This window comes from Rhinoderma darwinii, chromosome 2 (genome assembly GCF_050947455.1).
Source record: "Rhinoderma darwinii isolate aRhiDar2 chromosome 2, aRhiDar2.hap1, whole genome shotgun sequence".
Lineage (NCBI taxonomy): Eukaryota > Metazoa > Chordata > Amphibia > Anura > Rhinodermatidae > Rhinoderma > Rhinoderma darwinii.
In genome coordinates, this window is record NC_134688.1 from 464,781,547 (window position 1) to 464,842,494 (window position 60,948).

General features: G+C 45.4%; 1 long non-coding RNA gene across 1 annotated transcript; it reads right to left on the bottom strand.

Annotated features, from left to right (window-relative positions):
- Nucleotides 1–11,203: 11,203 nt before the first annotated feature.
- Nucleotides 11,204–58,156, bottom strand: LOC142741633 (uncharacterized). The gene is made up of 3 exons (XR_012881211.1): nt 57,867–58,156; nt 30,010–30,149; nt 11,204–11,272 (listed from the first exon to the last, which is right to left on the bottom strand). It is a non-coding gene; the product is annotated as an uncharacterized LOC142741633 (long non-coding RNA).
- Between the last annotated feature and the right edge of the window lie 2,792 nt (nt 58,157–60,948).

A 60,948-nucleotide genomic window follows, 5' to 3' on the forward strand; every position in this document is an offset into this window, starting at 1 on the left:
TCAAGAGACTGAACCATTGGAGATAATTATGAGACCTAATCACCATGAGGTTCTATCTTTCCTATTAATTTCATCCCCACATTTTCCAATTATTTTTGGACTACCATGGCTGCAGGCTCAGAACCCTACAATTGACTGGGAAACCAAAGAAGTGTCTTTTCCATGGAGGTCCCCTCCTCAGAGTCTTTACCAGAACAATCTCACGAAAAGATTGAAGGGGAGCTTGAAGTATCTCCTAAATTACCTCCTCTATATGACGAATTTACTGATATATGTGACAAAGAGAATGCTAATAAACTTCCTCCACATCGACCTTACGATTGTCCGATTGAACTGTTGCCTGGAGCAGCTATACCTTTTGGATGCATCTACCCATTAGCAGAGCCGGAACTGAAGGCTCTTAAAGAATACATAGATGAAAATTTAGCTAAAGGTTTTATTCGTCCATCTTCATCGCCAGCAGGTGCACCTATATTTTTTGTTAAAAAGAAAGACGGCTCTTTGAGACCTTGCGTTGACTATAGAGAATGAAACAAAGTCACAATTAAAAACCGTTACCCTCTGCCATTGATTCCGGAGTTGTTGGATAGAGTTCGTCAAGCTAAAATATTCACCAAATTGGATCTTCGAGGTGCATATAATTTGGTTCGCATTAGACCTGGTGATGAATGGAAAACAGCGTTTAGATCACGTTATGGACATTATGAATACCTAGTCATGTCTTTTGGACTTTGCAATGCTCCTGCAACCTTTCAGCATTTTATTAACGATATCTTCAAGGACTTGTTAGATCAGTTCGTAGTCATCTATCTGGATGACATATTAATCTTTTCTAATTCTGCAGAAGAACATCAGAATCATGTGAGAATGGTGTTGGAGCGTCTGAAAGCATATCAACTCTATATCAAGTTGGAGAAATGTGAATTCCATCAAACGGAAATACAGTTCTTGGGTTATATCATTTCTCCCCTAGGGTTACACATGGATTCTAGCAAGATTCAAGCAATTAGAGACTGGCCAACTCCAAAAAATGTGAAAGAGGTCCAACGATTTGTAGGATTTGCTAATTTCTACAGACGTTTTATCAAGAATTTTTCGGGCACTATTACACCAATTACCCAATTAACAAAGAAAGGGATACCTTTTGTGTGGTCTCCTCAGACACAAGATGCTTTTTTCAATCTGAAAACAAAATTCACAACAGCCCCTATACTGGTTCATCCTAACCCTGAAAAAGCGTTTATTGTTGAAGTGGATGCTTCAGACGGTGCAATAGGGGCTATTCTATCACAGAGAACTGGAGAGAAAGTTTTGCTGCACCCTTGTGCTTACTTTTCTCGAAGTTTGACTTCTGCTGAAAAGAATTATGACGTGGGGAACAAGGAACTCCTAGCCATCATTGCTGCTTTCAAAGAATGGAGACATCATTTAGAAGGCACAGCTCAACAAATAGTGGTTCTAACTGATCATCGTAACCTTGAATTTGTTAGATCTGCCAAATGTTTGTCTCCCCGCCAAGCCCGGTGGAGTCTGTTTCTAAATCGTTTCAACTTTGTGATCTCTTACAGGCCTGGTTCCCGAAATGGTAAGGCCGATGCCTTATCTAGGTTGTTCTCCAATGACTCCTCCTCGACAGTACCACCAACAACTATTCTTTCCGAGTCCAATTTCCTGGGGGTGATCCATAGCAATGACTTGCTTGATGAGATAAAGGAAGCCTATGAGACCGACCCAATTCTTTTGCACCCACCAGATGAAGTGTCCCTAACTTTCAAAAATCAAGTATGGACTAACAAGCACTGCATTTACGTTCCAGAAACTGTAAGATTAAATGTGCTAAAATTAATGCATGACTCTAAACTAGCAGGTCACAAGGGGATTCAAAAAACACAATAATTTCTTTCCCGCTTCTTTTGGTGGCCCAATTATCAAAAAGATGTGAAGAAATATGTTTCTTCTTGCAACACCTGTGCCATGTACAAAACTCCTCGTACCTCACCCATGGGATTATTGCAGCCTCTGTCCATTCCATCTCGTCCTTGGGGATCTATCTCTATGGACTTTATTGTCGACTTACCAGTCTCCAAAGGGAAGAATTCCATCTTAGTAGTGGTTGATCGGCTCACTAAAGCAGCCCATTTTATTCCTTGCCCTGGACTACCTTCTGCTAAAGAGACGGCTGATCTTATAATTCAGAATGTGTTTCGTCTTCATGGAATACCAGATGAAGTGGTTTCGGATCGCGGAGTACAATTCACATCAAGATTCTGGCGGAGTTTTTGCACAGCACTCGACATAAATGTCAGTTTGTCTTCTGCTTTTCATCCCCAGTCTAATGGTCAGACTGAGCGCACAAATCAAACGTTAGAACAGTATCTCCGATGCTACATCTGCCATTTACAGGATGACTGGGTCGATTTGCTTCCAATGGTGGAGTTCTCCTACAATAATTCTCAGAATGCCTCCACTAAACAAACACCGTTTTTTGCAAATTTGGGTTACCATCCCAGTATTCTTCCTAATCTTCCCAGAGAAACTTTTATTCCTGCAGTGACTGACAGAATACAATCACTTCAACAGAATCTGGAAATGTTAAAAATCACATTATCAATTGCCCAGGAGAAATATAAGGAAACAGCAGATAAATCTCGTAGACCTTCTCCAACCTTCAAAGTGGGAGATGAAGTATGGCTTTCCACCAAGAATCTGAAACTTCACTTACCTTCAGCAAAATTGGGCCAAAAATTTATTGGTCCATTCAAGATTATTGGACAAGTAAACTCAGTGGCTTTTCGTCTCAAACTTCCCAGACCAATGAGAATACATCCAGTGTTCCATGTATCCCTACTGAAACCTGTTGTTCCAAATCCATTTCCAGGACGCCACCTGCCTCCCCCTGATCCTATCGAAGTTGATGGACAAGAACATTATACTGTTGAAAACATCCTAGACTCCAGGATATTCAGAAATCGGTTGCAATATCTAATAAAATGGCAAGGATATGGCCCTGAGGATAATTCATGGGAACCCGTAGGCAATCTCAATTCTCCTCGACTGGTTAGGGAATTTCACCAAAGATATCCAGATAAACCAAGTCAAACATCGTCCTGAGGCCGCTGTCGAAAGGAGGGAGTAATGTCAGGATTCTGTTGTTGTACTGCAAAATTACCACTAGTGGCCGCTGTTTTACACTTTGAAGAATTGTGCTGCACTTTTACTCCTTACCACTGGAGGCTGCTGTTTTGCCCTTAAACCTGCCCTTAACCAAGATGGCAAATGTTGCATCGTGTGTAACCACCTTGTTTCCTGTTTGGGCCTACTTCAGACCACATGGAATACCAAACAGTGCTTGAGTATTGTGACTTGTTCCAGTCTCCTGCTCCTGAGAACTGTCTTTGCCAGACTGTTCCTACTTCCTTGCTATTGACTACTACTCGTGTTCCACCCTCCAAGCACTGTTCCTGGGGACGACTCACCGGGTTTTGCACTGTGCTCCGCTCGCTACTTCTGACCATAGGATTCCAGCAGTGTTCGCCAGTATCGTAACAGTAGTACTTGTTCTTAGCCGTTTTCTGTCTTTCTCAAAACATTTTTGGTAGGGGGGCCCTGAGCAAATTTTATTTTTCCAGTGCTGCCTCGAGTCTGAAAAGGTTGGGAAACTCTGTACTAGGCTACAAGATCACGCCGTGGAGCGGCTCAGTTCATCATGGGATCGGGGCCTAGGTGAGTACAATTTTTGTTTTTGTTTGGGGGCACTGTCTACAAGGGGGAGGTTGGGGACTGTATGACACTGTCTACAAGGGGAGGTGGGGGACTGTATGGCACTGTCTACAAGGGGGAGGTGGGTGGCTGTATGGCACGATCTACAAAAAGGAGGTGGGGGATTATGGCACTGTCTACAGGGAGGCTATATGGCAAAATCTACAGGGGGGCACTATACTGTGTGGGGGCCACTAAGCGGACATTATACTGTGTAGGGGCACTACAGGTGGCATAATACTGTGGGCACAATTAGAGGACAATTTACTGTGTGCTTGAAGGGGTTGTAATATGAAATATTATGAAATATTATTATTGTACTGTATGGGGGCACTAAAGGGGCATTCTAATTTTTTTATGGGGCATTTTTTTTTAATGATGGGGTGGGGCGCCAAAAGATCATTTCGCACAGGGCGCCATCTATCCTAGGGCCGGCCCTGGATACGTCAAATGTCGGGAAGGGGTTAATACAAACAGTAACAATACGAACACAATTTGGGGAGTCATGTCCCCGTAATAAGCAGAGCATGACAAAGTAGGGCACAGCCCAAACATGAGGGCGAACATCACCACCCATAAACAGCTCAAGATACGACATCTAACTGTGTAAGGATAATGGAAAGAAGCATGGCTTGACAAAAAATAAATAAAAACAACAATTCAGCCTCCTATACGCCCTAAAACACAGTGGAAATAGTCGGTAAGCGTATTCACCGAAAGCAAATGACCACTTAAATCACCGCACTCTTTTAATGGTTTTGCCGGAGTGGGTGCACTGTGGCTTCCACGTCACAATCATTTGCGCACAACCTGGACCCCAGAGTTGTGCAGCATCAAATCGCGAGTAACCCTCATGTGAAGATATAAATATTCACCTCAGTGAGCGAAAGTTCCTCTGTAGCAGAAGTAATTATATTGGACTGAGCTGCCATACAAAGGAACTGTGACCAAGTCTCTAGTACTAATAATATCCATCAGATTACTCAAGTTTGTACTTGACTGTAAACCTTTGATATGTATACATATACCTATACATATATATATATATATATATATATATATATATATATTGTCTGTGCCAAGACTGCAGTAAGGTTTCACCGATTACAATGAGTAGTGTCCTTTTTCCATCGTGTATATATATCTTATTTACCACTGCTTCAACCCCGGGTGCCTTGGGATAGGGGACAAGCCACCGTGACTACTCCTAACATTTTCCACTCGTCTGTGTGTAAATACTGTACTTCTTTGTCCAGGCCGGCTTCCTGGGATGACGTTTCATCGCATGTGAGCATTGCAGCCAATCACAGGCTGCAGCAGTCACATGGGATGAAACGTCACCACCAGGAGGCCGGTTTGCAGGAAGTCAGACGGTAGGTATGTATTTTTTTTTTGTTAAACATGCCGTTTCCTGCAGCAGACATTCCGGTCGAAAAACGCATTTGGTGCGGTTTTTTCAGACGGAATTCCCTGCGGCTGCCAGGGTGAATACGCTGTGTACCTTATGCAGCGTTTCCGCCCTGTGTGAACATAGACTTAAGGTTGAGGCTGAAGAGTGCTGATCTCTACTTGGAGTGCAAGAGCCTTATAATGCTAGATAGATAAAAAGATATAGGATAGATAGATATTTTTATTTGTGATTCCACAAGTGCTTCGCTTACCAAATTAAAAACTGCATTAAAAATGCATATGAACCGCAATAAAAAACGCATGTAAGTAAATGCAGCTAAAAAACCTGCATATTAAACGCTGTACAAAAGCGCACATTTTTCTCACAAACGTATGCGTTTTTACTTGCCACTTTAAAAGTACTTTTTATGCATTTTTAACACCGCAATGTCACCGCCAAGTGTGAACATAGTCTTAGAGCGACACAGATTTACTTTCACTTCAGCAAAGTGAAGTCCGAATCTGATGAGATTGTCTTCTTCTCTGGGAGATACCAACTGTGCGGGGGAGGAGCTGACTCGTATGCTGACGTCTTGTGCTTAGATCTGGTCAGGATTCGAGGTGAGCAAATTTATTTGCTTATTTCCCCATTTTGTCGATTTACTGTTCCATAGAATGCAGTGAGAGAATTTATCTATTTTTCTCATAAATTCCCCAAAAGAAAATATTAAACCCGATTAATTAATTCCCTAATGACTCGTAATGGGTGGTAATTCAGCAAAACACAAAAAGCTTAATATGCTAAAGGAGGAGGTTACAGCTGCTTGTAAAGGGTTAATCTGCTAGAGGAAGAAAACACAGCTGCTTATATAAGATTAATCTTCTAGAAAATGGGGGCACAGATGCTTGTCACGGGTTAATCCGCTAGAGAAGGAGGAGACCGCTGCTTAAAAAGTGTTAATCTACTAAAGGAGGAGGTCATAGCTGCTTGCAAAGGGTTAATTTTCTAGAGGAGAACACAGCTGCTTGTAAAGTGTTAATCTGCTGGAGGTGGGGGACGGCTGCATGTAAAGGGTTAATCTGCTAGAGGATGAGGACACAGCTACTTGTAAAGAGTTAATCTTCCAGAGGAGAACACAGCTGCTTGTAAAGGGTTAATCTGCTGAAGGAGGGGGACACAGCTGCTTGTAAAGGGCTAATCTATGTCTCTCACTACATGCACACAGACCCATCAGCAGCCACACACTGAGGAGAAAGCTGTGACAGGATTTACCTCTGCTGCTGCTTCTAGTCCCCTCCTCCGCCTCCTGAGAGAGAGAGAGAGAGAGAGATTTTATACTTCATGAGGCTTGTCAGGTCGGGATGTAGGGCAAGACTCCGCATGAAATCAGACAGCTTCAGAACATGAAACCGTCATGACAAGTAAAAAGTCTGTTTACTATGAGGGAGGCTTGGGGGAGACACATTGTGTAGAAAAAAAGGCTTCAAGGGACACTCCAGTAAAAATTTAAATTTTTATTTTTAATTCTCACCTGAATTCATGCTGCGGTCCCTTGTAGGTTTTTTAATTAATAACATATCAGGCAGGATATATCTGGGCATAGCTACTATGTAGGAATGGACAGGGTGACATCTACAAATGTTCTAAGCCCTGTGAATTCTGCTGATGTCACTAAATCTCATCAAAGTTGTATCGTGCTCCATGTAGACGTATAAAACCTTTGTCAACAAATTACCTCTGCTCCTTCATTCAGTGGGCTGTAGTTTCCACACTGCATGTGACATGCATGCTGCTGCACATTGTGCTCTCCTGTGCCTTGGACCAGCACCTCTGCATCATCCTGTTCATAGTTTGGAATGATTTATAGAACTATAGCTTTAGTTGTGTTCTGGCCACGCCTCTCTGTTTGATGCCTGAGCAAGGCATCATGGGACACATAGTTACCAGCGCTACTGCCTGCAGACAGGGATTTCTACAATCAAGATGGCAGAGCATCCACGGAGGTAACCTTCAGGACTCTGCAGTTTACTAGATATGATCTTGAGTAAGCAATAAATGCTGTCATCAATTATTTAGGTCATTAGATGGGCAGTCACTCCTCACATTATAACATGGGCTATTACCTCTGTATTCTAGAAATAAGCTGCATCCCGAACAGCTGAATAATTTCACCGAAGTCAGCGATTTTCCTGTAATTCACTTTATGATTTACAAAGCAGAAAATAAGATGTGGCGTAAAAGCAGAAAAGGCGACAGCGCACTGCGAACGCTGATGCCACCTATTCCACTAAATATAAATAAATATGCATTTATAGAATAGTCACCGATTGGCGCCAAATGTACTGTAGTGTAGAAACGTGGCCGGGCGTCGTCAACAGATAAGTGGTCAGGATGCAACAACAGGTTGGAAATCATAGTCAGGAGTCGGTCCAGCAGACGATAACAGGAGAACAAGAGCCAGATGAAAATCCAAAGGGTAAGACAAAAGCATAATCCAGAAACGAGGCCAATGTAGTAATATAAATAATAGCAAACACAGTAGGTACCTACATTTTTAAGCAAGGGAGCCAAGGAAGCCTCCAGGTGCCAGGACTGAAGTCATCAGTGGCCCACCAGTCACCATGGCAGCTCAATACGGCCGGCGGATAGAATGAGGAAGCCGTCAGCTTGCTAGCATTTGCCGGGACTCAGCGCTGGAGCCAGGAGTGGTGAGTAACACCTAGATCCCAAACCTCTAGCCATATACTACTCCCTGTCTTCCCACTATACCACTTTATCCCTAAACTGTTTCTTTTGCTGCAGCATCTGTGTGGTTTCTTTCATCCGTGACATGCACAGTTTTTCTAATAAATAAAAAAATTGTGTCATTCCATGGCTCCGTTCATGAGGCTTCCCAGATAATTTCCTCTGTGACATGGACGGGGTAACTAACAAATAATTTGTAGAATTTTGGTTTGCTGTGTTTGCAGCTTTGCAGAGGTTTTTTTTTTCTATCTGTGACAAGGGCAGAGCAAATTACAAAATAATTATTTGTAGCTGTAGTTAAAGCATTGCATGGATTTTTTTTTTATCTGCGACATGGGCAGAGTGCTCTGCCAAATAGTGTCATTTCAGAGTTGTCTACACACAATACTTGTGTCTCTCACCTCAGAGATTATATTGAAAACACACTAAAAGGGGTTTCTGAGATATCGACAGTCATATTACGGCTATGCCCGTAAAAACAAAGAAGGAGACTAGAGCGGCGCATCCTCTTCATTTTTCTGATGGGCGGGCGTCTTCAGGGGCAGACTCAGCTTGATTAAAATAGATGACCATCAAATTTTAAGTGCCAGAAAACTCTTTAAAGGGGTTGTCCACTACCGGACAACTGATGACCTATCCATCAGATAGGTCATCAGTATATCATCGGTGCGAGTCCGACACCCGAACCCCGCACCGATCAGCTGCTCCGGTGGCCTGCGTGCACCGGATGTTATGGCACAGTATGCAATGTATGCAATGTACGGAGCCGGAAGCAGTAAGCTCCATACATTGCACAGCGGCCGTGCTGCCGAACTGCAGCTTTGCTCGTCTTCACCTGAACTGTAGCTCGGCCGCTATTCCATGACTGGAGCTCTCTGCTTCTGGCATTGACTTCAAGTGCCCGGAGGCAGCCGGAGCGGCTTAACGGTACGAGGTCCGGGTGTCGGACCCCTACAGATCATGTCCAGTGGATAGGTCATCTGTTGTCCGGTAGTGGACAACCCCTTTAAGCCTCTAGATAAACAAATAGGGTAAATAAAAGCACTGACACCCATATGTATTCAATTGTCGTAACATTTTCAGACTGCTAGAGCTCCTGTGCAGCTAAACATGTAGCACAGGCAGTATGTCTTCACTACATCTAACCAGTTTCATACGGCTGTTATGCTGGTATGTGATTGAGTATATACTTATAAACAAGCGCAATTACACACTAAATACAGTAATAAAAAGGATTTATCCGTGCAGGAATAAGCACAAGTAGTTTTATTTACGTAACTATTTTCAGACACACATTAAAGATTTTTACACTAATTACAGACAGAATATGACATAGTAAATAGATCTGTTCATTAACAGTATTGTCATATAGTTAAGTAGAGGGCATGCTCTATAGACGTAACCGCACCGCAACTGCATCTTTGCACATTTACAATACAGTTACCCACCAATAGAAGTGAATTGGGCCTGGGCAGTTGTACAATAGTTGCATGACTCTTCTCATTCACCTCTAAGTTGGAAAAACTGTTTTAGGGTATGTTCACACGCTAGCTGTCATTTACAGCTGAAATGACAGACTGTTTTCAGAAGAAAACAGCTGCGTCGTTTCAGCCGTAAATGCTCCTCCTCGTAATATACGAGGCGTCTGTGACGCTCGTATATCTTGAGCTGCTCTTCATTGAGTTCAATGAAGAACAGCTCAAATTACGTGGCAAAGAAGTGTCCTGCATATAATGTATATAAGTGTCCTGCATATAATGTATATGTGTCCTGCATATAATGTATATAAGTGTCCTGCATATAATGTATATAAGTGTCCTGCATATAATGTATAGAAGTGTCCTGCACTTCTTTGCCGAGGCAGTCAATTTACGCGTCGTCGTTTGACAGCTGTCAAACGACGACGCGTAAATTACAGGTCGTCTGCAAAATACGTCGGCAAACCCATTCAAATGAATGGGCAGATGTTTGCCGACGTATTGTAGCCCTATTTTCAGACGTAAAACGAGGCATAATACGCCTCGTTTACGCCTGAAAATAGGTCGTGTGAACCCAGCCTAAAGCTTTTTGTTTTTTACCATTTCAAAATACTGGATATATTGAAATATTTTGCTTTCTTTGATGATATATATGGGGCAGTCATCTTGGCTAAGTTGCTATTACAGCAGCCACCTAAACCTATGAAAAATATGTCAGAAAATGAAATTTTTATGGGAGAGTGTAGTGAGCATGCTCTGTGACATATGTAATAGTTAATGTGTAGGGAGAGGGGGGAGGGAGGAGGAGCTGAGATATCTCTATAAAATATTGTCAATGGTGTGATCCTGTACTATCAGCTTTATAAAAGAAGTATTACCTTTTATTGTAATCTAAGATCACTACTGACCCTGCCGCCAGTGTACACAGCACAGGATCATAAGTGACAGGATGTGCAAGCATATTGTCAAGAACCAATCATGGTCTTCTATGTGGTTGGGGGTTTTCGCTCAATGATTGGTCTATAAGGTGGCCTTATGAATCTGATTTCTGTTGCCCGCAAGCCGTAGTTTTCTTTTTCTTCATTTATATGTATGGAAGAAAGTAGATGTTCATTTTTATGCTCTGCCTTCGTACACCGTTCAGCCGTAATAATAAAACCACTGACAGGTGAAGTGAATAACATTGATTATCTGGTTACAATGGCGACTGACAAGGGGTGGAAAATATAGTCGAAGTTGATGAGTTGGAAGAACGAAAAATGGGCAAGTGTAAGGATCTGAGCAGTGTTGACATTGAGGTAGGCCATGCGGTTGCTTTGGGACTTACGACCAACCAGGCCTTGACCCCCTTTCTCCTATCTCCTTAACTATTAGGTGGTGAGAACCTATGCAGGACTCCCCTCTCCAGAGGAACTGCTTTACTAGCAAACAAGGAGGTGGGAAATTGGCCCAAAAAGTCATGGAAAGGGCGTGGAGGGTGAAACAAATACCAAACCCTTCTCTCCTGAGCGGCAAAATCTGGGACCATAATGGGGGCTCAGTTTGATCTTTGCTACGGGGCCCCCTTTCTTCTGTGTATGTTCACTAGGAAATACATTTTGCCCCGCCAGGAATGTTTTTGCTTTTGTTTTTGTTTTCTAACAAAGTTTGTTCCAGAAAATGAAAGGACCAATTTAGACTCCAGGATGATTTTATAATCTGGAATTTAAAAATAAATTGATTGACATGGAAAATGCTGTTCGTGGAATTCACTTTGTGCCTAAAAATGCAGTTTTGCGATCAACAATAAAGTGTTTTGTTTTTTAGACATTTCATATAACACCACAAAATGTTTCATGTACTTACAAGATTTATTTTGTTGGCACAAAAATGGTTTTGTAATTGAAAAAAAAACAAAATTCTGTAAAGACAAAAACACACGTTCCATTATATTTTCTGTCCACAAAATAAAAGTTCACAAAATAACATTCTCTGTCACAGAACTTTTTATAAAAATTTATATCACAAATTAGAATATTGTTCAAAATCTCCTCGGTATTTGATAGCTACTGTTCATTTGACAAGACAATCTCAATTATTTATGCTTAAAGAACAAACGTTCCATTTGGGAGAGGAAGCGTGCCGGGCCCCTCATTTGCAATAGGATTTTTCACAGTGGTTAAGCAACTAGCTTCGCTCACACCACGGCTGCTATTTTAAAGACTGCAGTTTTATCACATAGACATAACTACGCAGCAAGAGAGAAAAAAAGAAATCCGTGACTGAACTGTAATATAATAATAGCGCTGCAAAACTAGACAGATTGGACATTCAGGGGTCTGGGAAAGCTGGTGGTAGGTTGTCACCCAACTTTAGCAGCAACAGATATAACTAAGGAGCGGCTGAATTGAAGACTAAAGGGGTTATGTGGGGACCAAAAATGATCAGCAGTGCAGTCTCTGCAGTATGTGATACACACACTAATATACATCCCGGTCCCCCGTCGCGCTGATTCTGATTTTTCATGGATTTTTATAGCGCAGCCAGAGGACCGGTAGTCTAGTTGCACAGTCGTCTTTGATGATGATACGACTCTTCATCACCTGACTGACCCCACTGTACTCTATGTACTCGCTGTACCACTGCTCTGGCTTGTACGTGGAATACAGCGAGGGTCGGTCACATGACGAACAGTCGTATTGTCATCAAAGACGACTGTGCAACTAGACTTCCGTTCCCCCGGCAGCGCTATAAAAATCGATTAAAATCTCAGAATCAGCGCGACGGGAGACCGGAATATATATTGACGAGTGTATCACATACTGCATAGACTACACTGCTGATAATCTTTGGTCCCCACATAACCCCTTTAATGCCCGCCCATACGCCTTTTGACGGTCGTCATTAAGGGTATTTGTGTTATAGTGCAGCATTTTTACAGCACTGAGTCATAAGCCCGATATGGGTATCCCGAGCCGGCTAGAGTGGGTATCGGGATGTCTAAAGACAGACGGGCTCCTGCTCTAGTGGCCATGATCAGAGTTAACTCCGATCCCAGCCGTTTAAACACTTAGATGCCACGATCAAGAGCAATTGCGACATCTAAGTGGTTTCAGAGAGGGGGCTCCCTCTCTCACCCCATCAGCACCTACTGGCGTGATCGCGGGGTCCCGATTGTTTCTGTAAAAAAATGTTTCAAGTAAAGGGGGTTTTCCTATAATCGATATTTATCACCTATCCACAGGTCCGACCGCTGGGTCCCCCACCAATCCAGAGAAAGGATTGCCTGGCTGTCCCTATGCGCCCCATATGAATGGAGCGGTACTGCGCATGCTCGGCCACTGCTCTATTAGTTTTCTATGGGGGCACCTGTGAATAGGTGATAAATAATGATTATGGGAAAACCCCTTTAATAATAAAGAAATGAAAAGTCCCACCTAAAAAAAATGATAAACCCACTTTTTCGACTTCTAAAATGTTTTATTATAAAAAAAAGGTAAAAAAGAGACCCATAATTTGTATCGCTGCATCCGTGTTGAGCAAAACTATAAAACTATTACGTTATTGAACCTGCATGGTGAAGCCCGTAACAAAATAAAATAAAAAACAATGATTGCATTGCTGCTTTCTGTTTATTCTGCCTCCAAAAAAAATGCAACAAAACTAAATTTAAAAGTTGTACTTACCCCAAAATGGTACCAATAAAAACTACAAGTCACCCCACAAAAAATAAGCCCCCATACAGCTGTCGGCAGAAAAATAAAAAAGTTATGACTCTTATTATATGGCGACACAAAAACAAATACTTTTTTAAAAAACTGGTTTTAGTTTGCGAAAGTAATAAGACATTAAAAAACTATATTAATTTGGCATCACCGTGATCGTAGCGACCTGCAGAATAAAGTAATTATGTTATTTACGCTGCATGGTAAACGGCATAAATCTAATATGCAAAAAAGAACGTTGTGATTTCTGTTGTTTTTTTTTTCAAATGTAATCAATAAATTATATGTACCCCAAAATGGTGTCATTAAAAAATACAACTCGCACGCCTCCGCCTCTCAGACGGCTACATATGTCTAAGGAAAAATAAAAACGTTATGGCTTTTGAAATGCGACAATGAAAAAAAAAATGCTTGTTCACTAAAGGGTTAAAAGACTACACACAAAACGAGTAACTAACCTTACGGCTGGGTTCACGCGTAGCGTAAATACTGATTTTGTCGCGGAAAATCCGCAGCATAATACTGTAGCAGCAAAGTGGATGAGATAGAACAAATCTCCTCCACACGCTACGGAAATACTGAGCAGAAAATCTGCTCAGAAATTGACTTGCTGTTTGTTTGTTTTTAATCCGCAGCATGTCAATTGTATTTGTGTAATCGCTGCTTTTTTGTTGTGGGTTTTGAGGTAAAACCCGCAACAAATAGCAGACGTTGCGATTTTTGTGGCGGAAAAGCTGGGATTCCACCGCAAAAAATGCAACTCAGAAAAAAAAAATCTTATACTTACCCAGAATTCTGTGCTTCTTCGTCCAGGCCGGCCTCCTGGGATGACGTTTCATCCCATGTGACTGTTGCAGAGAATCACAAGCTGTCACATGGCAAGGAACGTTTTGCTGCTTCCTTGTCCCAACGCTGCGCCCTAATTTTAGCTTTTCTTTTATCTGCCTTTTCCCAGGTTGCGTGATTGGGTGGTTGGTGGATGTATCTTGTTATTGGTTGGGTATGGGTGTTTTGTGTTTATAGGTGTTGTCATTCCAGCTGTGGGGGGGTCCTTCAAGTAAGTAAAAAAACAGTGGTGGGGGGGATGCATCACGGGATGCACCCCCCGAACAGTTGAGAGATGGCTTCTTAGGGTGTTATCCCTTGGAAGGCTTGGTGATATATTAGAGGTCATCTGCAGAGGTAATCGGTGCCTCCAAGCCGGGGTACGGCTGGGGGTAAGGAATTGTGGTGGGAAGATGACCAAGGTGCATCTGGGTAGCTGTCACGTTGCGTACGTGTACCCACTGGGCCGTACTGCCTTAACTGTATGGCAGCTGGCCAACAGGACACAGGCAAAAGTCTATAGTTCGTATAGGTGTACCTGTGGTTGCTTCAGACATTAGCGAGGCAGGCTCGGAAGGGACTTTGGCTGCAGACAGACACCTGGCGTGGTGTAACAGGACAGGCGTGGAACACAGCACAGCACGACTCCAACTCAATACGGTACTTGACCAGGATAGCACGGGATACATGTTACAGGTAGCAGGAACGGGGAACACTGGGAACTGGAAGATACTAGGAGACCATTTGTAGAGACAAACTAGGGGAACGACAACAACGCTCAGGCAATACAAGGAGGGGCAGAGCTCTTCTTATAGTCCAGGGTGCTCTGGGAGCAATCAGCTCAATCTCACATCTGGCTCCTTAAAGAGGCTCTGTCACCACATTATAAGTGCCCTATCTCCTACATAAGGTGACAGTAATGCTTTTTATTTAAAAAAATGATCTGTTTTCACCACTTTATTAGCGATTTTAGATTTATGCTAATGAGTTTCTTAATGCCCAAGTGGGCGTGTTTTTACTTTAGACCAAGTGGGCGTTGCACAGAGGAGTGCATGACGCTGACCAATCAGTGACCAATCAGCGTCATGCACTTCTCTCCATTCATTTAGTCAGCGCATAGGGATCCTTTTAGATCGCTATGTGCTGTCTTATACTAACACATTAACAATACTGAAGTGTTTAGACCGTGAATAGACATTCCACGGGATGTCTATTCACAATCTCTGCACTTCGTTACTGTTTCTGTGGTAGTTACAGCAGAGGAAGCGTAATCTCGCGAGATTACGCTGTAGATGACAGGTTACAACGAGATTACGCTTGCTCTGCGGTAACTACCACAGAAACAGTAACGAAGTGCAGGGATTGTGAATAGACATCCCGTGGAATGTCTATTCACTGTCTAAACACTTCAGTATTGTTAATGTGTTAGTATAAGACAGCACATAGCGATCTAGCAGGATCCCTTTGCGCTGAGTAAATGAATGGAGAGGAGTGCATGACGCTGATTGGTCAGCGTCATACACTCCTCTGTACAACGCCCATTTGGTCTAAAGTAAAAACACGCCCACTTGGGCATTAAGAAACTCATTAGCATAAATCTAAAATCGCTAATAAAGTGGTGAAAATAGATAGTTTTTAAATAAAAAGCATTACTGTCACCTACATTATAGCGCCAATCTCCTTATGTAGGAGATAGGGCACTTATAATGTGGTGACAGAGCCTCTTTAAAGAGGCACTGTCACCAGATTTTGCAACCCCTATCTGCTATTGCAGCAGATAGGTGCTGCAATGTAGATTACAGTAAAGTTTTTATTTTTAAAAAACGAGCATTTTTGGCCAAGTTATGACCATTTTTGTAGTTATGCAAATGAGGCTTGCAAAAGTCCAAGTGGGTGTGTTTAAAAGTAAAAGTCTAAGTGGGCGTGTATTATGTGCGTACATCGGGGCGTTTTTAATACTTTTACTAGCTGGGCGTTCTGATGAGAAGTATCATCCACTTCTCTTCAGAACGCCCAGCTTCTGCCAGATCACGCTGTGACGTCACTCACAGGTCCTGCATCGTGTCAGACGAGCGAGGACACATCGGCACCAGAGCCTACAGTTGATTCTGCAGCAGCAGCAGCGTTTGCAGGTAAGTAGCTACATCGACTTACCTGCTAACGCCGATGCTGCTGCAGAATCAACTGAAGCCTCTGGTGCCGATGTGTCCTCGCTCGTCTGACACGATGCAGGACCTGTGAGTGACGTCACAGCGTGATCTGGCAGAAGCTGGGCGTTCTGAAGAGAAGTGGATGATACTTCTCGTCAGAGCGCCCAGCTAGTAAAAGTATTAAAAACGCCCCGATGTACGCACATAATACACGCCCACTTGGACTTTTACTTTTAAACACACCCACTTGGACTTTTGCAAGCCTCATTTGCATAACTACAAAAATGGTCATAACTTGGCCAAAAATGCTCGTTTTTTAAAAATAAAAACGTTACTGTAATCTACATTGCAGCGCCTATCTGCTGCAATAGCAGATAGGGGTTGCAAAATCTGGTGACAGAGCCTCTTTAAGGCTGGACTGAGCTCGCGAGCGCACCCTGGTGGTCACTGTGGAACAGGACGGCCGCATATGCAGACATCTCTAGAAATAAAGGCGTCGACCAGATGGAAAGGAGTTCGTGGTCAGCGACCACCATGGACGTTACAGCAGCTTCAAGAACTTGCCCCTGTCTTTTTGCTTGTTAGGAAAATAGTTTTTATGTTATGACCCTGATAGGGTTGTGTTTTAGTTATTTATGGTTGGAATTCCTTGTAGGAGTTCCCGTTTTATTGAATATCTTACAAAAGTTAAGAATTTGTTTTTTTCTGTACATAATAAAACGGATGCTGTGGCCATTAAAATCCAACTCTGTTTCCGGTGTCTATTTAATTTATAGGTAAAGTTTTCAATTAAGAACAATGGTAAAGAGGCTGGACGGCAGCGCGGAGGGCTTAAGGGGAAGCCTCCATGACTGCCATAGGAGGGAAGAGAGCCAATAGAGGAAGAGGTAGTTGGAGAAGGGGAGGGAACATATAGGGGAGGGGACGGGGGGAGTTATCTGTTCCTCCCGCTGTTTTCGGCATTGAGCCGGAAGCAGCGGGAGGAACAACAGGTAGCAAACTGAGCTCCCACCGTTAGTCGGCATTTACCTCCCTCCCGTGGCAGTGTTAGGATGGCTTCCCTGGCCTCAATGTTCGAGCAGCTGCAGGCTGCAGCGGCGTTTCACGATCCGGGCTGGCTGGAGGAAACAGTGGCAGTGCTAGCCCGGATCCCGCAGTCAGGCCCGTCGCGCTCTTTGTCGGCAGCCGGCATAGAGGCGCCCCCACCCTCTTCACGGGCGTTAGTGTTACTGCAGCAGGGGGAGAGATGATCCCTGCGGCCCCCGCTACAATAAAGCAGGGGGCGTCGTCGGGAGCGGTGGCTCAGGCCAGGTCACCCCGCCGCTATCGGCGGTCCCGTTCACCAGAGCGTCTGAGCCCAGACATGGCCCCGCGGGCTCGGCGTCGCAGGGGGAGCCCTTCTAAGGACACTGCAGGCCAGGTTGCTGGGATGGGCGCCTCCTCCCAGGGCCTGCGTCCTGGCAGGAATCCCCAGCCGCGACGGGGCTTGGCGGCTAACAGGGAGTCGCAGGCCGGGCTCCCGATCACACCCCCGCCTTCAGCCGCAGTATGCAGTGTACAATCCACGGCCGCCCCACATGGTGATGTACCGGCCAGGGGGCAGGCTTCCTCGAGATCGTCGGGGAGGACGACAAGATCAACGCCGACGTCGAGGCAACAAGTCCGGTCGGAGGTTTGGATCCCTACGGTCGGGCGGCAGGTGGCCGGCCCCTTGGTCAGCATGTCGGGGTCCCCATGTCGTAGATGTCGGTGTGAGCACCAGTCGGCACCAAGAGAAGATTTGGAAGATGGAGAGCTGGATGAGACGCAGCGCGGTCAGGATTTTCCGGCTGGCGGGAATACAGCGCCTGGGCAGCCCGGTGAGTGTGTAACTCCAACGTTACCGTATCCAGCAATTTTCATGTCGGGTTGTGAGGGTGGGTTAGCAAGCGCGGAAGTTGCGGCTGTCGATAGTGGCGTGGCCGGGCGCGATGGCTTATCTGATTTGGTGGGGTGTTTGCGTGAGTTAGTTGGGCGTTTAGATAGGGCAGCGGCCCCTGTAGTTCCTGCGGTGTCCCCGGCAGTGGTATGGGAAGGTCATCGTGATGTATTGCCGCGGTCCGTGGGTAGTAATGTTGCGGGGGTGTCAAGAGAAGCGGTAGCAGTGTCGGTTCAAACTGAGGCGCAGAAGGATGGGGATAGAATTAGGCTTGATGATCGCGCACGGGGGGAGGTGTATGTCTGTTTTGAAGGTCCGTTGGGTGCTCACTTGAAGCAGGAGGTGAGGGACCGAATTTGGAAAGATGAATATGTTGAGATATTTTCTCTTCTGCCGCTTGCTAAGTTCAATTTGGATAAAAGCAAGCGGGATGAGAGTAAAAAAGAGGAAGAGGAACGCCGGCGGTATAGACTTATTCCGCAGACGTTCGTGAACTGGTCGCAAGCTTTCGCTATTTTGGCGAGCGTGATCGGAGAAAAGGCGCTGGAAAACTGCTCGGCGTTGTTCTGTTATTTCAATGCCATCGGGGAGGCGTATAGGGCGTACGGTGGGCAGGCGTGGTTGAGGTATGATGAGCAATTTCGCCAGCGGAAAGCGGTGCGGCCGGCGATCCGGTGGGATCAAAAAGATATTGCGCTGTGGTTAAGGGTTACGGCCCCAGTTAAGCAGTCCTTTCCCGGGAGCGTTGGCCAAGGAGGTCAGTCGGGTCAGTCCGGACAGGGTTCCGGTTCAAAGCTTGGGTTCTGCTGGCAGTTCAATGATGGCCAGTGTAAGTTCGGGGCCTCATGCAAATTTAAACATGTCTGTTCGGAGTGTAAAGGGTCCTCTCATGGGGCTGCAAAATGTATGCGGAAAGGGAAACGGTCAGGTCCTCAGTCCTCCTCCGCTGGCCAAGGGTCGGTCTCCGGTGAGGGTGGAAAGAATGGCACCGTATCTAACTGAATATGCGGATAGGGTTGCAGCCAGGTACATTTTTGAGGGGTTTTCGTTTGGTTTTGTTATTCCCCCTCCTCCGTATGAGGTTCCGGTTACGCGGCGTAATCTTAAGTCGGCTTATTTGCACTCGACGGTTGTTTCAGAAAAACTGTTAAAGGAAGTGTCGCTGGGGCGCATGGCCGGTCCTTTTGTCGAGCCTCCGGTTGTGAATTTGGTTGTATCCCCCTTGGGAATCGTGCCGAAGCGGGAGCCCCATAAGTTCCGTTTGATTCACCATCTGTCTTTTCTCAGGGGAGCGTCGGTTAATGAGGGGATAGATCACGATTTATGCTCGGTGGTTTACACGTCATTTGATAAAGCGGTGGCGTTGGTGCGATGGGCAGGACAAGGGGCGTTGTTGGCAAAAACAGACATTGAGGTGGCTTTTCGTTAGCTGCCTGTACATCCAGAAAGCCAACGGCTGTTGGGTTGCTTCTGGAACAGTGGGTTCTACGTCGATAGGTGTCTTCCAATGGGGTGTTCTCTTTCATGCGCATACTTTGAGGCGTTTAGTAGCTTCGTGGAATGGGTGACGAAGGGTGTAGCGGGGGTGGACTCGTTGATACATGGATGACTTTTTGTGTGTCGGCCCTAGTGGTTCTCCGGTTTGTGGTAACCTATTGTATTGCTTGCAGAAGGTTGTGTCGGATTTCGGAATTCCGTTGGCACCGGGAAAAACTGAGGGCCCAGTTTCCACCATCTGTTTTTTAGGGATTGCAATTGATTCGGTCGCTATGGAGTGCAGGCTGCCTGAGGATAAATTACGACCATTGAGGCAGGAGGTGAGGCGGGCCTGCCGACTAAAAAAGATCACTTTGCGCGAACTCCAGTCGCTGCTGGGGAAGTTGAACTTTGCCTGTAGGATCATGCCAATGGGTAGAATTTTTAGTAGGCGCTTGGCGGTGGCGACGGCGGGTATCGGGGCTTCCCATCATTTGGTGAGGCTTGGTGTGGAACACAAGGCAGATCTGCAGGTATGGGACGAGTTCCTCGGGCAGTATAATGGTAAATCGTTGTGGATGTCCCCGGTGCAAGAAATGAGTGACGTGGAGTTGTTTACTGACGCGGCGGGGTCCGGGGGTTTTGGAGCATATGCGGGGGGGTCAATGGTGTGCGGGGAGCTGGCCGGACAGCTGGGTGATCAGTGGGCTGACGCGAAATCTGGCCCTGCTCGAGCTGTTTCCCATCGTGGTTGCAGTGACCATTTGGGGGGACAGGCTCAGGGATAAAAAGGTTTGTTTTCACTGTGATAACATGGAAGTGGTGTTAGCAATTAGCAACTTATCGGCATCATCTCCGCCGGTGGTTCAGTTGCTGCGTCACCTAGTGTTGTTGTGCTTGTCGCTAAACTCGTGGGTGGTGGCGGTGCATGTGCCAGGGGTGTCCAACTGTATTGCTGATGCTCTTTCTCGCTCACAGTGGGATCGTTTTCGTCAATTGGCATCGGGAGCGGATGCGTCCGGCTTGGCTTGCCCGGAACATCTCTGGGAGCTGGTTTCGGTCCCGTGGAAGGGTTGATTGAGCGGTCGCTGGCTAGGGCGACTTGGAACGCTTATTCGGCTTGTTGGCAGCAATGGGAGGATTGGGTAAGAGTATTGGGCAACGTCTGTATGGAGCAAGACAGGTTGGTGGCATTGTTGTATTGGTTGGGTGATGCATGGGAGGCGGGGTTTTCGCTGGCTAAGGTGAATCGTTTCGTGGCTGGTTTGGCGTTCGGTCTCAAATTACAGGGTTTCCAGGATGTATCCAAGCATTTTCTAGTGAAGCAAGCTTTGAAAGTATTGCGTAGAGGCAGGGCCGAAGCGGATCAGAGGCGACCGGTGTCTTTTGCCCTCCTTGGTTCACTGGGCGCATCGCTGGGGGCTGTTTGTAAGTCACCTTATGAGGTAGATTTGTTTAGGTTGGCTTTTTCCCTCGCGTTTTTTGGGGCGCTCCGAATCGGGGAGTTGGTCTCCCCTAGTAAGGCTAAGGCTGGGGGGTTGCGACAGGCGGATGTTGGTCTTTATCGGTCTAAGACTGATCAGTTGGGCCGAGGTAAGCGGATAGTGTTGTTTGCTCTCCCGGGATCGACGATGTGTCCGGTCGCTTGCATGGGTGCGTTCAGGCCACTGGGAGAGGTGCCGGAGGCGCCATTGCTCCGTCATGAGAATGGCGCGTTTTTGTCCAAGTATCAATTTGATGCAATATTCAAAAAATGCTTGGCTGTGGTTGGGGTGGGGGACGGGTGCTACTCGTCTCACTCGTTCAGAATTGGCGCGGCTACGGAAGCTGGGCGTTGGGGATTGGATGACGAGGGCGTGCGTCGCATTGGCCGCTGGGAGTCCAATAGGTTTAGGTCTTACATGCGCCCTCATTTGTTATGAGTTGTACGTTGTTTCTTATGATGTTCTGTGAGTTTCTTGTCCTTTCTTTCAGATCATCACCCATGTTTAGTCTGGCTGTTAGGACATTCTTTTGTGCACTGGGGGGCACTGCGGGCGGATGTGCGCCCGGATGGCCGCCAGCTTCGCATTCCGCGTCGGGATGCGTTGTTTCATTGGTTAGGATTTCGAGGTATGTTATGGAGCCGGGTATTGGCCGAGTTTCAAACATATGCTCGCCTGGATAGAGTCCCGGAGGTTTTGGTGTTACATGTTGGGGGGAACGATCTGGGGGTACGCCCCTTTCGTGAGCTAGTGCGGGATATAAAGCATGATTTGCTGTGTTTGTGGGCGTCTCATCCGTCCTTGATGATTGTTTGGTTGGACATAGTTCCGAGGAAGGCTTGGCGCCTGGCACGGTCGGTGGAAAGGGTCAACAAGGCCCGCATTAAGGTGAATCGGGCGGTGTCACGATTCGTTGCCAAGAATGGGGGCATTTGTGTTCGTCACAGGGATCTGGAGTCCGGGGTTGGGAACTATTGGCGTAGTGATGGGGTGCATTTGACCGAGGTTGGAATTGATCTGTGGAGCTTGGCCTTAGCAGAAGGAATTGAGAGGGCGGTGGTGGTTTGGAGGAACTCACAGGCTTAAGGTAGTCAAGGCCTGTTTCGCTGTGGCGGGGGGAGTCCTTGAGGTTGGTAAGTACAAAATGGTGGGGGGGTCGCATCGGGGGTATGCGTCCCCCAAAATGGTATATCATTTGAAGACTTCATAGGGTGGTATCCCTTTGAAGTGGTCTTCTGGTGGTTGGAGCCATCTGCAGAGGTGAGCGGTGCCTCCGAGCTGGTTTACGGCTGGAGGTAAAGAGTTGGTGGTGGTTTGCAGATGGCTAATTTAAAGAAAAATCCGGTTTTAAAATGGCTTCAAGGACTTCCCCTGCTCTGTTAAAGTATTAAAATATGTTTATGGTTTATTCTGATTCTGACCCATGTTGGGTCATGTGAATTAGAGGTGGAGTTATCCGAATGTTTCGGATTAAATTGCATTTAAATAATGTAAATAAATAAACGGCTGCTGTGGCCATTTCATATCCAACCTCGGGTGTCACGTGTCGTTATTGGGAGACGGGCAGGAGAAAGGGGTGAACAGGTTCATTAGGTAAAACATGGCATGACTCTACTTAGGCCAGTCAAGAAGAGGCTGGACGGCAGCGCGGAGGGCTTAAGGGGAAGCCTCCATGACTGCCATAGGAGGGAAGAGAGCCAATAGGGGAAGAGGTAGTTGGAGAAGGGGAGGGAACGTATAGGGGAGGGGACGGGGGGAGTTATCTGTTCCTCCCGCTGTTTTCGGCATTGAGCCGGAAGCAGCGGGAGGAACAACAGGTAGCAAACTGAGCTCCCACCCTCCCGCCCTACAGCTAGGGGTTAGCCTGGGGATCGGGGTGGCTATGAATTTGTTATTTGATTTATGTTGTATAATTCCATAACTTGTGTTTCTCATTTTCTTTGGAGCATGTTCGGATGTCATGGCAGCTGGCGGGGGGAGTCCTTGAGGTTGGTCAGTACAAAATGGTGGGGGGGGGTCGCATCGGGGGTATGCGTCCCCCAAAATAGTATATCATTTGAAGACTTCATAGGGTGTTATCCCTTTGAAGTGGTCTTCTGGTGGTTGGAGCCATCTGCAGAGGTGAGCGGTGCCTCCGAGCTGGTTTACGGCTGGAGGTAAAGAGTTGGTGGTGGTTTGCAGATGGCTAATTTAAAGAAAAATCCGGTTTTAAAATGGCTTCAAGGACTTCCCCTGCTCTGTTAAAGTATTAAAATATGTTTATGGTTTATTCTGATTCTGACCCATGTTGGGTCATGTGAATTAGAGGTGGAGTTATCCGAATGTTTCAGATTAAATTGCATTTAAATAATGTAAATAAATAAACGGCTGCTGTGGCCATTTCATATCCAACCTCGGTTGTCACGTGTCGTTATTGGGAGACGGGCAGGAGAAAGGGGTGAACAGGTTCATTAGGTAAAACATGGCATGACTCTACTTAGGCCAGTCAAGTACACGACTCTATTTACTGGAGTCATGAAACGTCATCCCAGGAGGCTGGACTGCAGAGGGACGTGTCGCCATGGCTGCGGGTAAGTATGACATTTTTTTACGTGCAGTTTTCTGCAGTGATCATTCTGGCCGAAAAACTGCACCGCAATTTGGTGTGTTTTTTCAGCCGGAGTTTCCTACAGCAACCAGGGCGGATACGCAGCTTATCCGCCCTGTGTGAACATACCCTAACGGTCCCGCAATCTTCATACCTTCTACATCTGTAACATTAATCCAACACCTCGTTCATCTCAATAGTCAGCGGATAATTGGATTGTAGTATCTATTTTGAGGTCCTAATTTCTTGTTCAGCCACAATCAATAACTCCCAAGATTTTACGGCCGTACAATCTTCACTAATTTCATTGCCGGCAACGATAAACAGAAGAATTAATAATTGTTATAGGATTTCATTTCCAGTGTTCCTACAAAGTCAAGTAATCTACACAAAGCAGACTACCACCTGGCCCTTTGTGAATTGGAAAATATTATATATTGCATTACTTGCCACGCATTAAACTCCGGCGCTCCCGTTTATTGTATGCAGCTAGTGCATGTTCTTGTACAATTGTCCGGATATGGAAAATAATTACACCTTGACTTATACAGTATAATAGGATAGTGCAAGCAGTGCGATCGCACAGGGCGCCACCCGCCGCACTGTAAGGGGGGCGCCACCGGGTGTGCATGCCCCGCGCTGTGGCCACTACTCGGGGTGCCAGCAGTTCAGGTGCCACTCACTTACTGCACTGACCTCAATACTGGCTGCCCCGCACCCTGGCCACCGCTCATCCGCTCACCCTGTCTTGCAACCAGATTTTTTATGCTTTTTAAAATTAAAAAACGGTCCTGATCCTCCTCCTAGTAGTCCAAATGCTGACTTTTCTAATGCAACTCATTAAAAGGAACACTACAGTATCTTGAATATCTTTCTTACCACCCGGGGTGTTGTCTTTTAGGGAAAAAGAAGGCACCTCACAAGGGGTCAGTGAAGACAGAGATGACAGAAAATAAATGCTTGTTTCGGGCCACAAATTAAAGGAAGAGTGTCATGAATTTGTTATTTTTTTTAATAAATGTATGTTTTTATTGAATAAAATATTATATTGACTTTATTTATTTTTTCACACACAATGTTTTTTTTAATTAACACTTTCTTACTGTACTGGGGGCTGCCATGTTTTATTTCATCTGTTTATGTGTCTCTTAACGACACATACACAGATGGAATACGGCAGTTACAGTGCATAGGACACAATGAACGGCTCCCGTCCATTGCGTCCTCTACTTCCGCTATCTAACTCTGTACTGCGCAAGCGCAGTTCAGAACGATCCAGCATAGAAGCTGGCTTTAGGGGGAAAGCAAGCGCCATTTTGAAGACCAGCCACACTGCAGGTAAGGTGTGTGTGTGTGTGTGTGTGTGTGTGTCTCTCTCTCGCGGCACCCCCCTCACGGCCCCCTTGCACACCTGCTGTAACTGTGTGTGTATGTATGTGTAGCAGAGCTGTGTGTGTGGCCGCGCAGCAGGACTGTGTGTGTGGCTGCGCAGCAGCACACACACACCCTCACCCAAACATGCAACTGTGCCACACACAACCCCCACCACTGTGGGGGGGGGGTTGATGGGGGTGCATGCAGGGTGCTGTTGGGGAGGGGGGTTGTGTGCAGGGTGCTTGTGGGGGGCGAGTTGTGTTATGGTTTGCATGGGCATGTGTGTGTGTGTGGGGGGGGGGTGCATGCAGGGTGCTGTTGGGGAGGTGTCTGTGGGGGCGTTGTGTGCAGGGTGCTTGTGGGGGGGGGGGCGGTTGTGTGATGGTTTGCATGGGCATGTGTGTGTGGGGGGGGGGTGCGTGCAGGGTCCCTGGTATTTATTGTGAGGAGAAGACAGAAGTCCCTGTAGGTGAGTATAAGTATTTATATTTTTCATATTACTAACTTTTTTTGTTTTGTTTTGCAGGTTCCGCTGGACCTATTGGAGTACGTCGTATATTCAGTGTACTACTGCGACGATCTATGTTTTTTTGTTTTTAATAAAGAGGATTGTGTGGGGGAGTTTTTATTTCAATAAAAATATTTTGTTATGTCTGTGTTTTTTTAATACTTTATTAGCGCCTTAGTAATGGCAGTCGTCTGTTTGGCGACATCCATTACTAAGGCGGGGCTTGGTGTTAGCCAGTAAAAAGCTAGCACTAGCCCCCCCCCATTATTACCCCGGTACTCACCGCCACCAGGGGAAGAGCCGGGTACGATTCAGTACCGACCATCTGTTGTGATGGGTGGGCACTGGGGCGGCCGAAGGCTGGTATTATTAGGCTGAGAAAGGGCCAGAAACCGTGGGCCTTCCCACCCTGGTAATACTAGCCTGCTGTGGCTGTGTTGTATCTGGCTGGATATGAAAATGTGGGGGGGGGGCACGTGTCGTTTAAAAAAAAATATATATATATATAAAAGAAAATTAAGTGAGGTCCCCCCCATTTTTTATAACTAGCCAGATACAACACAGCCGCAGCAGGCTAGCATTAGGCCTTATTCACACGATTTTTGGTGGCACTATTAGATATATGCAAAACAATGAGTGACGTGACTTCCGTGACATCTGTTTCAGAAGGTAGTAGAACGCTATCAGCACCAAGATTAATATTATTGAGGAAGATTTATGAATTATGCGATGAAGATTGATGATTCATAGATTATTATAAGAATTGTGCAGCTGCAGCAACACTCACTCACAGCAATGGCTGCCTGTCTAATAACACACTGTCACTGACTGACTCCGCTCTCTCTCTAAAATCTATCTCTCTGTCAAATTATTGTAAATCTAACTATGTATTCTCTTCTCCTAACTATGAAACTCACTAAGTGAGACTAATCCACTATCTGTATTCTGTGTTTTATTATCTCTAACTATCTGTCTGACATCCTCTTTCTCCTATCTTTATCCTCAGAAAGGAGCAGCATTTCCTGGTCGGGCTGTTTATAGTGGCTAAGGCTTCGTTCACATCTGCGCTAGGGCTCCATTCCAATGGAACTTTCCATCGGAACGGAGCCCTGACAGACGCAAACGGATATCATAGGTTTCCATTTCCATCACCATTGATTTCAATGGTGACGGATCCGGTCCCAATGGTTTCCGTTTGTCTAAGATCTGCAAATGTTCTGTCGTTTTGACGGAATCAATAGCGTAGTCGACTACAGTATTGATTCCGTCAAAACAACAGAACCCTTGCACAACTGAGACAAACGGAATCCATTGAAATCAATGGTGATGGAAATGGAAACCTATGGTATCCGTTTGTGTCTGTCAGGGCTCCGTTCCGACGGAAAGCTCAGATGGAACGTCGGAACGGAGCCCTAGCGCAGATGTGAATGAAGCCTAAGACTCATATGACTGTTATCCACTGAGTCATCAGCGACTCCTATACCACACATGATTGGCTGTACTAGAGGGAAGGCTAACTCAAGGCATTATGTGGAATCCCACCAAGCCTCAGCTGGAGGTTATGTGACCCTTCTTCTCTGTCTTCCTCTGATCTGTAAAATGTAGGCTGCCATTTTAAGCAATTTGTGCGGGACGAATGCCCAAAGTTTCGGTTTCGTAAAAATGTTTGTGAAATCTGTATAAAATCGATGTATACAGCTCTTATACAACCCTATGTGACTCCATGGTTATAGACTACAAACAGCCCCTGTGTAGTCTGATCCTGCTGTCACACTCCCTTCCATGTGTCCCCTACTTCTCGCTAACACATATTTAGTAGGAAGGGTGTTTGACTGCAGGTTCAGACTACGCAGGGTTTGTTTGTAGTCTGTAACCATGGAGACACATAGCTTTGCATAGGAGCTGTATATACAAATCAGTGGGACATTTTTAATTCAAGACTATTTTCAAAGTTGCTTCATGTTTAATTCTAGATTGGAGCCATAATAAATGGCTACAAAGGTAGACATAGCCTTTAAATTCCTTTATGTTCCACTACAAATCTATCAGAAGACTATAGGCCTTGGTTTCTAGAACACTATCGGCTCTCAATGGTGCTCAAACTGTAGACTGGTTTGGAATAGCCTACGTCTTTTGACTGCAAAGCACATACCAACATTTGAATCCCTAAAACTGCCAGAAACACTGCTTTTAACACAAAATTTGAACAAAACCCAGCCCTTATGTGATGCGGTTTGCAGAACAGTCATGCAGGAAAATGGGACTGTTGTCAAGTATACATGCCCTGTCAAAGAACTTTAAGGGTATGTTCGCACGGAGTGTTGTCAGCCGTTTTTCGGACCGTAAACGTCCCGAAAAACGGCTGAAAAATCAGAAGCAGAATGCCTTCAAACATCTGCACAATAATTTGCAACTTTTTACCATTTTCCCACACTCTTGGCACACTGAAAAAGTGGGCGAGGCTTAGTGAGAGGGGCGGGGACACAGCTTAAAAAAACACTTTAATTTACGCCTTAAACTGGCGTAAAGTAGTGGAAATTTACGATAGCTGGCATAGATTTCACTTTGTAGCAAAAGGAAAACATAAGATCTTATTCCTGACCAAGACTGGTGTATGAAACGCTCGTTTACATTCAGACTTCAAACTTGTACACCCCCATTTATGCTCTCAGCCGGAAGCGGATATAATTGGATTCAGTTTCTTACATTTCTCACCAGATAAGCTGCAATCGGTTTGGCGCTGGCTAGACTGGGGTGCGGACACTAAGGAAACTCGCTGTTTTTCCCCTGTAAGCTGAGCAAGGAGGTATGGACATTCCCAGGTCGCGGTCCCCAGAATAGTCACCGATTGGCGGCCGGTGATTTATAGCAGAAAAAGGAAAGTCGTCAGGGGTCGTCAATCTATTAGTAGTCCAGTCAGGAAGTAACAAGCAATGGGATGAGACAGAACCGTAGTCAGGAGTCAATTGAGGAACTCGGTACTAGGAGTAAAACAGGAGCCTAGCGACAAATCTAAAGGATGAGACAGGAGAGTCATCCAGCAAGGCCGAGGTCAAGGTCAGGAACAGAGTCAAAAAGCAATAGGCTGGATTCACACGACCATGTTACGTCCGTAATGGACGGAACGTATTTCGGCCGCTAATCCCGGACCGAACACACTGCAGGGAGCCGGGCTCTTAGCATCATAGTTATGTACAATGCTAGGAGTCCCTGCCTCGCTGCAGGACAACTGTCCCGTACTGTAATCATGTTTTCAGTACAGGACAGTAGTTCCACGGAGAGGCAGGGACTCCTAGCATCGTACATAACTATGATACTAGGAGCCCGGCTCCCTGCAGTGTGTTTGGTCCGGGATTAGCGGCCGAAATACGTTCCGTCCATTACGGACGTAACATGGTCGTGTGAATCCAGCTATAGGGACAATAACCAAACAAAGGATATACCGTGAGCTGCAGGCATGACATTGCAGGATGTAACCCCCTTAAATGGGCCGACAGGCTTGACATCATCAGTGGGTGCCAGCAACCTGACGCTATCAGCCATGGTGAAAAGGAGAGTTACAGCCGGATCCAGCAGGGCTTCTCAATCGGACTTGGCGCTGGATTGAGGGAAGTCAGGCCCCATGCACACGACCGTAAAAAACATCAATTACGGACGCATTTACCTCTATTGTTCACGGACACCTTCCCGTTTATTTACGGAAGGTGTCCGGGCCATCTAATTGTTCCGCAAAAGATAGGACAAGTCAAATCTTTTGCTTTTTACGGTCCGTGCTCTCATACTTTGTATGAGAGCACGGACCAAAAATGTGCGCGGGCGTTGCCTGTGCCCGCAATCGCGGCCTGTGATTACGGGCATGGCCGTGTGCTTGGGGCCTAACACAGGGAGCAATTTATTAAGACTGCCATTTCATACACCACTCTTAATAGAAGGAAAAGTTGGAGTAAACTGCGACCTATTTATTAAGAGGCAAAAACTTCTTAATAAATGGGCCTTATCTTTCGGCTGGGCCATGCGCCATCCATTCCCCCCACCACAGCCATGAAATAAATAAAAAAACATATAATCACTTCACTAACCCCCCCCCCCCCCGGGCTCCTTCATCATGCCAACGCGGCTCATACAAAGTCCTGACGCCGAGCAGCTGGAGAGGAGAATGGAGCTGTGAAATTAGCATAATTTGTTTTTTAATATCATTTTTAACTATCCAATGGGGAGGGTAGTCTGATTGAGGGGGGCCATATAGGAGCCCAGCATGGGCCCCTACATTGTTACAGCCCATAGAGCGAAATCTACGCTAGCTGGCGTAGATTTTCATTATAATTTACCCCAGCGTTCTGGTCGAGGGAGGTGTAAAAATGCCAAAAGTTTTGATAAGTTACCCCCATTGTCTTTAGACAATGCTCCGTAAGATAAATAACTCCAGACTGATACTTTGTTGCAAATAACTAGTGAGATTTGTGCAGCTGCTGCTGAAGTGTTTAGCTCACAGAGCATGGTCTAGACTGGATACAATTGTAAGGATTTGAACATTTTGTTTTTCTGGTGAGGAACAGAAGGATGATTTCAATGCTGAGCACAATTCAAGCAAAAAGTAAATTATTTACAAACCTCCAGCAGAAACGAGCACAAACCCAAGTGGTTCTGGGGGAATTCAGTCCATTAACATTTTTCACCTAGTGACGTCTCTCGGCAACAGTATCGAAACTGTGACGCATTCCGACCATCGTGACAAATTGCCCGGCGGTATCCTACAGACAGGATATCAGTCAGGGTTATGGGTATCTGTACATTATTTAGCAGGTTTACTCTGGAATGTGAATTCAGTGCAGCAAAAAGAAGTTATCGCAGATCTAAAAAAAAAACAGTCAGAAGCAGAACGTTCAGTATCTCGCAGCATCAATATTTGTAGATGTCGCTACTCATAGAAACGCAGAACTAAATCTGCAGATTCACATTCAACGTTAACAAGTTGGTAACACTGAATATCCACCGTTGAACCAATTTTAAATGGGATCAAAATTCTGTGCGGATTAATTTCTTAATATATCTTTATATCGGTCGAATCTCTGTTTTTCTGATACAGAGCTCCAAATTCCCTGCATAGACTTTAGAGTTAAATAATAAAATTCTTGCTGCCTGCAGCCACCACTAGAGGGAGACCAAGAGCTCACTGCATACTGAATATACATTAAACGCAATAATAACACAGTATGCAGTTGGAGCCTAAGCTCCCCCTAGTGGTAAAGTACACAGCAAACTATGCGTTTGAGGAGGTCTTGGCAACAAATTATTATATATGTCTTCCTGGTTCTATAAAATCCCTTATTAAAACCTACATTTGCTCCGTGGGCTACCATACAGAGTCTGTGTGTGTTTAAAACAGGAAATTACCAGGGAGCATTTCACCTACACTCAGTTATTATAGTAAACTTCCAGCTATGAGCCGGACAAGGTCAGGGGAGTTCTCCAGCCTTTAAGAATTTCTAAAATTGTCCATGTCAGCAATAAAATTGCTGCGAATTCAACCAATAATCATTGTGTAATTATTAACCATCCATGCAAAGGAAAATTTAAATAACTTCGTATTAAGGCTTTCAGAGAAAATCCATTACCCCAAATCGTTCCTTGGAGCCCATGTTCCCAGAGGGTCCTTGTATGCAGTATTCAGCATTTATTACACTGGGCGGGCCTTCAGAAATGATCATGTGATCACACCTGTAATTCTCTAAGTGTCCTCCAGAGGGAGCTGTAGAATGGGCATGTATGAACTCAGCTTTAAAAGATTACATTGTTCCCAGGGGTATCATGGTGCCAGGGCTCACCAGGATGACGCCATGGCACTTTTTATGGCTGCTAGGGTGCCCTAAAAAGAGGCACCCTGGATGTGGTTATAATTAACACAACTCACCTCAGCTGCCGCGGCCCACATCTCGATGCCCCGTGTAAGTTATAATACAGTATTAGTGTTATACAGCCGGGATTGGGGATGACTCAGATCTCGGCCATTTAACATCACATATGCCGCTGTCAATAGGGACGTGGCACCTAAAATGTTTTACAGGGGGGAAGGCTCCCTCTGTCAGCTCATTAGCACCTTGATGAGATTGAGGGGTTCCCGATAGATTAGGCTGGCAGTCGGGGGCCTAGGAAAGACACCCAGGTCTGAAATAGGGAAAAATCTACTAGGCCATTCCTTAACCACGCCCTTTATTTTCATGACCACGCCCATAACGATTGTGCAAACAGGAAAGCCCCGCTGCTTAATGCCTCTTCAGACATTATAGCCCTGGCATTATAGCCCTGGCATATTTTTTATTTTTTTTAGGGTGACATCCCTAAAAATAGATGGTTGTGTGTGAATCAGAGCCGGCGGGTTCTCAGTCCTGTCTAACAGTCCCAATAACACTTTATTATCACTGAGTAATTAGATATAAAATGTTGTTTTGCAGCATTTACAAAATCCGGCAGATCTGCAGGTGTCATAGAGTCCGTGATTATAACATTAATTCAATGGTCAATTTTCTGAAATATTTGCAGTGGGTCTATTGAATGGTTGTGTGTGTTTCTGTATGTGTATAAGTTTGTATTGTGTGTGTTTGTGTATGTAAGTTTGTATTGTGTGTGTTTTGTGTGTAAGTTTGTATTGTGTGTGTTTGTGTATGTAAGTTTGTATTGTGTGTGTGTGTGTGTGTGTGTGTGTGTGTGTGTGTGTGTGTGTGTTTTGTGTGTAAGTTTGTATTGTGTGTTTGTGTCTATATATAGCCATCATCACTGTCAAATATTTTTTTCACAGAAATATTAACAAGTAGTTCCCCCTCCATGTACAGGGTTGTAGCTATATGAGTGCAAATTTAGCCATCACAACAAAGCCCTAGAGCCCGAGCTGGCCCAAAGACCCCTCTGCCACATAAAAAGACACCAGTATAAATAACTTCCAGTGTAAATCCCCCATTATTACAATATATTGTACAACATTCTGAAAAATCTGAAGAACCCAGAAGGTGGTCTTGTTAGGTCATTATCCCCAGTCAAACCGTGACAACTCAACGGGAAAAATTTGCCAGGGATCCTGCACCCCATTTACGCACCTGTTCCCGGGACTGCCCCCTGCAGGCACAATACAGAACATCCATAACAGAGTCCCACACTGAAAGAGGGGTTGTCATTCCTCCGACAGGACCCCAGAACCCTATTAATAACTGCCGACCAAGACCTCCTTCCTGTTGGCTGCCGCAGCAAGTTAGACGGCTTGTGGAAGAAAGATCTCACCAACGACCAGAATAACATACAATAAAAAGGAGCAGGTGGGTGGACTGCGTCCTGCATGACAATCAGGTACTAAATCAGGGACCTCACCCTCCTCCTCTCTGGAACTTTCTTTCTCCCCTCTGTTCCCATATTCTTCAATTCATATTCATCTTTCCCCAATTCCACCTCATGACCAATTCTAATCTCCACTCACAGTTGTAATGGATTTGCCTGACACAGCTTCTTTGTCGACGCCCGTGGTTAATCAGCCTGCATCTGTGCCTAGGTCTGTTAGAGTGACTCGATCTGCTACCACTCAGGCTGGGAGGCTGAGGAGTGGGAGAACCTATCACAGCCTGGCCAGATGGAGCTAGCTCCCGCCCTCTGTCTATTTATACCTTCATTTCCTGCTTGTCCTCTGCCTGTGATTCTGTCTTGTTTCCTGGCTCTGCTGCTCCTGCTAATCTTATTGACCTCTGCTTCTAATTGACCCTGGCTTTACTGACTACTCTCCTGCTCTGCGTTTGGTACCTCGTGCACTCCTGGTTTGACTCGGCTCGTTCACTACTCTTGTTGCTCACGGTGTTGCCATGGGCAACTTCCCCATTTCCCTTAGCTTCTGTGTACCCTTGTCTGGTCTGTCGTGCACTTATTGAGCGTAGGGACCGTCGCCCAGTTGTACGCCGTCGCCTAGGATGGGCCGTGCAAGTAGGCAGGGATTGAGTGGCGGGTAGATTAGGGCTCACCTGTCTGTCTCCCTACCACGTAATTACAAGAGTCCTCTCTGTTTCTCTCATATCTATCTATCTATCTATCTATCTATCTATCTATCTATCTATCTATCTATCTATCTATCTATCTATCTCATATCTATCTCATATCTATCTCATATCTATCTCATATCTATCTCATATCTATCTATCTATCTATCTATCTATCTATCTATCTATCTATCTATCTATCTATCTATCTATCTATCTATCTATCTATCTATCTATCTATCTATCTTCCGAGTATCTTCTGCGCAGGACTTCAGTATTTACAGGGTTAACCACAGCACTGCACATATTACAAGAACCTCCAAGCAAATTTAATTTGCAGAGATCCTCCCCCCCCCCCTTCAGCGCTGAAACAAACAATGGTCAGCGAATCAATCTCCATTTAAACGATCGAGCCTAGAAAATAATTGAATTTTTCACATGTACAAATAATTGAAATGCTTATATTTATATCAGGACACAATGGTCACATAGTCAGTGAATAGAAACTCAGAACCTGATACCTGGCGAATGGTAACACAATAGACGCATCTATGTTTGTTGTCCTATTATAAATGTACAGCTGTTATCAGTATTGGCAGCGGCCATGTAACATTGCGGGGTGTACACAGCACCTGAGGCTACACCGAGCTCCTCATGCAAATCTAATATTCTCTTCTGTAATAGCAAACATTAAAACATTATAAAAACATAATCGTTCCCAGGGCATCGTATGTTCTACCCGCATTATGAAAATCCTACTTTGAGGACATGTTCACACAGGCAGGAGACGCTGTAAATGTTCTGCAACAGAAAATCTGCCATCAGAATCTCCAAAAAATTTCAGGTAAATCAGTCACCGATAAACACAGCAAATAGTGTGTTCCTGCTGCGCATATTGCTGCAGAAACGCTGCAAATTTTGTGCGACGTAAACTTTATGTGCATTGGGAGAAACTAGACATGGACCGCACAATCCACAATATATACGTTGATCTGAGCCGCTAGGCATAATTTAGAAACATGAACATGAGGTTCTTTGTAAACATTTTGATCAAACTGTATAAGCCCACTTGCCACTTCACGGCGACCTCTTTTAAGTGGGTCCCTACTGCAGCACCGCATGGCGGCCCCCGCCACCGCAGCACCGCTCCCGCAGAGGGAGCAACCCAGTGGTCCAAAAGCACCCATGCTAACAGACCGTGCCAAGCCTCCTTGGCTCTGGGCCACGTCCCCCCACAAGTGCAGCACTACAGCAACAGACACCACCCCACAGCACCACAACATGTGAACAGATGGAATGAGCTGACCTTGCCATGCGCCCCCAGTGGCCAACTGAGAGCACAAGCAAGAGCTCTATGTGCGCCTGCATTTTCTGCGGCTTTTAGGCCATGTTCACACAGGGCAGGATACGTTGAGTAAAAGTACACAGCGTATCCGCCCTGGAATCTGCAGGGAGTTCCGGACTAAATCCCTCACCAAATTACGGTGAGGTTTTTCGGGCTGAATGTCCGCTGCAGAAAACAGCGGTGGGGAAAAAAAAAAAGCTTATACTTACGCTTTGTAGTCATGGCGACGCGTCCCTCTGTTGTCCATGCAGTGCGGCCTCTTGGGATGACGCTGCAGCAGTCACATGAGATAAAACATCACATTCACATAACCCCTTCCCGTCGTAAACATCTTTCAGATTTTCATTTTCGTTTTTCCTCCCCACCTTTCAAAAGCCATAGCGTCTTTACTTTTTTCCGTCTATATAGTCCTATGAGGGCTTGATTTTTGCGGGACGAGTTGTAGTTTTTCGTAGCATCATTTATTTTGCCATATAATGTACTAGGAAACAGGCAAAAATGATTTGTGGGGTAGAAAATGAAAAAAAACAGCGATTCGTCCATGGTTTTTTGCGCGCCGTTTTTACGGAATTCACGGTGCAATTAAAACAACATGTTAACTTTATTCTGCGGGTCAATACGACTACGGCGATACCAAATATATATCGTTTTTTCTATATTTTACTAATTTTACAAGTAAAAACCTAAGTGTAAAAAAGAAAATGTATTTTGTGTCGCCAAATTCCGAGAGCGGTAACTTCTTTATTTTTCCGTCGATTAAGTGGTATGAGGGCTTGTTTTTTGCGGGATAACCTGTAGTTTTTAATAATAACATTTTGGTGTAAATGTGACGGTTTGATCACTTTTTATTTCATTTTTTGTGGGAGATGGTGTGGGACCAAAAAATAGAGATTCTGGCGTTTACAATTTTTTTTTACGGCGTTCACCGTGCGGGTTAAATAATGATATATTGTAATAGTTCAGACTTTTACGGACGCGGCGATACCAATTATATTTATTTATTACATTTTTTACTATTCTCTAGGGGGAAAATGGGAAAAGGGGGGTATTTTGAACTTTTAATATTTTTATTTTTTTTACACAAAAAACAACAACTTTATTTAACTCATTTTTACTTTTTTTATTAGTCCCCCTAGGGGACTTCAACCAGCGATCGTTAGATCGCTTGCACGATATACTGCAATACTAATGTATTGCAGTATATCGTGATTCTGACAGGCAGGGCTTAATAGGTGTACAAAGATGGCGGACCTGGGGGTCTTCATTAGGCCCCCAGGCAGCCATAGCAACCATCGCTCCACCGCGATTGCATTGCGGGGGGGGGGGCTGGATGAGCTGTTAGAGGCGGCCGCCCCCTCTTTCTAACGATTTAAATGCTGCGGTCGCTATTGACTGCAGCATTTAACGAGTTAAACGAGCAGGATCGTATAGAGCGAGTTCACTCCGTGAGCCGGTTCCATACTTCCCCTACCCGGCTATGACGTAACTGTATGTCATATGTCGGGAAGGGGTTAAACCACAAAAAGTTGTTTTTTTTGTGAAGTCTGAATTTTGCAGCGGAATCGCAGCTCTTAGGCCTCATGCACGGCCGTGATTTTCGGGGTCGGCCGGCAGCGGAGTGTCACCCATTCCTATGAGCCACGGCCGTAATAAGGCATGTCCGTTCTTTCTGCGGTCCAGGCTCCTGGGCCATGCACGGACCGTGGAAACCACAGGAATGAATGGGGCCGCAATTCACCCGTGGATTTTTGGCGGGAATTGCGGCCGCAAAAGCACGTTCGTGTGCATGGGGCCTTAGGGTATGTTCACACACTTACTAAAAAACTTCTGAAAATACGGAGCTGTTTTCAAGGGAAAACAGCTCCTGATTTTCAGCCGTTTTTTATTAAAAGTCGCGTTTTTCGCTGCGTTTTTAACGGCCGTTCTTGGAGCTGCTTTTCTAAAGAGTTTATGAAAAATGGCTCCAAAAATGGCTGAAGAAGTGACCTGCACTTCTTTTTCGCAGCCATTTTTTACGTGGCCGTTTTGAAAAACGGCCGCATAATAAATACCCCGTCGAAAATAGCACGTATGAACATACCCTGAGGCCGGATTCACACGAACGTCTGCGTTTTGCGCGCGCAAAAAACGTGTCATTTTGCCTGCGCAAATGGCACTTAACAGCTCCGTGTGTCAGCAGCGTATGATGCGCGGCTGCGTGATTTTCGCACAGCCGCCATCATTATGACACTGTTTGTAAACAGAAAAGCACGTGGTGCTTTCCTGTTTACATTCATAGTTTTACTGCTGTTGCGCGAATCACGCCCGTCCCACGGAAGTGCTTCCGTGTGGTGCGTGTGATTTTCATGAAAAATGCAGAAATATAGGACATGTCGTGAGTTTTACGCAGCGTACTCACGCGGCGCAAAAATAACTGACAGTCTGCACTGCCCCATAGACTAACATAGGTCCGTGCGAGGCGCGTGCAAATCACGCGCGTTGCACGGAGGTATATCACATTCGTCTGAATAAGCCCTAACACTGCAAAAATCTCAACATTTGCTATTTGTTTTGCGGGTTTTATCTCCCATCCAAATTCAATAGTAAAGAAAATAAAATAAAAAAAGAGGGATACTGTAGGCGCTGCTTGGTTGGTAAAAGTTGGTTTATTGCATAAAAGCAAGGTAAACAGATTGCTACGCGTTTCAACGCCGGACTGGCGTCTTCCTCAGGCAGATAACACATACAGTACAAGATCATGCATATATATATACACATACAAGTGAACAGTGATAGGGCCAATTCAGTAAAAAAAACCGCCAAAAACGGGGAAAGGTCACAGAAACAACTCTTGTTTATAAAGTTGGGGAAAAAAAAAAAAAAGTTGGAAAAAATAAAAAAATTGCATTTATGTTCCAGAGCGCAATGTCGGGATACGCTATGTTTCAGATAACCATTTTTAACATTAAACCTATGTTTATTCATATGTGTATGTTAAACCTGTATGTAGGGCGCACAACCCAAACCCTTAGGGATAGGATGAATAAACATAGGTTTAATGTTAAAAATGGTTATCTGAAACATAGCGTATCCCGACATTGCGCTCTGGAACATAAATGCAATTTTGATGTCCAGACGAGGCTGGACGCAGCCTGCAGGGCTTAGGAGGGAAGCCTCCATGACAGCCCTAGGAGGGAAAGGGTTAACTTTGTAGGGAAAGTTAGAGGTGGAGGAGGGACAGGGAGGAGTTAGGGGGGCCGTTACGGAGCTTCCCGCTGTTTTTCTGCAGTGAGCCGGAAGCAGCGGGAGAAGTAACCACTCACCCAGTAAGCTCCCGTTGCCCCGCTCTGTTCCGTCATGTCTGAGGCTGATATGCTTGCGCGGCTGCGTGCCGCTGCTGTGCACCACGGTCCCGGTTGGTTGGAGGAGACCGTGGCTGCACTTACAATGATCCCCGACGCCGATTCGCCACGTCAGGCACGGCATATGAGGTCTGTTGAAGTGGGGGACAGGCTCCCCTCCCCCGGCCCCCTTCCTGGCAGTAATATGGCGGCGGGAGGGGAGTTTACAACACCCGCTCCTGCTCAGAGGAGGCAGAGAGCGTCGCCGGGGGTGACGGTGACTCAGGCCGGGTCTGCCCGTCGCTCCCGGCGGTCCCGACCTCCAGAACGCCTCAGCCCTGAGGTGGTCCCGCGGACACGGCGTCGCAGGGGGAGCCCTAATATGGACGCTGCAGGCCAGGCAGCTGGGGGGACCGCCCCTTCCCAGGTCCTGCGTCCTGGCAGGAATCCCAGGCCGCGACGGGGTCCGGCGGTTCTCAGGGAGTCGCAGGCCGGGCTCCCTGTCACCCCCCCCCATCAGATGCAAGATCGGGAAGACTAGCTACGGCCGCCCCGCCTGGTGATGCTCCGGCCAGGGGGCAGGCTTCATCAGGATCGTCGAGACGGACGCCTAGACCTGCAGCGACGTCGAGGCAACAGGTCCGGTCGGAAGTTTGGATCCCAGCGGTCGGGCGGCAGGTTGCCGGCCCATCTGCCAGTGCGTCATCATCCCCGGTTCGGAGATGTCGGTGGGATGGCCAGTCGTCGGCGAGAGAGGAGCTGGAAGACGGTGAACTGGACGTGTATCGGCGAGGGCAGGATGGTCCGGCTGACGGGAACACAGCGCCTGTGCAGCCCGGTGAGTGCATAACTCCATCTTTGTCGTATCCAGCGATTTTTATGTCGGGTGTCGGCAGGGGGGCTGCTAGCGTCGGATCGGTGGCCGGTAGTGGCGTGGGCGGGCGCGACGGCGCGGGTCTAGCGGACTTGGTGGGTTGCTTGCGGGAGCTGGTCGGGCGTCTCGATAGGGCGGCGGCGCCAGTAGTTACGGAGGTGTCCCCGGCGGTAGTTTGGGAGGGCCCCAGGGAAGTGGGATTGTTACAGGCGCGCCCCGTAATGGCGGCTACGGAGGCGGTCGCGGTGTCGGTACAGACCGAGGCCCAAAAAGACGGCGATCGGGTGCGTATTGATGATCGTGCTCGCGGGGAGGTATATGTTTGCTTTGAAGGTCCGTTGGGGGCGCACTTAAAGCAGGAGGTGCGTGAGCGTATTTGGAAGGACGAATACGTTGAGATTTTTTCTCTTCTGCCGCTTGCTAAATTCAATTTGGATAGGAGCAAGCGGGATGAGAGCAAGAAGGACGAGGAGGAGCGTCGGCGGTATAGGCTTATCCCGCAGACGTTCGTAAATTGGTCGCAGGCGTTCGCCATCTTAGCCAGTGTAATAGGGGAAAAGGCGCCGGAAAATTGTTCGGCGTTATTTTGTTATTTTGACGCCATTGGGGAGGCTCATCGGGTGTACGGGGGGCAGGCTTGGCTCAGATACGATGAGCAATTCCGTCAGCGTAAAGCGGTTCGGCCGGCGATTCAATGGGACCAGAAGGATATTGCTCTCTGGTTAAGGGTCACGGCTCCGGTTAGGCAGCCCTTTCCCGGGAGCGTTGGCCAAGGGGGCCAGTCCAGTCAGGTCGGACAGGGCGGTGGGGCAAAGTTGGGATTCTGCTGGCAATTCAACGATGGCCAGTGTAAGTTCGGGGCCACGTGCAAGTTCAAGCACGTGTGTTCGGAGTGTAATGGTGCATCCCATGGGGCGGCAAAATGTATGCGGAAAAAGAGGTCAGGGAACCAGTCCTCCTCGGCTGGTCAAGGGGTTGTCACCGGTGAGGGTGGAAAGGATGGCCCCCTATCTAAATGAGTATCCGGATAGGGCTGCGGCGAAGTTGCTTTACGAAGGGTTTAGTGTTGGTTTTATTATTCCTCCGCCTCCTTATGAGGTCCCGGTTACGCGGAGGAACCTTAAATCGGCCTACTTGCATGCTGAGGTCGTGTCGAAAAAGTTGTTTAAAGAAGTTTCGTTAGGCCGTATGGCGGGGCCTTTTATTGATCCGCCAATAAAGGATTTAGTTGTGTCCCCATTGGGTATTGTTCCAAAGCGCGAGCCCCAAAAATTCCGGTTGATTCAGCACTTATCGTTTCCCAAGGGTTCGTCGGTAAATGACGGGATTGATCATGAGTTGTGCTCCGTAGTGTATACCTCATTCGATAAAGCGGTTGGGTTAGTTCGTGCTGCGGGTCCAGGCGTGCTGCTCGCAAAAACCGACATCGAGGCGGCGTTCAGGTTGTTGCCAGTTCATCCAGAAAGCCAACGGCTGTTGGGTTGTTTTTGGAATGGGGCTTTTTACGTGGATCGGTGCCTTCCGATGGGGTGTTCCCTTTCTTGCGCGTACTTCGAGGCTTTTAGTAGCTTCGTGGAGTGGGTGACGAAGGGTGTAGCCGGGGTCGATTCGTTAATACATTACTTAGACGATTTCTTGTGCGTCGGCCCGGGGGGTTTGCCGGTTTGCGGTAATTTGCTTCATGCACTGCAGAAGGTTGCAAGGGATTTTGGGATCCCTTTGGCGCCAGAAAAGACTGAGGGCCCGGTAACGACGATTTGTTTTTTGGGAATTGAGATAGATTCGGTGGCTATGGAGTGTCGTCTTCCGATGGATAAGTTGGGGGCTTTGAGTCAGGAGGTACGTCGGGCTTGCAAGTTAAAGAAAATTACGCTGCGGGAGATTCAGTCGTTGCTGGGGAAGTTGAATTTCGCCTGCCGGATTATGCCAATGGGGAGGGTGTTTGGTAGACGGTTGGCGGCGGCTACGGCGGGAGTGCGTGCGGCACATCACTTTGTACGGCTCAAGGAGGAGCATCGGGCTGATTTGCAGGTATGGGATGACTTCTTGGGCCAGTATAACGGTCGGTCGCTATGGATGGCTCCAGCGCAGGATACGAGTGATTTGAATATTTTTACGGATGCAGCTGGAGCGGGCGGTTTTGGAGCTTATGGGGGGGGTCCGTGGTGCGCGGGTCAATGGCCGGCTAGCTGGGTGTCCAGTGGACTCACGCGGAATCTGGCCCTGCTCGAGCTGTTCCCCATCGTGGTTGCGGCGACCATCTGGGGGGACAGGCTCAGGGATAAGAAGGTTCGTTTTTACTGCGACAACATGGGGGTGGTGCTGGCCATTAACAACATCACGGCGTCCTCTCCTCCGGTAATTCAGTTGTTGCGACATTTAGTGTTGGTGTGCTTGTCATTGAACGCGTGGGTGGTGGCGGTGCACGTGCCGGGGGTACGGAATTGTATCGCTGATGCTCTTTCTCGCTCGCAGTGGGACCGGTTTCGGCAATTGGCACCGGGAGCGGAACGTCTCGGCGTGGTCTGCCCGGAACATCTTTGGGATCTGGTCTCGGTCCCGTAGAACGATTGGTGGAAAGGTCGTTGGCGCGCTCAACGTGGAGTGCTTATTCTGCTTGTTGGAGGCAGTGGGAGGAGTGGGTAAGAGAGTTGGGTGACGTCAACACGGATAGAGACAGGTTGGTGGCACTTTTGTACTGGTTAGGGGACGCCTGGGAGGCGGGGTTTTCATTGGCAAAGGTTAACCGTTTCATGTCGGCGGTGGCATTTGGTTTCAAGTTACGGGGCTTTAGGGATGTGTCTAAGGAATTCTTAGTGGGGCAGGCTTTGAAGGGTTTGCGCCGAGGTAGGGTCGAGGCGGATCGTAGAAGGCCTGTGTCGTTTTCTCTGTTGAGCTCTTTGGGCGGATCATTAGCATCGGTCTGTCGTTCTTCGGCCGAGATGAGGTTGTTTCGGTTAGCTTTTTCTTTGGCGTTCTTTGGGGCATTTAGAATCGGCGAGTTGGTTTCGCCGAGTACCAAGCAAGCTGGGGGGTTGAGACTGAGAGACGTGAGCATATATACAGATCGGCTGGAGGTATGGTTGCGTCGGTCAAAAACTGACCAATTAGGAAAGGGGAAGCTGATAGTGTTGTTCGCTCTCCCGGGTTCGGCTATGTGCCCGGTGGCGTGCAGGCAGGGTTTTAAGCCACAGGTGGGGTCTCCGGAGTTGCCATTGCTATGTCACGAGGACGGGTTATTTTTGTCTAGATTTCAATTTAGAGCTGTATTCAAAAAATGTTTGGCGGCGGTCGGTGTCGCGGCGGACGCGTACTCATCTCATTCCTTCAGGATCGGCGCGGCAACGGAAGCAGGGCGCTGGGGGTTGGATGATGAGGGGGTGCGGCGCATCGGTCGTTGGGAGTCCAACAGATTTAGGTCTTATGTCCGCCCCCATCTGTTATGAGTTTTGCTGTTTGCACTTATAAGAATGTTTTGTGTGGTGGTATTTAACTTGCTTTTCCGTTTCAGATCCGCCTCCGTGTTTGGTGTGGTTGCTGGGCCACTCTTACGTGCATTGGGGGGCTTTGAGGGCGGACGTCCGCCCGGACGGTCGCCAGTTGCGCATTCCGCGACAGGATGCGGTTTTGCATTGGCTGGGATTTAGAGGTATGTCGTGGAGTAGGGTGTTAGCAGAATTCCAGACATATGCCCGGCTTGATAGGGTCCCGGAGATCTTGGTCTTGCACGTGGGTGGGAACGATTTGGGAGTCCGCCCTTTTCGTGAGTTGGTGCGGGATATTAAACACGATATGTTGTGTTTGTGGGTTTCTTATCCCAGGTTGGTAATTGTGTGGTCGGACATTGTCCCAAGAAAACATTGGCGGCTGGGTAGGTCAGTGGAAAGAGTCAATAAGGCTCGCATTAAGGTTAATCGCGCGGTGTCCCGATTTGTAGCCAAAAACGGGGGCATTTGCGTTCGGCACAGGGACTTGGAGTCAGGAGTGGGGAACTACTGGAGGAGCGATGGGGTTCATTTGACCGAGGTTGGGATTGATCTGTGGAGCTTGGCAATAGCAGAAGGAATTGAAAGGGCGGTGGTGGTGTGGCGGAACTCACAGGCTTAAGGTGGTCAAGGCCTGTTTCGCTGTGGCGGGGGGAGTCCTTGAGGCCAGTCAGTACAAAATTGGTGGGGGGGTCGCATCGGGGGTATGCGTCCCCCAAAAAAGGTACATGGTTGAAGACTTCATCGGGTGTTATCCCTTTGAAGTGGTCTTCTGGTGGAAGGTATATCACTCGAAGGCTTCATCGGGTGTTATCCCTTTGAAGTGGACTTCTAGTGGTCGGTATAGCACTTGAAGGCTTCATCGGGTGTTATCCCCTTGAAGTGGACTTCTGGTGGTTGGAGCCATCTGCAGAGGTGAGCGGTGCCTCCGAGCTGGTTTACGGCTGGAGGTAATTAGTGGTTTGCAGATGGCTAACTCGAGGTGTGTAAAAAAGGAATATCTAAAATGGCTTCAAGGACTGCCCCTGCTCGGTCTAATGTTAACGTTAAATTGTTATTTATGATTCTGACCCATGTTGGGTCATGTGAATTATTAGGAGGAATTCTCTGGTGGATTCCTAATTAGTTATCCGAATGTTTCAGATTTTATTTGTTTTAAACTGTGAAATTAATAAAACGGCTGCTGTGGCCATTTCACATCCAACCTCGGTGTCACGTGTCTTTTTCTTAAAGGTGGGGGTGAAGGGATTGGTAGGGATAAGGGAAGGTGCACTAACACACGACTCTACTTAGGCAGGTCAAGACGAGGCTGGACGCAGCCTGCAGGGCTTAGGAGGGAAGCCTCCATGACAGCCCTAGGAGGGAAAGGGTTAACTTTGTAGGGAAAGTTAGAGGTGGAGGAGGGACAGGGAGGAGTTAGGGGGGGCCGTTACGGAGCTTCCCGCTGTTTTTCGGCAGTGAGCCGGAAGCAGCGGGAGAAGTAACCACTCACCCAGTAAGCTCCCACCCTCCCGCCCATTTGGTGTTATCTCTTGTGGTCTTTATTATGTCTGTTTATGAGTGTGGTAATTTTATTGTGTGCTTATTTAACATGTTTTTTCTTTTCATTCGGAGTAGGTCCTGGTGTCATGGCAGCTGGCGGGGGGAGTCCTTGAGGCCAGTCAGTACAAAATTGGTGGGGGGGTCGCATCGGGGGTATGCGTCCCCCAAAAAAGGTACATGGTTGAAGACTTCATCGGGTGTTATCCCTTTGAAGTGGTCTTCTGGTGGAAGGTATATCACTCGAAGGCTTCATCGGGTGTTATCCCTTTGAAGTGGACTTCTAGTGGTCGGTATAGCACTTGAAGGCTTCATCGGGTGTTATCCCCTTGAAGTGGACTTCTGGTGGTTGGAGCCATCTGCAGAGGTGAGCGGTGCCTCCGAGCTGGTTTACGGCTGGAGGTAATTAGTGGTTTGCAGATGGCTAACTCGAGGTGTGTAAAAAAGGAATATCTAAAATGGCTTCAAGGACTGCCCCTGCTCGGTCTAATGTTAACGTTAAATTGTTATTTATGATTCTGACCCATGTTGGGTCATGTGAATTATTAGGAGGAATTCTCTGGTGGATTCCTAATTAGTTATCCGAATGTTTCGGATTTAATTTGTTTTAAACTGTGAAATTAATAAAACGGCTGCTGTGGCCATTTCACATCCAACCTCGGTGTCACGTGTCTTTTTCTTAAAGGTGGGGGTGAAGGGATTGGTAGGGATAAGGGAAGGTGCACTAACACACGACTCTACTTAGGCAGGTCATGACAGTCACTCCCATTGAGAGCATACCGTGTGAACTTTCGGACAGATTTACCAGACTTAAAGAGGCTCTGTCACCAGAATAAAAATGCTCCATCTCCCACATCAGTTTATCGGCGCTGGAATGTAGTTACTAGCAATGTGTTTTTATTTTAAAAACGATGTTTTTTAACAAAGTTATGGCGTTTAGAACATTTATGCAAATGAGGGCCTTAATGCGATAACAAATTTACATGTTTTTTTAAAAAAAATATTTTTCTACTATTACGAAGAAGAAAATATTTGTTAAAAAAAATTAGATTTGTGTCGCCATATTCTGAGAGAAATAGCTTGTTTTTAGTTTTTATTGGTGCCGTAATTCAGTACATACAACTTTTTGATCCGTTTTATTAAGCTAAGGTGAACGGAAAAAAGAAATTCTGGCATTTTTTTTTCTTACAGCGTTCACCTAGCTGGTTAAATATTGAAATATTGTAATAGTTTGGACTTTTACGGATGCAGCGATACCAATTATCCATAGTTCTGCTGATGCGTCATATTTCTGCCCTCGCCATGACGTACAGTTACGTTATTGGTCATTAAGTGACATCATCTCCTTTCAAAGAGTAGTAAAATACGGGGAAATTTGAATCATACATTTAGGGTAAGCCTATATCCGCCCCGTTGGCCGCAGGGAATTACGGGCGAAAAACCGCTCCAAATTGTGCAGTTTTTGTGCCCGAAATGTCTGCTGCGGAAATCTGCAGAAATAGCCGTCCTGCTGGCAGGCCGACCTCCTGGGATGACGTTTCATCCTAGGAGGCCGCTGCAGCCTGTGATTGGCTGCAGCGGAGGTCACATGGGATAAAAAGTCCTCCCAGGAGGCCGGCCTGCAGAACGTCAGAGGTAAGTATAATGTGGTTTTTTTCACCGCAAAAGTCGCAACACTTGACTATCTGTTGCAAGCTTTAGATCCCCATTGCATGCAATGGGGAAAATCCGCAACAATTTCCCGGCAATTCCGCAACCACAATTCACATGCCTTGGCTTAAAAAACCGCACCGCAGGTCCATTTGTGTGTGAAATCTCCGGATATCACGAAATCTTATCCACTTCTCTGCTACTGTATTATGCAGTGGATTTTCCGCAAAGAAATATGATTGAGGATATAGCATGTCGATCGGCGCTCATTTACCTTCATGGATCAATGGTCGGAATGTATGAAGACGAATGATCATTAATATGATCATTTGTCCCCATACAATTGCATCTTGTCGGGACCATCTCTCCTGTTTACATATGAAAGATTTGATCAGCTGATAAACAAGCATTTGCTCGCTCGTTGGCTGATCGCTTCCCTGTTTGCACAGGGGAATGACTGGGAACGAGCGTTCATACCCGCACTCAATCGCCCGATCATTGATCTGTGTGAAAGGGCCTTAATCGTAGGAGCGTTGGAATTTACTTAGAAGATAACTCCATGATTTTCTCAAAGGGACTACTGAGAAGCACGCAAATGAACAACTCAAGAAGAACAAATTTACTGTCATTATAATATATATTTAATATATTTTATTAGAGGGGTGTTCAGACTTCACACCTAGAAAGCTGTAAAACTGAAGCATTATCTGTGGGATTAAAGAAACAGTAAGATAGATGGATAGAAAGAAATTGTTGCCTATCCTGCTCTATACAGTGCTCACATAATATCGCCATATAGTGCCCACATATGCTGCCTACCCTCGCTCTATACAGTGCTCACATAATACTGCCATATAGTGCCCACACATAGCAGAAATGCTGCCTTCCCCTGCTCTATACATTGCTCACATAATACTGCCATATAGTGCCTACACATAGAAGAATATGCTGCCTACCCTCGCTCTATACAGTGCTCACATAATACTGCCATATAGTGCCTACATATAGAAGAATATGCTGCCTACCCTCGCTCTATACATTGCTCACATAATACTGCCATATAGTGCCTACATATAGAAGAATATGCTGCCTACCCTCGCTCTATACATTGCTCACATAATACTGCCATATAGTGCCTACATATAGAAGAATATGCTGCCTACCCTCGCTCTATACATTGCTCACATAATACTGCCATATAGTGCCTACATATAGAAGAATATGCTGCCTACCCTCGCTCTATACATTGCTCACATAATACTGCCATATAGTGCCTACATATAGAAGAATATGCTGCCTACCCTCGCTCTATACATTGCTCACATAATACTGCCATATAGTGCCTACATATAGAAGAATATGCTGACTACCCTCGCTCTATACATTGCTCACATAATACTGCCATATAGTGCCTACATATAGAAGAATATGCTGCCTACTCTCGCTCTATACAGTGCTCACATAATACTGCCATATAGTGCCTACACATAGCAGAAATGCTGCCTTCCCCTGCTCTATACAGTGCTCCCATAATATTGCCATATAGTGCCTACACATAGAAGAATATGCTGCCTACCCTCGCTCTACACAGTGCTCACATAATACTGCCATATAGTGCCTACATATAGAAGAATATGCCGCCTACCCTCGCTCTATACATTGCTCACATAATACTGCCATATAGTGCCTACATATAGAAGAATATGCTGCCTACCCTCGCTCTATACATTGCTCACATAATACTGCCATATAGTGCCTACATATAGAAGAATATGCTGCCTACCCTCGCTCTATACATTGCTCACATAATACTGCCATATAGTGCCTACATATAGAAGAATATGCTGCCTACCCTCGCTCTATACATTGCTCACATAATACTGCCATATAGTGCCTACATATAGAAGAATATGCTGACTACCCTCGCTCTATACATTGCTCACATAATACTGCCATATAGTGCCTACATATAGAAGAATATGCTGCCTACTCTCGCTCTATACAGTGCTCACATAATACTGCCATATAGTGCCTACACATAGCAGAAATGCTGCCTTCCCCTGCTCTATACAGTGCTCCCATAATATTGCCATATAGTGCCTACATATAGAAGAATATGCTGCCTACCCTCGCTCTATACAGTGCTCCCATAATACTGCCATATAGTGCCTACATATAGAAGAATATGCTGCCTACCCTCGCTCTATACATTGCTCACATAATACTGCCATATAGTGCCTACATATAGAAGAATATGCTGCCTACCCTCGCTCTATACATTGCTCACATAATACTGCCATATAGTGCCTACATATAGAAGAATATGCTGCCTACCCTCGCTCTATACATTGCTCACATAATACTGCCATATAGTGCCTACATATAGAATATGCTGCCTACCCTCGCTCTATACATTGCTCACATAATACTGCCATATAGTGCCTACACATAGCAGAAATGCTGCCTTCCCCTGCTCTATACATTGCTCACATAATACTGCCATATAGTGCCTACACATAAGAGAAATGCTGCCTTCCCCTGCTCTATACAGTGCTCCCATAATATTGCCATATAGTGCCTACATATAGCAAAATTTTTTGCCTATCCCGTTCTATACAGTGCTCACATAATACCTCCATATAGTGCATACAGCTTAGTGCCATACAGTGCTACTGAATGCAATGCTTTATATTTCTCAAATAGTAACACGGTCAATATCATGATATATGTCTCCCACTAATATCCAAGGAATACATTTACGGGGATGGATCCACTAGAAGATAAAGGTATAGCCACCAAAGCAAACGTCTATTTTTGCCCATGCTATAATCCAGCCTTGCATTAAACTAAACAGCAAATACAGCTCATAGGTTTGGTGTCCCTTTAAATCTGTGGACATGTCCTCTGTATACTATAAAAATAGCAATATCTAGCTCCATGCGTGACCCATCAGATGCAGCATTTTCTATTTGATCTCGGTGCCATTAATTACATACAGAACTATTATTAGCAGTGTGTCTTATCTCCTCGCTGCTTACAGTAGATTTCTTTCCATTTACAGTAAATGACTTATCATCAAGTTGCGCCCACTCATCTGTCATATCAATATTATACACAACAGCTTCATAAGCAAGACAAAAAGTGAAAAACTCTTTGAAATGAAGCTTATGTAAAATATTACTTGTGCTAAGTGGCCCCCTAGTGGCAGCTTTGTGTATGGCTGTTTATTGTACAACATGGAGATTTTACAGCCATTGCGCGTAACTGCACATTAAGCGCCATATGATTCCACATTTATTTTGCGGATGCTGCTCTAGGACAGATGTGCGTCTGGCTGTAGCTTCCACCCACTATGATAACTGATCACTGGGTTTCAGTTGCCAGACCCGTGGTTCTCAGCAGTGGCGGATTAAGTAGACCATGGGCCCTGGGTTGTTACCCAAACTTGGGCCCCCCATCCTCACCGCCGCCCTGCCGTAACTATTTTTAACACTACTTTTTTGGGCAAGCATTAACAGTGTTACGATTTCCCTTGTCACAGGGCTGTGTCCCTACATACTGACAGTATCACACTGTGCTGGGACACATCCTCCTGACAAGGGGAATTGTCTATCAGTCCTGGACTGCAGAAAGACTTTTTGTGAAATACAAGGATTCCTATAATAAACATGTTAGGAGAGTTGACAGATTCTCTATAAATCTAGTGACTCACAGGTGACGACGTCTCAGATTCTAGTAGTTTTTTTCCTCTTTTCTTCTCCATCCGGTGCAGCGCTCATGACGACTTCTCCCGGCCATGACTCATTTCTGCAGAATTTGCCACTCAGACGTCTCCTCACTTTTCCAACATTTCCACACCTATAAACGAAAATAAAGTTATCATGGTGCCACATACTGTGCCCCTAAATATAATAGCACCAAACACTGCGTGCCTAAATATAATAATACCACACACTGTAAAACACCACATACACACAGCCCCCTGTACATAGTGCCACACACAGCCCCCTGTACATAGTGCCACACACAGCCCCTGTAGATATTACACACCCCCATAGATATCGCCATACACAGCCCCCTCTATATATCACACATCCCCCCGTAGAGAGCGTTACACACAGTCCCATATAGATAGTGCCATACAGCCCCCTGTAGAGAGCGCCACACAGCCCTCCCCCTCTTGTAAATAGCACCAAAAAGTCCCCCCTATAAAGAGCGCCACACACATACCACTGTGGATAGCACTACACAGCCCCCCCTTGTATATAGTGCCACACAGCGCTCCCCCTTGTTTATAGTGCCACACAGCGCTCCCCCTTGTATATAGTGCCACACAGCGCTCCCCCTTGTATATAGTGCCACACAGCGCTCCCCCTTGTATATAGTGCCACACAGCGCTCCCCCTTGTATATAGTGCCACACAGCGCTCCCCTTGTATATAGTGTCACACAGCACTCCCCTTGTATATAGTGGCACACAGCGCTCCCCTTGTATATAGTGGCACACAGCGCTCCCCCTTGTATATAGTGGCACACAGCGCTCCCCCTTGTATATAGTGCCACACAGCGCTCCCCTTGTATATAGTGGCACACAGCGCTCCCACTTGTATATAGTGGCACACAGCGCTCCCACTTGTATATAGTGGCACACAGCGCTCCCACTTGTATATAGTGGCACACAGCGCTCCCCCTTGTATATAGTGCCACACAGCGCTCCCCCTTGTATATAGTGCCACACAGCGCTCCCCCTTGTATATAGTGCCACACAGCGCTCCCCCTTGTATATAGTGCCACACAGCGCTCCCCCTTGTATATAGTGCCACACAGCGCTCCCCTTGTATATAGTGCCACAAGATTATGTACACATTTAAAAACTTTATATCATAATTTTATATATATATATATATATATATATATATATATATATATATATATATATATATTAGTACGTGTGTGATTGATTGATTTTATTAAAAAATATTTTCACTTTTTGAGATCCAGCTGCTTTGTATCCTGTATCCGTCAGGTCAGCAGGACTGACAGGATCAGTGACACGCAGGATCCACCTCAAATCTATCACATCTAAGATTATAATTTAGCGCAGGGCCCGTTTCACTGATCCCGTCAGTCCTGCTGACCTGACGGATACAGGATACAAAGCAGCTGTATCTCAAAAAGTGAAAATATTTTTTAATAAAACATAATTACAAAGTTGCACCAAACACACATTTTTATATAAAAAAAATTAAAATGACGTGATTTTTGCGACGTTTTTTTCCGTAGAGAATGCAGGTTTCGTTTTTTATCGTTTTTATGCAAATTTTTTTGCTATTTTAGAATTTTATTCATAAAGTTTGAAAATAATAGTAAAAAAATAAGCTTTTTTACGTTTCAGCTATTTTTTTTGGTAATAACATAGTTTTACCCTAAAATAGACCTTTTATTTGTGATCGCCATTGTTTACCGTAAATTTTAATATATTACATGTCTATATTAGGGTAATTGGGTCAATTGGGTAATTGGGACGACGGTTTTTATTGGGGGGGGGGGGTATTTTATGTGTATTTATTATTTCATTTTTTTTTGCTCTTTACTTTCCTATTTTTTTATTACTGTGGTCTGTCCCCCAAAGGTCAAAAAAGACCTTTGGGGAACTTTATATATATTTTTTTACACCATGTTTTTCCCCTGTAACTGGAGCTGCACAGCAGGGAAATCAGCCCTAGTGACGATTGTCACTAATAGGGCTGTGCTGGGTCTAGTAAGACCCAGCAACAGTCTGTCAGTAACGGCACCCGGCGATCATGTGACCAGTCACCTGATCACCGGGAGGAATAGAGACAGCGCCGCTGCTGCTGTCTCTATTCCTATACACAGCTTTCATTGAACGCTGTGTAAGAAGACATCGGAGAAGACAGAAGCAGCGAAAGCTGCTTCTGTCTTCTCCTCTGGGTCCCCGGCAGTCACTGACAGCCGGTGACCCGACATTCAGCTGCCCGATCGCGTGGGCAGCAAGTTAAAACCCGAGCCGTAGAAAGTCTATGGCTCGGGTTTTAAGGACCCGTCCCTGACCGCTGGCCATAAAAATACAGCCAGCGGTCGGGAACCAGTTGGGCAGGAGGATAAGCCAACTAACCTCAGCGCCGGTGACCGCCCGCCCGGCTCTTCTCTTGCAGCTTTGGAGTAACAGAACAGCCGTCCGTCGCTGTTCTGTTACTCAATGGCGGCGCCCGCACTTGTCAGGGAGGCGTGTCCTACCCCTTTCCCGGCCAATTCCCTGCTCCTCCCCTCCTCATCTTCGGCAGTTAGCAGCGCTAGCGCGCTGAATAGGTTTGTAAGATGATGTGCGGTTCGGGCTGCCATGGGCCCCCTGGGAGCCTCGGGCGACCGCCCGAATCGCCCATATGATAATCCGCCACTGGTGGTCAGTGATATTCATTTACGAAATCAACCAAAAAGAAAAAAACATACAAAACATAAATCACATGAATTTTATATAAAGCCACTTCTTCATTGAGAATGGAAAACGGGACACTCTTATTCTTGACAATTGTGGTCCCCTACGTCTGACCAAAGACATAACTAGACCTACCTGCATCTGGGGCAAAGATTTTGAATTAAATAAAACAAATTTTCATGAATTTACATGGCGCAGTTAAACGGTGTTTCTATTTTTTTACAAACACCAAAACCATGACATTTTCACGGTTATTGCAGCAATTTGACCGCACACGCCATGTGAACAAGCCCTTAAGGGTCACTAAGCCTTGAACAAACTTAGCATAAATCAATAGTAAATATAAGAAACTTACTAATATATCTTATTAGAGAAAAATGTCTTTCCACTTATCAGGCTCCCCCTTTCTAAGGGTATGTTCAAACGCTTAACCAAAAAGGCCTGACAATACGGAGCTGTTTTCAGGGGAAAACCGCTCCTGACTTTCAGAAGTTTTTTTAGCAACACGCGTTTTTCGCTGCGTTTTCGCAGCGTTTTTTTCGGCCGTTTTTGGAGCTGTTTTCAATAGTCTATGAGAAAACGGCTCCAAAAACGTCCCAAGAAGTGTCCTGCCCTTCTTTTGACGAGCCGTATATTTTACGCGCCGTATTTTGACAGCGACGCGTAAAATGACAGCTTGTCTGCACAGAACATCGTAAGACCCATTGCAAGCAATGGGCAGATGTTTGCCGACGTATTGGAGCCGTCTTTTCAGGCGTAATTCGAGGCGGAAACGCCTCCATTTCGTCAGAAAAGAGGTCGTGTGCACATACCCTAAGGCCGGGTTCATACGACCTATTTTCAGACGTAATGGAGGCGTTTTATGCCTTGAATTACGTCTGAAAAAACGCCTCCAATACGTCGGCAAACATCTGCCCATTACTTTCAATGGGTCTTACGATGTACTGTGCCGAAGACCTGTCATTTTACGCGTCGCTGTCAAAAGACGGCTCGTAAAATTACAGCCTCGTCAAAAGAAGTGCAGGACACTTCTTGGGACGTAATTGGAGCCGTTTTTCATTGACTCCAATGAAGAACCGCTCCAAATTCCGTCCGTAAAAGATGCCCCGCAAAACGCGAGTACATGCAATTACGTCTGAAATTCAGGAGCTGTTTTCTCCTGAAAGCAGCTCCGTAATTTCAGACGTAATTGCAGTTATCGTGTGCACATACCCTTACGTGCTGCTAATAGTAATCTATGGAGAGAGTGGGAGGGAGCTACAAGAGGGAGACGGAGAAGAGAGACATCGAGACACTGCTGCAGCTTCTAGTAAGCATTTTATCTCACCCTAGTTCTGGATTCTTCAACTGTTCAGCATTGCTGCATGATGTCCCCCATATTGCTGCTGCTTATAGTAAGTGTTATATGTCACCCCAGTGCTGAATTCACAGCTACACTACTGATTACGGCTTTATAATATCCTCCATGTTGCTGCAGCTTCTAATACATGTTATATCTCATCCCAGTGCAAGATTGACAGCTACACTGTTCATTACTGCTGTATACTGTCCTCCATGCTGCTACTAGTAAGGATGGGTTCACACGACCTATTTTCAGACGTATTGGTGGCGTTTTACGCCTCTAATTACATCTGAAAAAACGCCTCCAATACGTCGGCAAACATCTGCCCATTGCTTTCAATGGGTCTTACAATGTTCTGTGCAGACGAGCTGTCATTTTACGCGTCGCTGTCAAAAGACGGCTCGTCAAATTACAGCTTCGTCAAAAGAAGTGCAGGACACTTCTTGCGACGTTTTTGGAGCCGTTTTCTCATAGACTCCAATGAAAACAGCTCCAAAAACTGCCGTCAAAAACGCTGCGAAAACGCTGCGAAAAACGTGAGTTGCTCAAAAAAACGTCTGAAAATCAGGGGCTGTTTTCCCTTGAAAACAGCTCCGTATTTTCAGACGTTTTTGGTCACTACATGTGAACATACCCTAAGGGCATGGCCAGACGTAGCGGATTTGCTCTGGAATTCCGCTGCGGACACTCCGCAGCGGACCCGTTTCTCCATTGCCTTCCACAGCTTTGTGGTTGGGTTCGTTTGCACGTTGCGGACAATTCCGCTGCGGAGCATAGGCTGCGGTGCGGAATTTGGTGTCCACAGCATACAATGGTTGTTGCGGACGTGTGGCGGACTGGTTGCGGACTCATTGCGGAATTTCTCCATTGACTTCAATGGAGATTCAAAATTCTGCAATGAAGTCCGCAGATGTAATGTAGATGTTATGTGTGCTGCGGAGCGTATTGGTTTTTTAACATGACATTTCTTCATTATGGCTGGACCTATGTGTATTTCTAGGTCTACAGCCAGACTGAGGAAGTCAATGGGGCTCCCGTAATTACGGGTGACTCCGTGTGTGCACCCATAATTATGGGTGACTACGTGTGTGCACCCGTAATTACGGGAGCGTTGCTAGGCGACGTCAGTAAATAGTCACTGTCCAGGGTGCTGAAAGAGTTAAGCGATCGGTAGTAACTGTTTCAGCACCCTGGACAGTAACTACCTATCACAATATACATCAACCTGTAAAAAAAAAAATAGAAGTTCATACTTACCGAGAACTCCCTGCTGCTTCCTCCAGTCCGGATTCCCAGGATGACGTTTCAGTCTAAGTGATGGCTGCAGCCAATCACAGGCCAATCACAGGCTGCAGCGGTCACATGGACTGCCGCGTCATCCAGAGAGGTCGGGCTGGATGCCGAAAGAGGGACGCGTCACCAAGACAACGGCCGGTAAGTATGAAATTCTTTTACTTTCACTAGGGAAAGTGCTGTCCCTTCTCTCTATCCTGCACTGATAGAGAGAAGGGAAGTACTTTCACCTCAATACGCAGCGGCTAGTCCGCATCAATTTAATGCCCATTTTGGGCAGATCCGCAACAGAATCTGCGACGCAGATTCTGTGCGCCATTGATGCGGACAGTTGCGGAAGAAATCCGCCACGTCTGGGCATGCCCTAAGTGTTCTATCTCTCCCCAGTGCTGGATTCACAACTACACTGCTTAGTACTGCTGTATAATCTCCTCCATGTTGCTGCTGCTTCTAGTAAGTGTTATATCTCACCCCAGTACTAGATTCACAGCTACACTGCTCAATACTGCTGTATAATCTCCTTCATGCTGCTGCTGCTTCTAGTAAGTGTTGTATCTCACCCCAGTGCTGGATTCACAGCTGCCCTGCTCATTACTGCTGTATGATGTCCTCCATGCTGCTGCAGCTTCTAGTAATTGTTAGGGTATGTTCACACGCTTAGTAAAAAAACGTTTGAAAACACAGAGCTGTTTTCAAGGGAAAACAGCTCCTGATTTTCAGCTGTTTTTTATTCAAACTCTCGTTTTTCATGGCATTTTTTTGGAGCTGTTTTTCTATAGAGTCAATGAAAAAGGGCTCAAGAAGTGACGTACACTTCTTTTTTTGCAGGCGTTTTTTAAAATGGCTGCGTAAAAAAACGCCCCGTCGGAAAACAGCCGAAAATAAGCCGAGTGAGCATACACTTATATTTCACCCCAGTGCTAGATTCACAGCAACACTGCTCATTACTGCTGTATAATCTCCATGTTGCTGCTGCTGCTGTTTCTATATACATGTCATAGATATCGACAGGAGAGCAGGATTCTCCTCTTAATTATGTGCTGTGTATGGAAAACATGATAGCAGTTAGGGTATGTTCACACGCTTAACAAAAAATGACTCAAAATACAGAGCTGTTTTCAAGGGAAAACAGCTCCTGATTTTCAGACGTTTTTTAAGCCACCCGCTATTTTCGCTGCGTTTTTTAATGGCCGTTTTTTGGTGCTGTTTTTCTATAGAGTCTATGAAAAACGGCTCCAAAAACGGCTGAAGAAGTGACATGCACTTCTTTTTCGTGGCCATTTTTTTACCGTCGGAACAGAACGCCGTTTTTCCCATTGAAATCAATGGGCAGATGTTTGGAGGCGTTCTGCTTCCGATTCTTCAGCCTTTTTTCGGGACCTTTACGGCCCGAAAGACGGCTGAAAATACTCCGTGTGAACATACCCTGAGGCTTCACCCTCTAGCTCAGAGAAAACTGAGAATGAAAGATTGAGCCTGCAGAAAGGAAAACTGCTATAAAATGTCATATAATGGCCAGAAATAGTGTTAGTCCTCATGTACATATATGACAGCTTATTCTGAAAGGTCATCCGAAATGATAGGTACGCTTTAAGTGATACTGACAGAGGCCATTCCTGGATAGGATAACATTATGTATTCTTATATACCCTCTATTTTACTGGAAAGTGAACTGCTGGCTGCAACTCAACTAATCTAATCCCAACAATCAGATAATACACAAATAATACACGTAATATTAACTGAGCTGATATCAGTAATGAAGGTTAATAAAGAAAACCAATTCCATTCTAATGACCTTCAAATTGAACAATTTCCATCTCCATCCAGACGAGTCTCGAACCTGGAGTTTTCATTTTGCATGTCTAATTGTAATAAACCAAACAGTAAATCAGTACCTCCTATCAATTTAAAGGGTCTCAACCTTATTGGGATTTTACATAAGGGGGGCTAAAATGACAGATCGATTCTCGTGCTTAAAGGGGTTTTCCCACCTCAATAATTGATGACAAATAACTAGAATGAAGGGGTTAGGACCCCGTTGGGCAAGTTCTGGGATGATCTAGACAAGGAAAATAAAGGAAATATAGACACTGACACTGTTACAGTTTACAAATACCCAAATGGAATTAATTTACCAAAAAATGGCACCTAAAAAAAGTCTAAAACTAATCCCACACAAAACAAGATTTCATAGCACTATGTCAATGTGAAAATAAATAAGTTTATGGATGATGGACTTCGTGGAGACAAAAATAAAAATGGTCTCTATCTTTGAGGGGTTAAGTGCATAGTTGGCTTATACTTATACCAGGTATAGGAGTTGTATGACACAACCGGGAGTATTTACTAAACTCTGTTTTTTACCTTAGATACCAACAGCCCCAACTGTGGTCTCGGCTATTGACTCCCAGCAAAGATCTGTCCGCTACCTTTTTAGGAGTGAAAAAGTGACACTGAAACCACCATGAAAATCTGACCTAAATGCAGTGTGTGAATCCAGCCATACAGGGTTGTCTACATTTTTATTCATTAACCCCTTAATGACCGGGCCATTTTGCACGTTAATGACCAAGGATTATTTTTTGTTTTTTCACGGTCGCATTCCAAGAGTCATAATTTTTTTTTTATTCCGTCGACATCGCCGTATAAGGGCTTGTTTTTTGCGGGACGAGTTTTATTTTGTAATTGTACCATTTTTAGATGCTTATAACATATTGATTAGCTTTTATTAACTTTATTTTAGGAGAGAATTGAAAATAAGCAGCTATTCCAGCATTAATTTTCACGTTCTAAATTTACGCCGTTTACTATGCAGCGTAAATAAAATGTTAACTTTATTCTATGGGTCGGCACGATTACGGGGATACCAAATATGTAAAGGTTTTATATGTTTTTCCTACGTTTGCACAATAAAAAGCCTTTTAGAAAAAAATGACTTGTTTTTGCATCGCCGCATTCCAAGAGCCGTCATTTTTTTTTATTTTTCCGTCGATGTGGCCGTATGTGGGCTTGATTTTTGCGGGAAAATGTGTAGTTTTCATTAGTACTATTTTGGGGTACATAGGACTTATAGATTAAAGGGGTTGTCCCAAGTTGATAAATGGAGCTATAAAGCTCCCCCATGTAAAAATAAGAAGAATTCTAATTACCTGTCCGTCGTCCAGCGATGTCGTTTTCTTGCTATTCTTGATTGAAGTTGCGGTCGGTCCCTCTTTGTATCCTGCTCGTTGCCTAGGTTCCCGGCCACCGCTATTTACCTTTAGCGGTGGCCGCGCATGCGTAATGACATCCTCTGCGTCCGGAGCAGAGGATGTCATTTGCTCGTGAACGCGCATCTCGGCGCTTCTCGGCGCATGCGCAGAAGATGCAGTGGAAAGGCACCCGTCGCAAGGAGAAGTCTGCGCTCCGCTAAAGGTAAGTGTGTATATGTTTGTGTGTGTGTGTGTGTGTGTGTGTGTGTCTGTGTATATATGGGTGTGTTTGTGTATATGTGTTTGTGTGTGTGTGTTTATGTGTGAGTGTATATATGGGTGTATTTGTGTGTATGTGTATATGTTTGTGTGTGTATATGTTTGTGTGTGTGTGTGTTTTTGTATATGTGTGTGTTTGTGTATGTGTATATATGGGTGTGTTTGTGTACATATGTTTGTGTATATGTTTGTGTGTATATGTGTGTTTGTGTATATATGGGTGTGTTTGTGTATATGTTTGTGTGTGTGTGTTTGTGTATATTTGGGTGTGTTTGTGTACATGTGTTTGTGTGTGTGTATATGTGTGTGTGTTTGTGTATATATGGGTGTGTTTGTGCATATGTTTGTGTGTATGTGTGTGTATTTTTGTATATGTATATTTGTGTGTTTGTTTATATGTGTGTTTGTGTATATATGGGTGTGTTTGTGTACATGTGTTTGTGTATATGTTTGTGTGTATGTGTGTGTTTGTGTGTATATGTGTGTGTTTGTGTATATGTTTGTGTGTATGTGTTTGTGTAATATATGGGTGTGTGTTTATGTGTTTGTGTATATGTTTGTGTGTGGTTGTTTGTGTGTGTGTGTGTAGGTGAGTATAAGTATCGGTATTGTTCACATTGATAACTTTTTTTTTATGTTGTTGCAGATTTTGATGTACCAATTGGACTACGTCTTCGATTCGTAGATCTACGTTTTTTGAAAATTTTAATAAAATGGTTAACGAGGGTTTTGTTGGGGATTTCTTATTTCAATAAAAAAAAAATTGTCTTTGTCTTTTTTTTCAAACTTTATTAGTGCCTAGATAATGGCAGTTGGCTGATTGACAGCGTCCATTATTAAGGCGGTACTTAGTGTTAGCCGGTGCAGAGGCTAGCACTAACCACCCATTATTACCCCGGTACCCACCACCACCAGGGGTGCCGGGAAGAGCTTGGTACGATCCAGTACACGACCATCTGTTGTGATGGTCGGGTACTGGGGCGGCCGTAGGCTGGTATTATGAGGCTGGGAAGGGCCAAAAACCGTGGACCTTCCCACCCTTGTAATGCTAGGCTGCTGCTGCTGCTGCTGTGTTGTATCGGGCTGGTTATAAAAATGGGGGGGACCCCCATGTCGTTTTTTTGTAAAATTTAACAATAGACGTTGGGTCCCCCACATTTTTAATAACCAGCCATATACAAGGCCGCAGCAGTCTGGCATTACACGGGTGGGAGGGGCCACTGGTTTAGTACATTCCCAGGCTAATAACACTGTGTTGTATGTGGCTGGTTATGATAAATTGGGTGGAACCCCATGTCTTTTTAATAAAAATAATAAATAAATAATAAAAAAAAAATGACGTGGGGTCCCCCCCATTTTTATAACCAGCCAGATACAACACAGCAGCAGCAGCCTAGCATTACAAGGGTGGGAAGGTCCACTGTTTTTGGCCCTTCCCAGCCTCATAATACCAGCCTGCGGCCGCCCCAGAGCCCGACCATCCCAATGAGATGGTCGGGTACTGGATCGTACCTGGCTCTTCCCGGCACCCCTGGTGGTGGTGGGTACCGGGGTAATAATGGTGTTTAGTGTTAGCCTCTGTACCGGCTAACACTAAGCCTCCCCTTAGTAATGGACCTTGTCACTCAGACAGCGGCCATTACTAAAGTGATAGTAATAAAACTTGAAAATAAAACACAAAGATATAGATAAAATATTTTATTGAAATAAAGCACCCCCAACACAACCCTCATTAACCATTTTATTGATGAAATAAAAAAGCGTCATCTAAGTAGTCCTCGAAACCGACGTAGTCCAAACACCAAACCTGTAAAAAATCAAAAATATTAAAAAAAAAATGAAATAAAACATGTCGTAGGCTTAGTTTCACTTTCATGTGTGATACTGACTGTTATACCATGTATAGAAGCCTGCGGCAAAGTTGGCTTAGATACAGGGCAGACAGTATCATACATGGCCATACAGACATTTATACAAACAAACATACATACATGCAAACAAACATACATACAAGCAAACATACATACATACAAGCAAGCAAACATACAAGCAAGCAAACATACAAGCAAGCAAACATACAAGCAAGCAAACATACATACATGCAAGCAAACATACATACATACAAGCAAACATACATACAAGCAAACACATACATACAAGCAAACATACATACATGCAAACATACATGCACATATACACATACATGCACATATACACATACAAACATGACAACATACATACAAGAAAACATACATACAAACATACATACATGAAAACATACATACATGCAAACATACATGCACATATACACATACAAACATGACAACATACATACAAGAAAACATACATACATACATACATACATACATGAAAACATACATACATGCAAACATACATGCACATATACACATACAAACATGACAACATACATACAAGAAAACATACATACAAACATACATGCAAGCAAACATACATGCAAGCAAACATACATACATACATGCAAGCAAACATACATACATGCAAACATACATGCACATATACACATACATGCACATATACACATACAAACATGACAACATACATACAAGAAAACATACATACATGAAAACATACATGCACATATACACATACAAATATGAGAACATACATACAAGCAAACATATATACATACAAGCATACATACATACATACAAGCAAACATACATACATACACATACATGCACATATACACATACAAACATGACAACATACATACAAGAAA